Source organism: Neoarius graeffei, chromosome 21, assembly GCF_027579695.1.
Source record: "Neoarius graeffei isolate fNeoGra1 chromosome 21, fNeoGra1.pri, whole genome shotgun sequence".
NCBI classification, from domain to species: Eukaryota; Metazoa; Chordata; class Actinopteri; order Siluriformes; family Ariidae; genus Neoarius; species Neoarius graeffei.
In genome coordinates this window covers 45,506,493-45,558,061 of record NC_083589.1, presented here as the reverse complement: position 1 = coordinate 45,558,061, position 51,569 = coordinate 45,506,493, and the positions used below count along the sequence as shown (strand labels likewise).

The following is a 51,569-nucleotide window of genomic DNA, read 5'->3' as shown; positions in this document are numbered from 1 at the left end:
TACACCACCGTGCCGCCCTATGTTAGGACTGTTAATGTTGCCCAAATGAGGATGGGTTCCCTTTTGAGTCTGGTTCCTTTCGAGGTTTCTTCCTCATGTCGTCTGAGGGAGTTTTTCCTTGCCATCGTCGCCACAGGTTTGCTCATTGGGGATAGATTAGGGACAAAATTAGCTCATATTTTAAGTTGTTCAAATTGGTCAGCGAGGGCCTTTCTGTGTGGAGTTTGCATGTTCTCCCCGTGTCTGCGTGGGTTTCCTCCGGGTGCTCCGGTTTCCCCCACAGTCCAAAGACATGCGGTTAGGTTAATCTGGGACAGCCTTGGGCTGAGGTGCCCTTGAGCAAGGCACCTAACTCCCAACTGCTCCCTGGGTGCTGTTAGCATGGCTGCCCACTGCTCTGGGTATGTGTGTGTGCTCTCATTGCTCACGTGTGTGTTCACTGCTTCAGATGGGTTAAATGCAGAGAGGAAATTTCACAAGTGTGTGATGAATAAAGTTGTGCTTTCTTTCTTTTTCTGTAAAGCTGCTTTGTGACAATGTTTATTGTTAAAAGCACTATACAAATAAACTTGACTTGACAAACAGTTTATTTATGAAAATAAAATTTAATTACATTTAAATGTTTTTTACAAATTAATTAGAGGTTTGAAGCCATGAAACAACTGTCATGCTTGGGAATAAAATAGTAGAATTAATCGAGAACAGAAAAGAGTGAATTAATGAGATAAAATAAAGTATTTCAGACGTATCTTAATTTCATAATAATAATAAAAAAAAAAAGAGCGGAAATCAACGCTTAATTGGAACTCTGGTGCGGAGAAGCCAGAAACGTCACTTCCGCTGCCACGAGCACGTGCATTTGGACTTTAATTTTGACATGCTTTAGTTTAGCTGTGCTCGCGTTTCTGTGAGTAAAAGCATGCAGAGTTTACAGTCTGTGATGGATGAAATATGTGCGGACAGATTGACTGTGGAGCATTTGTCCTCTTTACAGAGTCTCACGAAGGCTTTGAGAGATGAGCAGTTCAGGTGCGAAAATAAATTGTATGGAAACAAAGTGGGAAAGTAAACATCCGGCTACAGCCCCAACTGTTATAGCTAGCTTAGCTAATGGCAGTGTTTTGTGATAACTGTTATATATATATATATATATATATATATATATATATATATGAGAGAGAGAATAACAACGAATTCAGTTAGTGTTAGCAGTGACTTGTATGTTTAACCCTTTGATGCAAAACATGGGTCAAAAGTGACCCGGCTGAGTTTTTATCTTCTATATCTTTGCAATAAATTAATTCCATCATTCAGTATTCGAGGTATTCCTCAATTAACTTGTTTTTGATCATCATGCATCCTTATATTATTTTTTGCTTTCTTACTTTTTGGATAAAAACCCTTTTTGTATCACTACCCTTCTAATGCACAACATGGGTCAAAAACGACCTGCATTCATTTTTTTTCCAGGTTATTTCATGTATGGCTGAGTGTTTCTATGATATACTTTTGAAATAAATTCATTTTGTCATTTACTTTTCCAAATATGCAGTAAATATCTTGTTTTTGTTTAGCACAAATCATCATTTTTATTTTTCCTTTCTTAAGTTATGAACAAGCACAGGTTTTGTAATTCTACATCAAGTTTACACACATGGGTCAGAACCGACCCGCATGCATTTACTCCAGCGTTTGGTGGGAACTGTGAATTGTGCTCGTGTCAGACATTTCACAGCTCAGCACAGCGCCCTTTGCCCATCTAATACATGTAAGTAATGTTTTTCAATTGTTCTAACATTACCTTAGAAAAAAATTGATTATGTTTAGGTTCCCTTGAGAGTGAGTCGATTACTTGTCAGAAAGTTACAAGTAATTACTATTAGCTACCGAGCTGTTGACATATTCTACTTTAGTTAGCTAATTTTATTGTAGTTGGCTTAGCTAACTACAACCCCGATTCCAAAAAAGTTGGGACAAAGTACAAATTGTAAATAAAAACGGAATGCAATGATGTGGAAGTTTCAAAATTCCATATTTTATTCAGAATAGAACATAGATGACATATCAAATGTTTAAACTGAGAAAATGTATCATTTAAAGAGGAAAATTAGGTGATTTTAAATTTCATGACAACAACACATCTCAAAAAAGTTGGGACAAGGCCATGTTTCCCACTGTGAGACATCCCCTTTTCTCTTTACAACAGTCTGTAAACGTCTGGGGACTGAGGAGACAAGTTGCTCAAGTTTAGAGATAGGAATGTTAACCCATTCTTGTCTAATGTAGGATTCTAGTTGCTCAACTGTCTTAGGTCTTTTTTGTCGTATCTTCCGTTTTATGATGCGCCAAATGTTTTCTATGGGTGAAAGATCTGGACTGCAGGCTGGCCAGTTCAGTACCCAGACCCTTCTTCTACGCAGCCATGATGCTGTAATTGATGCAGTATGTGGTTTGGCATTGTCATGTTGGAAAATGCAAGGTCTTCCCTGAAAGAGATGTCGTCTGGATGGGAGCATATGTTGCTCTAGAACCTGGATATACCTTTCAGCATTGATGGTGTCTTTGCAGATGTGTAAGCTGCCCATGCCACACGCACTAATGCAACCCCATACCATCAGAGATGCAGGCTTCTGAACTGAGCACTGATAACAACTTGGGTCGTCCTTCTCCTCTTTAGTCCAAATGACACGGCGTCCCTGATTTCCATAAAGAACTTCAAATTTTGATTCGTCTGACCACAGAACAGTTTTCCACTTTGCCACAGTCCATTTTAAATGAGCCTTGGCCCAGAGAAAACGTCTGCGCTTCTGGATCATGTTTAGATACGGCTTCTTCTTTGAACTACAGAGTTTTAGCTGGCAACGGCGGATGGTACGGTGAATTGTGTTCACAGATAATGTTCTCTGGAAATATTCCTGAGCCCATTTTGTGATTTCCAATACAGAAGCATGCCTGTATGTGATGCAGTGGAGTCTAAGGGCCCGAAGATCACTGGCACCCAGTATGGTTTTCCGGCCTTGACCCTTACGCACAGAGATTCTTCCAGATTCTCTGAATCTTTTGATGATATTATGCACTGTAGATGATGATATGTTCAAACTCTTTGCAATTTTACACTGTCGAACTCCTTTCTGATATTGCTCCACTATTTGTCGGCGCAGAATTAGGGGGATTGGTGATCCTCTGCCCATCTTTACTTCTGAGAGCCACTGCCACTCCAAGATGCTCTTTTTATACCCAGTCATGTTAATGACCTATTGCCAGTTGACCTAATGAGTTGCAGTTTGGTCCTCCAGCTTTTCCTTTTTTGTACCTTTAACTTTTCCAGCCTCTTATTGCCCCTGTCCCAACTTTTTTGAGATGTGTTGCTGTCATGAAATTTCAAATGAGCCAATATTTGGCATGAAATTTCAAAATGTCTCACTTTCTACATTTGATATGTTGTCTATGTTCTATTGTGAATACAACATCAGTTTTTGAGATTTGTAAATTATTGCATTCCGTTTTTATTTACAATTTGTACTTTGTCCCAACTTTTTTTGGAATCGGGGTTGTACATAGTTAATAAATAAAAAACTGGCCCCATTCACTGCTAAAGTAATTACTTGAAACAAATTATTATTATCGTATTAAGACATTTAATTTTAAATCACACTTGGATGACCCATGTGTAGTAATATAAAAAGTATTTTTGTTCATAAAGTAGGAAAGAAAACAATTAAATTAATGATTTGTGGTAATTAAAAACAAGATATTTAAAGAATACTTGGAATATTCAATCATAAATTGATTTCAAAAGATAGAGCAAAGAAAAACTCAGTCAGCATGAAATAACCTGGAAAATGAATGCGGGTCATTTTTGACCCATGTTGTGCATTAGAAGGGGTGTGCATATGTTTTGCGTCAAAGGGTTAATGTCTTGGACATTTTTGTTGGTCAACACGTCACTCATTAAAATAAAACTTACTCTAGAAAAATATACAATAACTGTCATTATGGCATCATTGTATTGTCATAGGTTTTCTTTAAAAATATTTAAAAATATTAATGTTAAGCTCAGCTTAAATAGGGAACAGAAAACATCCATCAATCTATAGAGTAGTCATACATATTGATAAACATTATATAGCTTATATAGCTAAAGATTCAGGTAACTCTAGCTAAACTGATGTCCAAGTTGACAGGAACAATGTCTGTGAGACCTCTTTATGTAGCTTTATGTACCTTGAATAAATAAGCAAGCTCACAGTAGAGAGAGGACATCATTTATGTCATCAATGCTGCTTACAAATAAATGGGGGGACCTTAGTTAAATCAGGCTGATGTGTTGTGCGGTGTTTTTACATTACAGTATTTGTGCCCCCAGGTGTGGTGTGGAGCTCAATGTCCTACACAGTCTCTCTGTAATCTTATTGAGACTTTCTGATACGCTCCAAGAGGATCATGAGGCACAGACAGCATCACTGTGTCTCCAGCTTGCAGCTGAGTGTTTCCGGGCACAGAGAAATGCCTGCGTGCAGTGTCCTCGCAACCAGTGCATTCTACGGTAACTTACCTTGCACGTTACTGGTGGGTTTATTAATGATTTGTGCCAGCAGGGCTTTGGCTTGAGCATATGCTGAATTTTCATCAAACTAGACACAAGAGTTACATGTAGCATAGAGAAGGCTTACAGTCAAACTCTAGATCGTTTTTAAGGGATGAGATTTAAATGTCAGCTAGTTCACTGTAGTTGAATGTTTGGTCTGTGATGTTTACACTTCTTGGGGTTCAGTGGCGGCTGGTGGTATTTGGGGGGGCAGTGAGTAATATTAATATATAATTTAAAAGTTTATACATCATTTTTGGAATTTGAATCTGATCTGTGTTTCGTCTGAATAACAAATGTAGTGCACAGAAAAGTTGTAACCCTTTTGTTCAAACAAAAAAAAAACCCACATTTTTTTCTACAGCTTTATTGGCCTTCAAACAACAAAACTACAAATTTACAAAACATGCAAATGCAACAAAACCATGAAGAAAAGCAAAAAAAAAAAAAAGCTCCAAAAGGGTAGGCATGAACAGGACCTAGAGTCCCATGCAAGGCACCTCCCTACTAAAACGTTAAAAAATCTCGAAGGAGTTGGGCAAAAGGAAAAAACAAGTAAAATCTGTTCTTGCCAATGGCAACCACAATTACAACAGAGGCTCCACGAGCAAGGCCTTACTGTTTTGTCATCTGTCCTTTTGGTTAATTTGTACTTTGATTAAACAATGTGTGCTCAGAATAACTTTCAGTTTCTCCTCCAAACATATTTTAGCTGAAAAATAATGATGGTGTAAATAATCAAATCAAGTTTATTTGTACAGCGCTTTTAACAATAAACATTGTCGCAAAGCAGCTTTACAGAATTTGAACGACTTAAAACATGAGCTAATTTTATCCCTAATCTATCCCCAATGAGCAAGCCTGTGGCGACGGTGGCAAGGAAAAACTCCCTCAGACGACATGAGGAAGAAACCTCGAGAGGAACCAGACTCAAAAGGGAACCCATCCTCATTTGGGCAACAACAGACAGCCTGACTATAATATTAACAGTTTTAACAGGTATAACCCTCAACTGTCCTCATGGGGCCGTCCTTCACAGGAGCGGTGCGATAAAACTCCGACCAGACACAGGGCACCAGGATGGATCAAGCAGGTCCGAGGGGCAGAAGAGGCCAGCATCTCAATCCCAGGATCAACATGTAACTCAGAGGGACAGATGGGGGGGGGGAAGAGAGAGAGAGAAGGAAAACACGTTGTTAGGTATGCCCTAAAAATGACAAGTATTAAATCTGTGTGGTAGGCTCGCAGAGACGAGAGTCTTTACATCAGGCATAACACACAATGGCATGTTAATATGGTAAAAAATATATCATGACCTGCTCTGGCTGGATGCTTGATTGGGTGATGGGAGCACACTCCTCAGCAATGATGAGATGCAGATGGGACCCTTAGGCCTGGCCAAGACAATTCAGTTACATTTCACCGGGTCTGGGACATGCAACAGAATGTCTGACGGCCGATTCCCTGCAGGCTACGATAGCCAGTCGAGGTCCCCACCGTCTCCACCAAAAGATTTCCTGTTGACTCCATGTAACTCAGAGGGACAGATTTGGGGTGGGGGGGAGAGAAAGAAAACACAGGTGGTTAGGTATGCCCAATGTCACCTGAATAAGTAGGAACAGTATACATATTGCACCGAGTACAAGCAGGGACTCCGGCAACTAACTATGACAGCATAACTAAAAGGAGAGAGCCAGAAGGTAACACAGGCATGAGGGAGCCCCGGGACATAAAGCAGCCAGCCACTACACCGTCAACAAACTCGAGTGAGCAAGCGAGTGGGGACTGACAGCATCCATACATCCCAGTTTACCAAAACACTCTATGTCTGAGGACCCTCCAGATCTACACCTTTACCTCATAAACACCATTAACAAAAGGCTTGACTAAACAGATATGTTTTCAGCCTAGACTTAAATGCTGAGACTGTGTCTGATTCCCGAACATTACTTGGAAGGCTGTTCCATAACAGTGGGGCTTTGTAAGAAAAGGCTCTGCCCCCTGATGTAGCCTTCACTATACGAGGTACCAGCAGATAGCCTGCACCTTTTGATCTAAGTAGGCGTGGCGGGTCATAGAGGAGCAGAAGTTCACTCAGGTACTGTGGTGCGAGACCATTTAGTGCTTTAAAGGTCAATAGTAGTATTTTATAATCAATACGAAATTTGATTGGGAGCCAATGCAGTGTGGATAAGACAGGCGTGATGTGGTCATATTTTCTAGTTCTAGTAAGGACTCTTGCTGCGGCATTTTGAACTAACTGGAGCTTGTTTATGCACTTATTGGAACATCCAGACAGTAGGGCATTACAATAATCCAACCTGGAGGTAACAAAAGCATGGACTAGTTTTTCTGCATCATGCAATGACATTAAATTTCTTATCTTTGCAATATTTCTGAGATGAAAGAAAGCTATCCGGGTGATGTTATCAATGTGAGTTTCGAATGAAAGACTGGGGTCAATAATCACTCCGAGGTCTTTTACTGCTGCACGTGAAGAAACAGAAAGGCCATCCAGAGTTACTGTGTAATCAGAAAACTTACTTCTAGCTGTATGTGGTCGTAGCACAAGTACTTCAGTCTTGTCAGAGTTAAGCAGAAGGAAATTTATAAGCATCCAGTGTCTAATGTCCTTAACACATTCCTCAATTTTATTAAGCTGGTGTCTCTCATCAGGTTTTGCAGAGACATACAACTGTGTGTCATCAGCATAACAGTGGAAACTAATACAATGTTTACGAATAATATCGCCCAGAGGTAACATATATAGAGAAAAAAGCAGTGGACCCAAGACAGAACCTTGTGGAACACCAAACTTTACCTCGGTACGTCTAGAAATATCACCATTTATATCAACATACTGATAACGATCAGTTAGATAAGACCTGAGCCAGGAGAGGGCCATTCCCTTAACTCCCACAACATTTTCTAGTCTATCCAGAAGAATGGAATGATCAATGGTATCAAATGCTGCACTAAGGTCAAGCAACACAAGTAGCGAGACACAGCCCTGATCAGACGCCAACAGTAGGTCGTTTACTACTTTAACCAGTGCTGTCTCTGTGCTATGATGAGGTCTAAATCCTGACTGATACATTTCATGGATGTTATTCCTATGTAAATATGAGCATAACTGCTGTGCCACAGCTTTTTCAAGGATCTTGGAGATAAAGGGGAGGTTTGATATTGGCCGATAATTGGACAGCTGACAGGGATCAAGGTCAGGTTTTTTAATCAGGGGTTTGATAACTGCTAGTTTAAAGGATTTGGGTACATAGCCAATCATAAGAGAAGAATTTATTATTTTTAGAAGCGGTTCAATTACTCCAGGCATTATCTGTTTGAATAGATGTGTCGGTAAGGGATCTAGTACGCAAGTTGAGGCTTTTGATGTAGAGATTAATGAAAGTAATTCAGTTTCTTTTAGGGGAGTAAAACATTCTAACTGATGATCTGATACAGTTATATTGTTAACTACAAGGTCACTTTCATTGTCTAACCTTAAATTAGTAGTTTGAATTTTTTGTCGGATATTCTCAATTTTGTCATTAAAAAAATTCATGAAGTCGTTGCTACTACATACTGCAGGTGTGCATGTGTCGATAGTGGACTTATTCCTGGTTAATTTTGCTACAGTATTAAATAGGAATCTAGGATTATTTTTGTTATCTTCTATTAGGGAGGAGAAATATGTTGATCTCGCAGCACTAAGAGCTTTTCTATACTTCAGGAAGCTCTCCTTCCAAGCTAATTTGAACACTACCAATTTTGTTTGACGCCATTTACGTTCCAATTTTCGAGTGGTCTGTTTTAATGTGCGAGTGTCATCATTATACCAGGGTGCTAATTTTTTGTCTCTGACCATTTCCCTTTTTAGAGGAGCTACATTATCTAAAGTATGGCGGAATGTTGACTCTAAGCATTCAGTTGCCTGATCAAGTTCTGCAGGGGCTGACAGTGACCCAATCAAAGTTGACAGCTTTGGGAGATCATTTATAAAGCTCTGTGCAGTAGTTGACGTGAAAGTACGTTTAATACAGTAGCGTGGTGAGGTGCATATATTATTACTCAGACATATTTTGAATGAGATGAGACAATGATCTGAGATAACTTCAGACTGTGGAAGTATGACTATATTGTCTACGTTTAATCTGAATGTTAGTATTAGATCAAGGGTGTGACCACCATTATGGGTCGGTCCTATGACATTCTGCTTAATCCCGACTGAATCTAAGATGGACACAAACGCTGTTTTTAAAGGGTCTTCTGGGTTATCGAAGTGAATATTAAAATCTCCGACAACTAAAGCTTTGTCTAAGGAAATAACCAAATCTGAGATAAAATCTGCAAATTCAGAAAGAAACTCAGAATATGGCCCCGGGGGCCTGTAAATAATAAGCAATGGAATTAACTGGGTAGACTTATTTTTCGAGGCTACATACATTATATGAGTATGAAGAACTTCAAATGTATTAAATTTATAACCAGGTTTGTGTGTTACACCTAGATAATCGTTATAAATAACCACGACGCCTCCTCCTCTGCCAGTTAGACGAGGCTGGTGTATATAACTGTATCCAGGAGGACTCGCTTCATTTAATGCTATATATTCATTTGGCTTAATCCATGTTTCTGTTAAACACAGTACATTAAACTCCTGATCAGTAATGAGTTCATTAACCATTAGCGCTTTAGATGCAAGAGATCTAATATTTAATAGCCCCACCTTTAGATCAAAGGTGCTGGCAGCAGCTGTACAGTCAGTCTGATCTAATTTTATATTGATTAGGTTACTGGAACAAACTCTCTGAAAATTTCTACCTTTTTGTTGAGCTCGGGGAACAGACACAGTAGCGATGTAGTGGGCCCTGAGTGAGTAATCCACTTTGTTTACATTCATCATGTCTGCAACTGAGTCTGTAATGTACCTGCATCCATATTATGGAAATATCACCAAAATGGGATATATTAGCCCACTGGAGCGCAAAACTAGGCGGGCGTGTCATGCTGAGTAGTCACGTGATACAGCTGCTGCTCATTGGCTGCATGAATCTACAGCAGAGAATATCTGCTTACAGCACTGGGCTCATTACAGTTAGCCCACAGCCTTGTGCTTCATATCATTCTGTGTGATTTGTTGTACAGCTGCTAGTGGTGCTGTTATACTTGGTTTAAAAAAAAAAAAAAGAATAAAATCACAAATGAGCCTCTTTAAAATGTTTGTTAATCACATAAGATGACATGGATGAACAAAATATGAAGCCTGATATTGATTTTTCTTTTACCTTTGAAAGACGGGGATTTAGCCGTGCTAGCAGTAATAATTATAGACTGACTGGCAGTAATAAGACACAGGCAAGAATCAACATGTTACCTGCCAGTTCGACCTGCCATTTCTCCGTCCACAGCTGATGCTCAACCACACCCCCACTGCAACAGACCTCACTGTCCGACTCAGGCCCAGGAGCCTTCCAGCCTCCAACTGACACCCCCCCCCCCCCCCCCCCCCCCCACACACACACACACACACCACCACCGGGAGAGGTAATCCGCTACCAAAATCTGTGCCCCTGGTCTCTGAGTCGCCTCAAATTTGAATAGCTGAAGTTACCAACAAGTGATCCATGAGTTGGCATTCAAGTGGCAAGCCACTGGAGTGCAACATGAGGCTGGATTTGCTGAACATCAGTTATTCTCACTTGGCTGAAGGTATGCCTCAGGGTCTCATCATGCAACTGTGCCACGAGGAAATCCCAGAAAGGAATCCCTGCCAAGGGTGGAGGGGCAGACCCCTCCCCATTCTCCGTGTCCCCATAATATGGGGCTGACATCAACTGCCCCAGCACTCTCCAGCCAACGCTGTGCACGTTCCACACCATGTCTCACTACTGCAAGACCCATCTACAAACTCCCCTTACTAATGCCTAAAACCATGGCCAGTTTGTCCCAAGAATTACTGGATAGGTGAGGCAAGGACTAGCTACCACCTCCACTTTATACTTGTGCCATCATCAAACTGGATACTCATCTCATTATCTCTAGCTGCTTTATCCTGTTCTACAGGGTCGCAGGCAAGCTGGAGCCTATCCCAGCTGACTACGGGCGAAAGGCGGGGTACACCCTGGACAAGTCGCCAGGTCATCACAGGGCTGACACATAGACACAGACAACCATTCACACTCACATTCACACCTACGGTCAATTTAGAGTCACCAGTTAACCTAACCTGCATGTCTTTGGACTGTGGGGGGGAAACTGGAGCACCCAGAGGAAACCCATGGGGAGAACATGCAAACTCCGCACAGAAAGGCCCTCGCTGGCCACAGGGCTCGAACCCGGACCTTCTTGCTGTGAGGCGACAGCGCTAACCACTACACCACCGTGCCGCCCCATATTCATGAAAGTCTGAATGAAAATTGTGTAAATTTATGCACAAGGACACTCACTGATTTGAACCTCAATTGATTAGCGTTAAATCATGTTAATTGGTATTTGCTACAATTTTATAGCTGAATTACATTTTCAATTTTGCAATACTCTATTTCAGTTTTACACCATATGTAAAGGAAATTTTGTGACATTCCATTCTTGCATATTAATGAGTTGAAAGAGAATAATCAAAATAAATACATTAATTAAGGAAAAATAAGATTGTCCATACAAAATCAAAAGAAATGGTACCATTTAAAAGTAGGAAGAGTTGGTGTGTGTTGATCATACCTGATGAGCTTCGGTGACTGAGCCGCAGCACTGGAAGATTTAGTACATGCTGTGTTAAGGCTTTCTTTCACCATTTAGTCATCATTTGATCATTTTCAGCTTTATGAGCTTTGTGCCTTTTATGGAGGCTTGTGAAGCTCACTAAATGTAGATGTTTGCTGTGAGCATGCTTGGTAATTTATAGTTGGCTGGCATATAGCAATATACGCATATAATTACATAAATCAGTGTGACTGAAAGTTTTGTAAATCTGCTGGTAATTTTTTTTTCTTCAATTTGGCCTACAAAAACACACAGCTTTTTCTCAAATATTGATAAATAAGGCCCAGTAATGTCACTGTAAATGGATACTTCAGGAGGGGCACAGTATCTTTCCAAACTTGCTCTGTTTTTTAATTATATCCTGAACTCTTCAGTTTCTCAGTTCTGTGACATCTGGTATTACTTTTTCATGCCGTTTGTTGTTGTATATTGCTGTCAGTGCAGACTATAATTTAATTAATTTCCAGATTTCACTATCTGAAAAGTTCTTTTTGGGTTCTTGTTTTGCTCTATTGCTAGCAGCATGACCGTGATAGTTAGCTATCAGTCAGGTAGTAATGTCAAATTTGCAGTTTTGTTTAGTAACATTTTATAAGAAGGTACACAGCTATGACTGACTTTTGTTCATGGAACTTTGTCTGGTGAACGAGGTGCCATTTATTCATTTTCATTCATGCTGCACACACATTCGCATGCACGTTCACACCTAGAGGCGCATTTTCATAGCCAATCAACTTACTGACGTGTTTTTGAGAGGTGGGAGGAAACAGGAAAACCCAGAGGAAGCACACATGGGTACAGGGAAAACATCCAAAATTCTGCATAGACAGTGACCCAAACTGAGGACCCTAAAGGTGCACCACTATTCTACCGCAGGCATATAGAGGGATTTCACTGACGTCACCCAAAACCGGAAGTAAACAGACCCTGCGCCATTTTGGAAGACCAACAAACTCGTGATTAGGGGGAAATAACGGCAGCGATATGTGAACCCATGAGAATAAAGTGGAGTGGCAAACGACTTAAACAAATCTGAGCTGTTTTATTTATGATTTATTGGCCCAACAGTAGACTTGAAAGAAACCTGTGTGAGACTTGGCAAAAAACTGTGGATATAATGGATAAGTCTGTGCATGATCTGTGGACACTTTGAGGTAAGCAAACGCAAGAAATTCAGATTTAAAACATGCTAAATTGGCCCCAAGTTGATAACTGGATTTGGAGCAAGCCTCCCAGACTTCTACAATTTAATAATAATAATAATAATAATAATAATAATAATAATTTAGGATGGTTTGGGGCTTGCTCTCCCTCCTATTATATAAATAAAGCATAGTTGTTGTGTAGGCATATATCATAAATACATATGTATAATGGATAAATTAACCTAAATTATGGATACCTTAATAGTAACAAAAAGTATTAATTTTTCAACTGAAGATATATTATTAAAAAATATCAACAAGATTACCTTGGCCATAACTATGTGTAGGTTATTCTTAATAACAGCTGTAATATCACGAACCAAGCCTCTAACAACATAATTGTAAGCCTGTAGCCCTTTGTAGGCTTTCAAGTCATCAGCAGTGTAGGCACTGGGTGTAAACAACAAATAGTTTACAATGTCTGGGTAGCAAACAGATGGCAGAATTGGTGTCAGGTCCTCCTTATGTTTCCATTCTCCCTTGCCCCGAGTCTTATCATATGGGTCAAACCCATCAACCACAGCCAGTTTCTCCACATACCGTGCCCTTTCTGCAGCTGGTAATGTACTCACATAACCAGAATTATCAGCCATCGTGTCACTTTACTCTCGCTCGTACTTTGTTTTATATTGTGAGTGCATGTACTTGGTCTTCCAATATGGCGCCTAACAAAATCTCGCGGCGCGGTGACGTCATGCGGTAGCCCTCTATAGCGTTCTTTATAAACCTAACTTGTTTAATGGTGGATGCTGCATAAGTTAAGTTTATGCAAACGGACCCAGGTACTAGCTATATTATTGTCAGTTATGCATGAAGTCTCTTTGCTGCCTTTTCTCTTCATTCTTGCAAAGAAACGCATTTAAAAAAAACTACAATAGTTAAGCAGTCTTTTTGCCCAGTGCAGTACTTCTAGCCATTTAGCCACAGGCTCTCAATGTGCTTTTGAAACCTTTAACAAAAGAAGCACTGTCACATTGAACCTTTTCCCCAATAGGGATCAGGGTTGTATCCAGGTATCACTAGGGATTCTAGGAAGGTTGCTTAAGCTTACATCAGGAGCATCTGATCTTCGTCTCGATGGTAAGTCTATTTAACGTGTCAAATGAAATTTAAAACCTAACTGCATTTTGCTTACGATGGTCCTGACTCGTTCAGTACAATGCTATGATCATGTGACATTTCTGTATAGTACATTTACATTCTTAAGTGACTGTTGTATTGTAGTTTGACATTGCAGCTTGACATTGCAGCAGATCCAATATCTTGTTTTGGCAGGACTTCGATGTGGAATTCAGTTTCTCGGCAATGCCGCAGTTGGGAACCAACTATGCAAAGATGACATTTGGGCCTGTGGTTTTCCACACATGTTTTTGTAAGCGAATTTGCATCACCCAAACCAACCCTGCATTTTTCATTATGCAGGTCCCCTTAATAGTGAGACTGGTTCCATACGTATTGTTCAAGGAATGCTTCTGAATCAGGCCTTCTGTTGTCTTTTCAGGGAGCTTTTGGAACTAAATGATGAGAAGGCTCTGGCATATACATGCATGGTCATATACACCTGTCTGGATGCAGAGAAAACACAGCAGCTGGGCTTGAATCTGATCCAGCTAAAAGTGGCACTGAAGATCACGGAGCTGTGTCGGACCCTGCCTGATATTGACTGGACGTATGTTGTGTTTAGCAGATCTGTTTACCATTCTTTAGGCTTGGCTATTTGGCAGAAAAAAATGGAAATTGGTGTAATTGTGATAAAGCAAGTGTGATTTGGTTTTGCAGAGTCTTGATTGTCACACAACATTTCTTCAAATCCTCCGAGCTCATTGAGAAGATGTATGCAGAGATGAATGATCATGAAAGGTAGAGAACCCTTATAGTAGCTGCCATTTTGAGGACCAGATCAGCGACTGTGTGTATTATCGTGTATGTGCATCAGTGAGAAGATTAATTTCCTTTTATACTGATAATTGACTGCTTTAATACACACACAGATCCTCATTCTGCCTTGTAGCTGTATTCACTGTGTTATGGAACAAAATTGGAAGTGTATGTGCCCTAAACAGGAGAGGTTTAGATCAGTAACAGAATGCAAAGATTTCATAGTTTATAATGTGGCACTTCTGTGAGGCTGCTGGTTTGTCTGCTAAAATCTGTGATATATATATACACAAATTATATATATGTGTGTGTGTGTATGTATGTGTAAGTGTATGTATGTGTATATATATGTATGCATGTGTCATATTGATTATATAGACACTGTATAATCACATGATAAAACACATGAATTGCACTTACAATGTATTCTCATTTGCTTTCAAAAAGGCTTACGTTACTGGAGCTTGTATTAGACCAGCTTGGAGAAGTTAAAGAAGACGACTGTGTGATTCCTCTGAAAACAGCTCAGTTCCTTGCATTGTCCTTCCAGAATAGCTGCAAAGCTGTTCTTGCTCTCAGCTCCGTCTCGTCAGCTGATGAGCAGGTAATTATTTCCTCAAGCTTCACCAGCCCCTTTTACACAGAGATCCTGCAGTATTGTTGTTAAAAAAAAACTTTTGTTGTTTACTCCAAACCAAACAAAGCTGGCATAAAGCCACGCCACTGTATGCTTTTAGATGGCATGCCTGCGTTCTGGAACCAGAGGCGTGACGTGTAACACAATGACGCGTCAGTGTCTAGTGTGATGTATAACATACTCGGGTTCCCATGGGTCATGGAATTTCTGGAATAATGTGGAATTTTAAAAAGTTTATTCCAGACATGGAAAGTCAGGGGATTTGATCATTTTTGGGCCAGGTCAAAGAATATTAGGGAATTTTGTTTGTAGTATGTTTAAATTTCTGTTGCTATTTATCAAAGTGCAGTATTTTCAATGCAGTATATTTCTTTATCAGGTTATTTCCCAGTGTTTAATCAGTGAAAAGTTTAACTTTTGTACTGAAAATGCTTGTGAAGTAGTAAATAAACCTCATAAATTGATGGGTTTAAAATACTGTGGTTGGTTTTTGTCTGCTCAGCACAAAGGCAGCCTGTTTTTCTTTTTCATTTTTGGTCATGGAAATTCAGCATTTTAGTCAGTGAAATTCAGGGAAAAGTCAAGGAATTTGACATAAAGTGGGAACCCTGTCATGCGTTGGAAATACAAATACACTGGGCATACCGGCATTGTTTTCAAAACAGTAACGGTGGGTGAACTGAGTGTTGAGGTGCTTTTGTTAGCCGTGCACATTTATACCATTCTTCAAACACAAGCAAAGTTGCTGAAGATCCTGTTTGTGCGATCAAAAATATGTTGGAGAAATAACTGAAGGGAAGTGGGAAGTGATTCGAAAGGTGCGTGAACCTTAGGTGGGTTTTACATTAGACCGTATCAGTGGATCATCAGATTAACGTTTTTAAAACGATTAGCGTGCACACAGCAACGCCAATACACGATTCGCGTGCATACAGCAACGCCAATACACGGATACGCTCGGCTCCGCAGGCATCCTGCGCTCCAAATCACTCCGCCCTGAACAGCGAGTGCCCTCTGGAGGGTGCGCACTCCGGCCCTGCGCAGCTCACAGAGCGCGCGAGTGAAGCACACGAGCAGTGATTCGGGACTGAGCCGCTGTGTGTGTGATCTCAGTGCATATCGGGCATGCGCGTCACTTACCACTTGCAAGTGGAAGGATGGCAAGCCTAAAGACAATCATAACTACACAATGGGCAGTATTTGCATCAGTATTTGCAGTATTTTCATACTTTTATACTCTTTAATGAAAGGTGATACAAGGCGGAAGTCCGCGCCGTTTTTCAGCAGTCGCGTCACATAACCAACGCCAGCGAATCAGGAAGGTGGATGTCACAGTGACATTGTCCAATGACTACGCCAGCTAGAGCTCAGCACAGCGTATCCGCGTATTCTCAATGTTTACACAGCACCGGACCAGACACGATCTGGATTGAATACGTGGACCCTGGCGGATTCCCGTTTCCAGGCGTTTTAATGTAAACGGACAGTGCATCCGCGAAGAAAACGAGACAGATACGGTCTAATGTAAACTTGGCCTTAGATGCTGTAAATGGAGAGGTTTGAATTTGTGCTGGTCTCAGAAAGAACAATGTCAATGTTGTCGATCTCATCTCTGTTACTACTAATGGTTGCGTCTCAGAGGCAGAACAACACCCACCCACCCCGCCCCATGTTTGGACTTTTTGCATAGAACGGCAAGGCAGAATAAAGGTTCCCACCTTGAACAGGCTGTGTGAAAGGGGCTACTACATAATAATACAGATCTCTGTTGAAATTACAAAAGAGTTGACTGATATCTCAATTGGTTTGTGTGAATAAGGCCTTGGCAGTAATCAGGCTCCTGGATATTCTCTGTGACATGACGTCTGGACAGAGAAAATTTATGGCTCTGCAGGATCACCCAGACCTTCTCCAGACAACAGTTGGTAAATACACTTTTATTGGTCAGCTTACCAGGTCTGGTTTTTAAATGCTGGCAACATTTTTCGGATGTGATTTCAGGAAAATGTACAATCTCAATTCCAGAAAAGTTGGGACACTGTGTAAAGCATAAATAAAAACAGATTGTGAAGATTTGCAAATCATGAAAACCCTATATTTCATTGAAAATAGTACAAATACAACATATCAAATGTTGAAATTGAGAATTTCTTTTTTGAGAAATATATGCTCATTTTGAATTTGATATCAGCAATATCTTTCAATAAAGTTGGGATGGGGTAACAAAAGACTGAAAAAGTTATGTAATACTAAAAAAAAACTAATTTGGTTAATTGGCAACAGGTCAGTAACATGATTGGGAATAAAAAGAGCATCCCAGAGAGGCAGAGTCTCTCAGAAGTAAAGATAGGGAGGGGTTCACCACGGTGTGAAAGACTGCATAAGCAAACAGTGCAAAAATTTAAGAATAACTTTCCCCAATGTAAAATTGCAAAGAATTTGGGGATCACATCATCTATGGTACATAATATCATTAAAAGATTCAGAGAATCTGGAGAAATTTCTGTATGCAAGAGACAAGGCTGAAAACTGACATTGGATGCCTGTGATCTTCAGGCCCTCAGGTGACCCTGCATTAAAAGCAGACACGTGTCTGTAGTGGAAATCACTGTTGCCCCTTTTCCACCAAAGCAGTTCCAGGGCTGGTTCGGGGCCAGTGCTTAGTTTGGAACCGGGTTTTCTGTTTCCACTGACAAAAAAATGGCTCTGGAGCCAGAAAAACTGGTTCCAAGCAAGCACCAACTTTTTGCTGGGCCAGAGGAAAGAACCGCTTACGTCGGCGGGGGGGCGGAGTTGTTAAGACGAACAACAATCGCAAGACCGCGAAAGGTCGCCATATTTAAGCGCCGAGAAGCAGCAGCTGTACAAATGCGAAGTCATCCATTATTGTTGTTGTTGCTTCTTCTTCTCCATGTTGTTGTTGCTTCGATATTCGCGCCAAGGTTTATGCAAACACAGCAACGTAACTGACGTATACAGCGATGTAATGACATGGCTCCCCTTAGCACCACAAGCTATGGAAAAGCAAACTGGTTCTCAGCTGGCTCGCAAGTTGAACGAGTTGTGAACCAGCACCAGCACTGGCCCTGAACCAGCCCTGGAACTGATTTGGTGGAAAAGGGGTATGTGTGGCTCAGGAACACTTCAGAAAACCATCTGTAGTATGTTGAGCGGGTGGGTGGAGCACAGAAATACGGTAGGCCAGAACTGAGTTTGCAAAAACTCTTTATTTTCAGCTTCAAATACTACTCCCAGTCACACAGACGCGCACACACATCAGTTGCCTGGTAGGGGAGAGAGCTCCCTTCCTCTGCGCTCTCGCTCTCTCTCTCTCTCTCTCCTTTTATAGGGCGTGGTCACTGGGGAAGACACACAAACACAGATTAACCAACCAGGTGCAGTGATTCTGCCACTTACCTTCCCTGACTCCCTTGACGGGAGAGGAAGTCCGCCATGACCATCTGCGCCCCCAGCCTGTGGACCACCTTGAAATTAAAGGGCTGGAGTGCCAGATACCAATGGGTGATCCGCGCATTGGCATCCTTCATGCGGTGGAGCCACTGGAGGGGCGCGTGGTCTGAACAGAGGGTGAAAGGGCGCCCCAGGAGGTAGTAGCGGAGAGCGAGGACCGCCCACTTGATCGCCAGGCACTCCTTCTCAATGGTGCTGTAGCGCCCCTCACGCACTGGCAGCTTCCTGCTTATGTACAGCACGGGGCGGTCCTCCCCCTCCCCCTCCTGGGACAGAATGGCCCCCAGCCCTCTGTCCGACGCGTCCATCTGCAACATAAAGGGGAGAGAAAAGTCAGGGGAGTGTAACAGTGGCCCCCCGCATAGTGCAGCCTTCACCTCAGAGAAAGCCCACTGGCATTGCTCCGTCCACTGGACCGGATCTGGTGCTCCCTTTTTAGTGAGATCAGTCAGTGGGCTGGTGATGTCCAAATAATTAGGTATAAACCTACGATAGTAGCCAGCCAGCCCCAGGAACTGTCTCACCCCCTTTTTGGTCTTGGGCCTCGGGCAGGCTGCAGTCGCTGCTGTCTTATTAATTTGGGGACACACCTGCCCATTACCCAAGTGGAAGCCCAGATACCGTACTTCCACCCGCCCAATTGCACACTTCTTCGGGTTGGCTGTGAGACCCGCTTGCCTCAGCGACCCAAGGACGGCCCTCAGGTGTTGCAGGTGCTGCGGCCAGTCATTACTATAGATTATGATATCGTCCAAGTACACGGCCGCATAGGTAGCGTGGGGGCAGAGGACCCTGTCCATAAGCCGCTGGAACATAGCGGGCGCCCCAAACAACCCAAAAGGAAGCGTGACAAATTGGTGTAAGCCAAACGGTGTGGAAAAGGCCGTTTTTTCTCGGGATAGTGGAGTCAAGGGGATCTGTCAATAACCCTTTGTCAAATCCAGTGTTGAATAAAAGCGAGCCGTGCCTAGTCAATCAAGCAACTCGTCAATACGAGGCATTGGGTACGCATCGAATTTAGACACCGCATTGACATTTCTATAGTCCACACAGAACCGGACCGAGCCGTCAGCCTTGGGAACCAAGACCACCAGGCTGCTCCAGTCAATGTGGGACTCCTCGACGATGCCCATTTCGAGCATGGCCTTAAGTTTTCCCCGAACCACCTTTTTCTTGTGTTCGGGCAGCCTGTAAGGGTGGCTGTGCACTACCACCCCTGGGGGCGTCTCAATGTGGTGTTTTATGAGGCGGCTGCGGCCGGGCAGGGGCGAGAACACGTCCGAAAATTCGGTCTGCAACTGGGCAACCTCCATGAGTTGGGTCGGGGAGAGGTGGTCTCCACAGGGGACCGGAGAGGTACGCGATGCCAATGTTCCCTTTGGAACCTCCGGCCCCAGCTCCGCCTTCTCCGGAACCAACGACACCAACGCCACGGGGACCTCCTTGTTCCAGAGTTTGAGCAGATTGAGGTGGTAAATCTGTAGCGCCCTGTCCGTCCGCCTCACCTCATAGTCAACGTCCCCGACTCGCCGTGTGACCTCAAAGGGTCCTTGCCACTTGGCGATCAATTTGGAGCTCGACGTGGGCAACAGTATGAGTACTTTATCTCCTGGTGCGAACTCCCTAAGGCGCGTACCCCTGTCGTACAGGCGGATTTGCCGTTCTTGGGCCTGCCGCAAATTCTCCTGGGTTAGGTGAGTGAGTGTGTGGAGTTTTGCGCGCAGGTCGATAATATATTGAATTTCATTTTTGCTCGGTGAAGGTCCCTCCTCCCAATTTTCCCGCAGTACATCTAGGATGCCGCGCGGCTTACGCCCATATAATAATTCAAACGGGGAGAACCCCGTGGAGGCTTGTGGGACCTCTCGCACTGCGAATAAGAGGGGTTCGAGACATTTATCCCAATTGTGTGTGTCCTCGCGTACAAATTTTAAAATTATATTCTTGAGGGTGCGATTGAACCGTTCGACTAAACCGTCCGTTTGTGGGTGATAAACTCTGGTGTGGATTGGCTTAATTCCCAGTAACCCATACAGTTCACGCAGTGTGCGTGACATAAACGAAGTGCCTTGATCAGTCAATCTCTTTGGGGATTCTGACTTGGGAGATGACATGGAAGAGTGCTTCCGCAATACTACGTGCTGAGATATTGCGAAGAGGCACTGCTGCCGGGTATCGCGTTGCATAGTCCACCAGAACTAAAATAAAGCGATATCCTCGTGTTGACCGATCTAATGGCCCGACGAGATCCATCCCAATTCTTTCGAACAGGGTCTCGATTAATGGTAGAGGGCGCAAAGGTGCTTTTGGAATGGCCGCTAGATTTACCAACTGGCGTTTGCGGCATGCCGTACACCACCTACGGACATCGCCGCGAATCCCTGGCCAATAGAATCGGGCCATTATTCGGGCTAGTGTCTTATCCTGCCCCAAGTGTCCGGCCATGGGATTAAAGTGAGCCGCCTGGAATACCAATTCCCGGCGGCTCTTTGGGATCAAAAGCTGCATGATCGGCTCCTTAGTCTGAGTGTCCTGCGTCACTTGGTATAATCTATCTCTCATAATGGAGAAATGGGGAAGGACGGGGTGGCGTTTGGCTGGAGCGTTTGACCATCGATTACTCTCACTTGGTCAAACGCATGCCGCAGAGTCTCGTCTCGCGACTGCTCTAACGGAAAATCCGCGAGGGATTCCCCGAGAGAGGGAGGAGGAGCCTGCGGCTCCTCACTCTGACGCGGAGATGACATAGACGGCTCTGTGACAGCTGCTCCCGCCAATGCCACACCGTGGACCTCCACCCGCTAAACTACGGCAGGACCCACTCTTCACTAAATGTGCCATTAATTCCCGAAATCCCGGCTAATCAGTCCCCAAAATTATCGAGTGGGTAAGGCAAGGATTAACCGCCGCCTTTACACTAAATTTTTCCCCTCGAAATAGAATGTGGACCGACACTAAAGGGTAGTTGTGAACATCCCCATGCACACACAACACCTTCACCAATTGTGCTCTCCCCAATGCCTCGTCTTGCACCAGGCTTTGGTGGATTGAGGTCTGATTACAGCTGGAGTCCACCAAAGCCTGATACGTATCCCCTTGGACACTCACTGGTATGCGATACGCTCCGGCCCGATCGAGGGCGGTTCCTGGTGCGTCGGGGATCCGGATCACCGCGCCCACCTCCATTGCCAAGCACTGATGCTGGAGGTGCCCCGGTTCCCCACAGCGCCAACAAACCGTCCCGGGCTCTCTCTCTGCACCGGCGCTCTGGGGCTCACTCACCTGGGGGGGGGGGGGGGAGACAGACACGGAAGCGGGAAACAGGAGGGCACCGCGGGTTCCACCGGCCAGACCCAGGCCTCTGCTGCTTGCTCGAAGAGCACTAGGAAGGCCTCGGGGTCGTCGTGCGGGCCATCTTCGTCAGGGTGAGGGGGGGAGTGCCCGCAGCAGTGGAGGTGGTGGACCCCGCCGACGCGAGGTGGTGCCGGAACGCCTGACGATCTTCCTGCTGCGCCAGCACTAGGGCCTCGAACCTTTGTGCTTGCTCCTTTCGGAGGGTGACCAGCGCCTGGTGCTGGCTCTGTTGGGCCGTGGCGAGGGCGTGGATCAGGTCCGCGAAGGGGGAGGACTCCATGGGGCTATTCTCCTCTGTGCTCCCGTCCTGGGTTTCAGCACCACTGTAGTATGTTGAGCGGGTGGGTGGAGCACAGAAGTACAGCAGGCCAGAACTGAGTTTGCAAAAACTCCTTTATTTTCAGCTTTTCAGCTTCAAATACAACTCTCAGTCACACAGAGGCGCGCGCACACATCAGTTACCTGGTAGGGGAGAGAGCTCCCTTCCTCTGCTCTCTCTCTCCTTATGTAGGGCATGGTCACTAGGGAAGACACACAAACACAGATTAACCAACATCAGGTGCAGTGATTCTGCCACTTACCTTCCCTGACTCCACCCTCCGGTCACAGACCGACGCTTGACCACGCCCCCGCTGCCACACCATCATCTGTGAAAAACAGTTCATTACTGCATCCACAAATGCAAGTTAAAACCAGATATAAACAATATCCAAAACCACCGCCACCTTCTCTGGGCCCGAGCTCTTTTACGATGGACTGAGGTGAAGTGGAAAATTGTCCCAAGGTCTGATGAATCAAAAGTAGAAATTCATTTTAGAAATCATGGACACCACGTCCTCCAGGCTAAAGAGGAGAGGGATCATCCGGCTTATCAGTGCACAGTTCAAAAGTCAGCATCTGTGATGGTATGAGGGTGCATTAGTGCACATGAAATGGGTAGCTTGTACATCTGGGAAGGCATCATTAATGCTGAATGATGTATACATGTTTCAGAGCAATATGCTGCTATCCAGACAAAATCTTTTTCAGGGAAACTTTCCTTCTTTCAGCAAGACAATGCCAAACCACTTTCTGCATGTATTAAGACTGCATAGCTCCATAGTAGAAGAGTCCAGGTGCTAAATTGGCCTGCCTGCAATCCAGACCTGTCTCCCATTTAAAACATTTGGCACGTTATGAAGCGCAAAATATGACCGAGGAGACCCTGAACTGTTGAGGAGCTGAAACTGTATATCAGGCAAGAATGGGACAATATTCCTCTTTCAAAACTACAGTAATTGGTCTCCTCAGTTCCCAAACATTTACGGAGTGTTGTTAAAAGTAGAGGTGATGCAACACAGATAAACATGCCCTTTTCCAACATTTTTTGAAACTTGTTGCTGACATCAAATTCAAAATGAACATGTATTTTTCAAAAAAACAAAATTTCTCAGTGTCAACACTTGATATGTTGTCTTTGTACTATTTTTCAATGAAATATAGAGTTTCCATGATTTGCAAATTATCACATTCTGTTTTTATTGACAGTTTACACAGAGTCCCAACATTTTTGGAATTGTGGTTGTAATTATATATTGAACAACTTATAAAATTGTAACAGGTTTTAAGAACGCGTTGTCAAATTTAACATCAGGTGTTAACACACCCCCTTTTTTTTTTTTAGCGCATTGTCAGTTTTTCTGCCTATACCATACTCCTTTACCAAAATGATATGGTCGTGATTTAATTTACATGGTGGTAAAATTTGTCAGTCTGCTTAAAGAAAACTAAAACCATGCTAGTTTTGCTAAGTTCTCACACAGTAAATGTGCTTTAATCAAGTTGTTGGACACCAGATAAGTTGTTTCAACTACTGTCTTGATTTTGACTTGATTTGCATTAGACATAAACACAATCAGGTAAGGCTTCCTGCTGATTACTGTCAAATTGTCTCCATTTGTCATACATTGCAGTCAGAATGGAATTTTTACCTCACCCAGGACGGAGTCCACCGGGGGCAAGGCATTGTTTTCAGTTGGGTTTGTTTTCTTTGTTTGTTTTTTTTTGTAAACAATGTTACGGGAAAACAGCTGGACCAATCTTCATGAAACTTTCAGTATAGATGGGTATTGGTCTCAAATAGAACGATCAAAAATTTGGGGGTCATCTGGTCAAAGTCAAGGTCACTGTGACCAAAAAGTTAAAAAAAAAAAAACTAGATAGAGCTCGACGCCAACAACGTCGATGGGGATGCCTCCGCCCGGTAGACTACACGCCTTATTAAGTTGTGATTTGGGGATGGACATTTGACCTCACAGTAATCTTCACCTGGTGAAATTACTTGTATCAGCCTTGGAGACATTGTGTTCACAAGGTTTGCGGACAGACATTTGACCTCACAGTGACCTTGACCTTAGACCTTTTGATCTCAAAATCTAATCAGTTCATGTTTATCCCAAAGCGCACGAATGGTGAAAGTTTGGTGAAATTCCTTTCATTAGCCTTTGAGATTGCGTTCACAAGGTTTCGGGACAGACGGACGCACGGACAGACGGACAACCCGAAAATATAATGCCTCCTGCACCTTACAGTGCCGGAGGCATAAAAAAAGCTCTTAGCTCAGAATGCAGGAGCGCTGCTTCTACTCTTACCTCTCACAGTTTTCAAAGCTGAACCCTCAGAACTGAGGCTGACATACACACACTGTCGCAGGGGACGACAGAATCAGAACCATGTTTATTGGCCACATATGTTCACACACAAAGTTAAAATCAAGGTCACCAAAAAGGTCAAAATCATTTTGTCGCGATATCTTCCTTCATATTCATTATAAGTGCTACCGGGTGAAGTTTGTTTTGCCTGGCAACACTTGTTAAATGTGATATTCTCCCTTTTTGCTTTTGGGGTGGCCAGGGTGTTGTGTTTTTTTGTTTTTTTTATATATATATATATATATATATATATATATATATATATAAACATTATTTGAAGTTGAGATGTGCAAAAAAGAGAGATGTATTAGATCAGAAACATCTCTAATTCTTAGAACTAAAATTTCACACTCTGAAAGGAGTTTCTCACACACACGCGCATATGCTTATATGTATCTGCCATCTCGCACGACAAAATCAATATTTTCACTTTTATTTTCACAAATCCAAGCATGTTTGAAAATATCAGGCTGCCTCGAGTCAATCTGCAAAAGAAAAATAGAACATTATAAAGCTTTTAAGGGTTTCCCCAAAACTAGAAACCAAAGAACTCTTTATGGTGTGTGGGGGTGTGTGTGTGTGTGTGTGTGTGAGCAGAAGATGCACTTGTTTACACTCTCAAAACACCACAAGTTGTTTCAACTACTATCTTGATTCCAAAATCAAAAATAATGTCCTAGTGTAAGCCCAACTTTAGATATAAAGCATTTGAATGGGCTATTCGTCAGATTCTGTGGTTATTCAAATGCCCCTGACTGGAAAGAGTCTATTTCTGGACAGTTTGTCTCATTCAGAAAACACATAAAGCAGTCGTCTCTGTGTGTGCCACTGCTGGGAACTTATTCCACCACCAGGTCACACTCCATTACAGCTACACGCTACATTGTACTACAGTTAGAGACCCCGGGGACAAGAGTACATGATTTATCTCTGCATTTGCTCTGTCTTATGATTTCTGTTTTCTTGCTTAGTAATTCTGTTTTCCAGTATGCTTCCATATGAATATTTCACAAGGACAGTTTGCAAAAAGAAAAAGCAGTTCAGTTACTATGCATGATATTAAAGCTGGAACAAAATTACAGAATTAAAAGTGCATGCACCTGTTCATTAAACCTTTAACATGTAACCTTATTACCTTAAAGGAGATACGCAGAACCTTTATTTTTAAATAAATTTGAGTGGATAGTATCTTCATTGACTCTTGTATGCTGCATAAAATGGGAATAAAAATATATATATTTTTGAGAGTTAAAATCGACCTTAAAATTAGCATTTGAGTTGCCCCGCTGAGCCAGCCAGCCCTGAGTGCGTGACGTCACAGCAGGAACCAGTTTTAAGGCCGAGGCCTTTGACAGCTATAGACCAAAGTCATATAAATAAAAATTTATGGTGAAAGTAAGAAATACCGTTACCGACTTGCTCAACTAAGACTGATTTGACTTCACTGATTATGGGTTGACTCTCATTAAAACAGGATGGGTATTATAACTTATGTAGCATACATGTACATGCATGCATTTTCACTGATAAAACGTAAAAGGCTAATTTAAATAATCAGATGAACTGAGACAATCACATTCTGAAGCAAATTAAATAATCTTATACCGGTAACTTAAACACACAATACAAGTTACATGTATTAATCTAAATGCAGGTAAACAACGAGTGTTTTTGTTGTTTTGTATCCAAATGAGTCGTATCTTACCCGTCTGTGTTCTCACTTCTTGAAGACCGCTCTTGTAGCCGATTGTTTTGAAATAATCTGACTTTCAGTTCAGTTCTCCGTTCATTCACTTCTTCCACGTAAGGGTGCAATATTGCTGCTGAGGCAAGCATATCCAGCGGAGAAATCAGACGGCTGCTCCCATTTTCTCTGTACTGAGTACTCCACCATTACTGCTCAGCTCAGGCAATTACTAAAACCCGGGATGTCACCGGTTTTAGCAGCAACCACAGGGAGGTCACTGCCCGAGCGATAATATGTCCCATCCCGTCCCAGGTTTTAGCAACAACCCTTGGCTCACACTCTGGGAGAACTGGTGCAACTGAACTTGCTTTCCTTTTCTTGTTGTTTTCCTTTAATTGTTGGGACTGCACCCTCTTTCAATACAGGCTTATAGCCAACGCTCCTCAACAGATCAAAGGTCTCGTATGAGTCTTCAGTAAAATGTGCAGAGCAGAGGAGAGACCACTTCGTAGGTGCCCAATGTGCCCATGAACTTCTCACAAAATGCGTCCAAATCTTTGCAGTTTGAACATTCTTGGGCCATGAATGCAGTGTAAATCCACCTTCTGTCGTGTTGCTGCCCCAGCCAGCAACACATCTACATGGCATGGCGATAAATTAGCTCAAAATGGAGGCTCGAAGTTGCAGTCAGCTCTGTGTTTTAGTATAGTGGAAATGGCGATGAGACCGATAGCCTTCCTGTGGTGACGTCACAGATGTCAAGGTCATTCACTCAGACCGTTACCTATAGGAATCATTTTAATCGTAAAAATTACTATATTAGATTTATTGTTAACGCTTAAAACTATTCCTATGCCATTCTTGAAGTCTCAAGGCATTTATAAACAAAAAATGAGGCCATGGTTCTGCATATCTCCTTTAACCTCTTAGAACTTTGCTTTCAGTGATGAGGTATTTCATTCGGGCTTTATGTGCAAATATAAAATGACCTTTTTGTCTTTTTTTTTTTTTAATAAACATGGCATAATCAGGGTGAACAATAATATTTTAATATCCTGTGTGTATTAGAGCTCCTGAAGGAAGTGCATTTTCTAGGGAAAGCCAGTAAAAATGTGTTCAGTCCAGCACAGGATTTCTCTCTTGCATCATCAGACGAAGTGGGCACACACCCTGCTCTCAGCTTTAAAGCCCACCTCATCCGGCTGATTGGAAACCTGTGCCATGGACACACAGCCAACCAGAACCAGGTACAACACAAGCAAACCACACAAATGCAGGGAAAAAAAAGAATACTAATGTACTGTTAACAGTAAAATAAAAACTAGTTTGGTTTAACATTACAATCTGCATAAATCTATTTTGTTATTTGTTCAGTCATCAGACGTTCCTGTAACTGAATGAATAAATTGATTGCACGTTATTGAAATGATCAGTGTATGGACTAGATGATTCTTGACCAAATTAGTTAATGAAGGAAGTATTTCAAATGAACATCCAAATCATTTCCAGCATATGGATACATTGTCGGTTGGTTGGTTGGTTGGTTGGTTGGTTGGTTTTTTTGACAGACCAAGAACCAGAAATCCGTGAACGCTTTGAATTCATGCTTCCGATTTAGCAGCCTGTAGTAAACTCATTTATCATGGTTTCCACCCTGACTGACTATTATCTACTTGAGTTCTGGGTTTTGGGTTTTTTGGTCAGTGAAGTATGCCTCCTTGAAAACTAATCTAGGGATTTGCATGTACTGATAAAAGCTCCAGGACCAATCCGAATATCATCGCTTTTCCCCCTCCCCAAGCTGATTTTCACTTTGTTCCTCTTCTCTCTGTCTTTAATGAATTCCTTTGAGTGTGCCCTCCTGTGATGGCAGCATTTGCACCTTTTCAGAGCTCTCCCATTCAGTCAGCTAAGAGCAGAGACTTGCACCAGTCCTGTTAAATGGGGTCAAAACAAACTAGTAAAGAGTCAAAGGCCAAAAAACAATAGCGAGACATCCCAAGATTATGGTCCCACTGATTGACCATGTAATCCTTTGCTTGTTAAAGCTGCCACTCACTGTTGTGTTCTCATGGGTTTTTCCTGCTTAGAGAATATTGCATCTGTGCCAGCACAAAGACTTGCCAATCTTAATTGCCTTGTTAGAGTTTTGATCTTGGACGTTGTTTACCTCCCCCACTCTCCCACCTAGGTTTTTCTATAACACAAAATGAACAAGTGTGGTGTTAGCATTTCTTATTCTGCATTTTTTTAAACTGTATCAAGGTGTTTGGGTTATATTTAACACTTTTTACGTGCTATTTTTGCTCCAGTTTTTATCCCCCGCTGGCTGAAAGACCCAAAGGGGGATTATGTCGTGGTGATTTTCATCCGTCCATCCCGAGAAGGGTGCTCACCTTCTGAAATCAACTCCTCTCTCAATTTTTGGAGGAATTTCATGAAACTTGGCAGGATTCGTTGTTTTATATGTTACTAATATGCATATTGTAATTTTTGTTCAATTCGGTCACATTTTACGAGAGTTACAGCCCTTGATTAACAAAATTATACTTTGACAATTTCATGAGTGTATTTTTCCTTCTGAAATCAACTGCTCTTACAATTTGTGGAGGAATTTCACCAAACTTGACGAGATGCATTGTTGTATGTTGGTAGCATGCATATTGTAATTTCATTAAATTTGGTGGCATTTTACCAGAGTTGGAGCCCTTGATTAACAAAATTTATAATTTGACAATTTCATGAGGGTGTACGTTCTTCTGAAATCAACTTCTCTCACAATTTGTGGAGGAATTTCACCAAACTTGGCAAAAGGCTTTGTTTTATGACCGTTATACACACAGTGAAATTTCATTCAATTTGGGCAGATTTTACCAGAGTTATGCCCTTGATTGTTAACAAACTTTGGCAATTTCATCAAGGTGTGCTTGCTTTCTGAAATCAACTTCCCTCACAATTGTTATTATCTCTGGCTGGCTGAAAGACCCAAACAGGAATTATGTTGTGGTGCTGTCCATCCGTCCTGGGAAGGGTACTCCCCTTTTGAAATCAACTCCTCTCACAATTTTTGGAGGAATTTCACGCAATTTGTCAGGATTCTTTGTTGTATGTCGGTAATACGCACATTGCAATTTCGTTCATTTCAGTTGCATTTTACCAGAGTTATGGCATAGTTGCCAGAGGGGGATATTGTGCTCTCCGAGCACTCTTGTCTCTTAATGTAATTATCATGAAAGCTGGCAAACTGAAAGGGTAAATGCTAAAACATACTTTTTTCCTTATCTTTCTCTAATCTTTAAGTGCTTGGAGGAGAGCGATAATCCTGCTATTACATATACAGTACATAGATATCTGTGATTGGCCAGTGTCACTCTGATTAATCAAGAGTCCCTTCTACCGAAAGAACAGGACCAGGATTAGAATCCAGAATTTGTACAATTGATGATCTCAAAATAGGGCAAATTTTTTTATCATTGTCCTACTCCAAAGCCTCCGCATGTTGTTTAATACACAGAGTAAAAGAAACCAGCACAATTAAGGTCTCATTCTTTTCTGTTGCTTAACAAAAACATGGTAAAATTATGTCAACTGTATCTGCTCATTAGGATATGGGTTAATTCAGTGCTTGTGCAGACTTGATTAGAATAGCCAACTGGAGTTTTCTGATGAAACAGCAAGTTCCCGTATTGACTTGATAAAGCAGATACTGTATATCAAGACTTGTAACCATGATCAGCAAGTCAATGATAGGCTAATATCCCTTGTAAGGGCCAGATTTTTATTTTAAAATATTTTTCCCCATGTGCAAAGTGAGGGAAAACATGCAGACAATTTAGGTCAGTGCATCAATGAGACACAAATGGAAAAAATCCAAATGTGCATTATATATTATTGTATATGTGCATACAGTCCTCTTAAAATTATATGCAAAGAAATTGTAATGTCTCTCACTATGACACTGTTACATCACCAAGAACAGTTTCATTAAAAAGGTATATCCATACCAGACAAACTCCACACCTACAGTGGTGCTTGAAAGTTTGTGAACCCTTTAGAATTTTCTATATTTCTGCATAAATATGACCTAAAACATCATCAGATTTTCACACAAGTCCTAAAAGTAGATAAAGAGAACCCAGTTAAACAAATGAGACAAAAATATTATACTTGGTCATTTATTTATTGAGGAAAATGATCCAATATTACATATATGTGAGTGGCAAAAGTATGTGAACCTCTAGGATTAGCAGTTAATTTGAAGGTGAAATTAGAGTCAGGTGTTTTCAATCAATGGGATGACAATCAGGTGTGAGTGGGCACCCTGTTTTATTTAAAGAGCAGGGATCTAGCAAAGTCTGATCTTCACAACACATGTTTGTGGTAGTGTATCATGGCATGAACAAAGGAGATTTCTGAGGACCTCAGAAAAAGCGTTGTTGATGCTCATCAGGCTGGAAAAGGTTACAAAACCATCTCTAAAGAGTTTGGACTCCACCAATCCACAGTCAGACAGATTGTGTACAAATGGAGGAAATTCAAGACCATCATTACCCTCCCCAGGAGTGGTCGACCAACAAAGATCACTCCAAGAGCAAGGCGTGGAATAGTTGGCAAGGTCACAAAGGACCCCAGGGTAACTTCTAAGCAACTGAAGGCCTCTCTCACATTAGCTAATGTTAATGTTCATGAGTCCACCATCAGAAGAACACTGAGCAACAATGGTGTGCATGGCAGGGTTGCAAGGAGAAAGCCACTGCTCTCCAAAAAGAACATTGCTGCTCATCTGCAGTTTGCTAAAGATCACGTGGACAAGGCAGAAGGCGATTGGAAAAATGTTTTGTGGACAGATGAGACCAAAATAGAACTTTTTGGTTTAAATGAGAAGGGTTATGTTTGGAGAAAGGAAAACACTGTATTCCAGCATAAGAACCTTATCCCATCTGTGAAACATGTTAGTGGTAGTATCATGGTTTGGGCCTGTTTTGCTGCATCTGGGCCAGGACGGCTTGCCATCATTGATGGAACAATGAATTCTGAATTATACCAGTGAATTCTAAAGGAAAATGTCAGGACATCTGTCCATGAACTGAATCTCAAGAGAAGGTGGGCCATGCAGCAAGACAACGACCCTAAGCACACAAGTCGTTCTACCAAAGAATGGTTAAAGAAGAATAAAGTTAATGTTTTGGAATGGCCAAGTCAAAGTCCTGACCTTAATCCAATGGAAATGTTGTGGAAGGACCTGAAGCGAGCAGTTCATGTGAGGAAACCCACCAACATCCCAGAGTTGAAGCTGTTCTGTATGGAGGAATGGGCTAAAATTCCTCCATGCCAGTGTGCAGGACTGATCAACAGTTACTGCAAACGTTTAGTTGCAGTTATTGCTGCACAAGGGGGTCACACCAGATACTGAAGGCAAAGGTTCACATACTTTTGCCACTCACAGATATGTAATATTGGATCATTTTCCTCAATAAATAAATGACCAAGTATAATATTTTTGTCTCATTTGTTAAACTGGGTTCTCTTTATCTACTTTTAGGACTTGTATGAAAATCTGATGATGTTTTAGGTCATATTTATGCAGAAATATAGAAAATTCTAAAGGGTTCACAAACTTTCAAGCACCACTGTATATTGTATAATTGAGGTAATATAACCTGCTTATTTATTAAATCATAGGTCTATTTTCTTTAGATGAGCTCACAAATTGTCCCAAACATGGCCACAGTAATTCAGATTGAAAGCACAAAATTGTAAATTGCGCACATTTCAACTTCATGGCTTTTATTTTGTGGCCATGGAAAATAATTAAACTGAGTGGGGGGAAAAATTATAGAATGCTTCTAAATCGTTGTTGTTGTTGTTTTCTTCAGACCAGTTAACTTGGTAATCCAAGTATGAAGAACGGAGCCCAGAATTTCCCAGTAGAAATTTTTTTATTCATTCTGGCTTATGATGCCCTAGCTTACAGTGCTGCTGTATTTGGACATGTCTTCAGGTGTAAAATATCCTCACTGTTATTTTTGTTTGTCTCCTTAGGTCAGAGAACTGGATGGTTTAGCCCTCATCCTGGACAATTGCAATATAGACAGTAACAATCCATGTATCCTTGGTTGTGACACTTTCTACATCCCCCTTTCTTTGTGTCGTTTTGGTAATAGCTCTGTTCCTGTTTAACAGTCAGCTGTGCACTGAACAGCTCTCAGAAAAAAGCCCCTTAGCTTCCATAACTAATGGATGGTTTACCACACCACAAGATGGGAAATGAGCAATCACTCCATCAGGGTTAAAGTGTAGATGTTGTTGGTTGAGGCTCATGGCCAGTGTCATGCGCCACAGTTTAAAGGTACTCCAGCCCCAACTGATTGAAAAATAACCTCTGGTAAGAAGCTTTCTGGGCTTGAATCTGTGACTGTTTTAGCATTCCTTGGTGAGATATCTGATCAAAATATTTACTGGGCTTTCAGTAATTTCTTCAAACTGTTCTTTTTCTGTTGCAGAATGATTGTACAGTATACAGCTTTAATTTATTTTGGGTTTTCTGAAGTCATCACAGAGTCAAAATTATACATATAGGGCCAAAAAGTTGCATATGTCTACTTAGATTGTTTATTCATTGGTTGCTGAAAGTTACAAAGTGTCTTAAGTTGCCAAGGTTTCTTAACTTAAGGCCTCTGCATGCTCTTGTGACAAGGCTTTCGCAGATAGCTTTTCGCAGACAGTTGTAATTTATCGTTGAGCGGGGAGTAATAGGCGTGCGCGATGTTATTCACCGGCACAACGCAAGGGGGCGCGAAGTCGCTAAGAGTAATTGGTGGGTGTGGTTAGTGGAGTGTTTATCCTTCGGTTACTTATAATGACTAGAACTTTTTTTTTTATAATGACTAGAACTGGAGTCGTATAGATGTACGTACTTCCTCACTTCCTCAATCAACCGCTCTTCATGCTGCTCCATCTTCGCTCGTGTTTTTAAAAATGCCAGTCGTGAAAACAAAACAAACCGGGAAAGTAGGGAAGCGGAAGTGTGTGTACAGCGGATGTAGAATGGACCAATCAGAGCCCTCTTGTCTGCGACGCTGTCTGCGAGGCTTCTGTGTAGGGGTGTGCAAAAATATCGATGCGGCGATATATCGCGATACTTTGTCTTCCAATTCAATATCGATACTCAAAATTTGAATATCGATATTTTTTCAAATAATAAATCATGTTTCAGACGGGTTGTAAATCCAGTACGACTTCCGCACCTCCGCTCCACGAGGTGTCGCTGTGCCGCTCCCTCACTGCAAGGCACTCTTCATCTCTTTTTTCCCCGGCGGTTGCAGTGAGGAAAAAAAACAAGCAAGCATGGCTGTTAACGTAAACCTAGAGACGCCGCTGAACTTTAAGGCAGATGTTTGGAGGCACTTTAGATTCCAAAGGAAAGGAGAAAAAAAAACAGTGAGCCGGACAAAGAGTACGCACTCTGCAAAACCTGTTTCGCTCCAATTAGATATTCAGGTAACACAACAAACTTGCGAACTTACTTAGCACGACACCACCCCGACATATTAGCTCAGCCGGAGCCGCTGAAACCCGACCCGAAGCAAACTACACTGGACAGCGCCAAAGTCCTCCCGTCTACTTCAGTGATGTGTGACTTACTGTAACTGTGAACTTAATTTTGTCATTTAAGACCAAAGGCAAGAAGCTGCACTTTATTTTGCATTTTCAATTTTAGTGTGTGAGACACTGCATTTTATTTTGAGTATTTACTCTAAGTTCAGAAGAAACATGATTCACTGAGGTTTCAGTTCAGTTTCAGTGTGTGGACACTGACCCACACTGCACTTTGTTTCATAATTGTGCTCAGGGAGACTAAGATGCCCACTGCACTTTTCAATGTGTTCCAGACAGTGTGTTGTTCCTGCAAAATAAGCACAAGTTAAATGTGCTCAGGTATATGTTCTCAAGTTTACAAAGAACAAATTGATATTAGTGTTAGCACTGAAATGTATGTGCAGTCTGCAGTGCAAGTTTTAAGTTTTCATAAAACAATTTGATTCTGCTTGTTAAGCAGCACTGATGTGTCCATGCTTACAGAAAAGTTGATAATACTAGCACAGAAATGGGAATTTTCTGTATGTTGTAGTGAAGCAACTCTTGGTTTTGCCAGCAGTGGAATAGAGACAAATACATGTCTGGCAAGAGTGTGTAGTTATGTATGTGAAATGTAATTTTACAGTGGTCAATAAATTCTGATTTTCTTCAGTGACCCAGATATCGTGATGTGGTTGAAATTTCTTGCAATATATCGATTATCGCAGAATCGCTGTACCGTGATGATATCGTTATCGTGGGCAAAATATCGCCATAGTATCGTATCGTGAGGTATCTGGTGATACCCAGCCCTACTTCTGCGGTGGTCACAATTTTTGGGAGGTGCGCGCAGAGCGTCTGCGAAGGTGGGGGGGCTACACAGACGCTATCTGCGACACCGTCTGCGAGGACTGCGTTGTCAGCATAAATTAATCTTTACTGTGAGTAATCATGATTGACTACAACTGGTAGCGTCACTGTGCCAACATAGGGCTTTTTTTTGACAGGACTCATTAGCTTGACCAACACACAGTACACTGGGAAAGTCCAAGGAGCTTAATGCAGATCTGAGAAAGATCATAGGTTCGCACTCCGCAGTGTCTCTTGGAGCCATTTCTAAACAACTGCAGATTCCAAGCTCATCAGTTCAGACAACTGTATGTAAGTTCTTGGGAGGTGTAGCCACTTTAGAAGACCCAAACTGTCACCCTTAGCTGAGAGGAAATTCGTTCAGATGGTCAGGAACAACCCAGGAACCACCAAGGCACAGGCCTGCCATGAACTACAGTAGAAGCTGCTGGAACACCAGGGTTACGGTCAACAGTCAAGCGAGTTGTACATCAACATGGACTAAGAGACTGCTGTCCCAAAAACAAGCCCCTGCTCTAAAATTGAGACGACTGAAGTTTGCAGGTGCCTACATGGACAAAGAAAAAGCCATCTGGAGAAAAGTTTTATGGTCAGATGAGGCAAGATTGAGTTCTTTGGCCACAATGACCTGTTAAACATGGTGGTGTTAGTATCATGTTGTGGGACTGTTTTCCTGCCAGTGGAACTGGTACATTGCACAAACTGGATGGAATCATGAAGAAAGGACTACATCAGAATTCTTCAGCATAATCTCAGACCTTCGGAAACTTGGATATAGTTGGGTGCTTGAACAGGACAGTGTGACCCCAAATACACCTCAAAGCCAACATTAAGCTTTAAACAAGTCCTGACTTCAACCCTATCGAAAATATGTGGACTGTGCTTAAACGTCGGTTCCATGCCAGGAAATGCACAAATTTAATTGAACTCTACCAAGAAGAGTGGTCAAATATCAATCCAAAATTCTGTCAGAAGCTTCCTAATGGTGTCTGGTCAAGGCAAAACTTGCTAAGGGACATTTAACCAGATATTAGGTATGCTATATGTGTAACTTTGGCCCTGTGTTGATTTCAGAAAATCTAAAATAAATTAAAACTTGTACACCAAATAGTTTTTTCTCTTAAAATATCTGTTGTACAATTATTCTGCTACAGAAAAATAATTAGCAACACATCATTTAAGTCCTGTAAGTTGCGAGGGTTCAGGGTGTTCAGGGTTCAGATATGTTTGGTCATGTCAACACCTTGAACTTTTGTCGTTTTCCTCAAACTGTTCCTTCACAAGTTTTTCCAGTGTTGCAGGAAGCATTATTCTGCTGAAAGAGTCCACTTCCTTTAGGGAATACCGTTGTGATGAAGGAGTGTACTTCTTGCCAAAAAAGCAGTGTGTTGCATGCAATGTATGAACACCTTGAATGTTTCCAAATGACACATTACTTAGGCTAAGGGTGCAGACAGAGCTATCTTCATGGAGCAGTGTACAGTAACCTACAGTGCTATGCTGTCGTTTTGTCTCATCTCATTATCTCTAGCCGCTTTATCCTGTTCTACAGGGTCACAGGCAAGCTGGAGCCTATCCCAGCTGACTACGGGCGAAAGGCGGGGTACACCCTGGACAAGTCGCCAGGTCATCACAGGGCTGACACATAGACACAGACAACCATTCACACTCACACCTACGGTCAATTTAGAGTCACCAGTTAATCTAACCTGCATGTCTTTGGACTGTGGGGGAAACCGGAGCACCCAGAGGAAACCCACGCAGACACGGGGAGAACATGCAAACTCCGCACAGAAAGGCCCTCGCCAGCCATGGGGCTCGAACCCGGACCTTCTTGCTGTGAGGCGACAGCGCTAACCACTACACCACCGTGCCGCCCCGCTGTCGTTTTGTTTTGATAATAAAAGCTGAGAAACTGTGGTTAAGGCAGCAACAGCAGCAACTATACATGTAAAGATAATGGTTATATTGCCAAGTGTTTTCATCTTAATGTCTCGGGTAGCTGAAATATTTACCTTAATGTATTGCTTATGTGAACATGCTAATGTTTTATTCACAGCTTGACAGTCTGCTTAATATTTTTAATATAAATGGTACTTAAAAGCAATTTAATTCTTAGCTAGGTGTAAATACTTGATACACACCAGAAACCTATGTATTTGTGCAATTTCTGTATAATACATTAGTCCTTCTGTAAGGAGGATTTTTTTTTTTATGTCCTCAAAACCTTTCTCTGATGTTTCACTGTAGGTCTAAAATAACCAAAGTTAACATAAAACATTTTGGGTCATGGGCGGCACGGTGGTGTAGTGGTTAGCGCTGTCGCCTCACAGCAAGAAGGTCCTGGGTTCGAGCCCCGGGGCCGGCGAGGGCCTTTCTGTGTGGAGTTTGCATGTTGTCCCCGTGTCCGCGTGGGTTTCCTCCGGGTGCTCCGGTTTCCCCCACAGTCCAAAGACATGCAGGTTAGGTTAACTGGTGACTCTAAAATTGACCGTAGGTGTGAATGTGAGTGTGAATGGTTGTCTGTGTCTATGTGTCAGCCCTGTGATGACCTGGCGACTTGTCCAGGGTGTACCCCGCCTTTCGCCCATAGTCAGCTGGGATAGGCTCCAGCTTGCCTGCGACCCTGTAGAAGGATAAAGCGGCTAGAGATAATGAGATGAGATGAGATTTTGGGTTATATTGAGGAAAATACAGTAACTGTAGAATGTACAATAAAACGGAAAAATAAGATTAATCAGAAATGTATAATATTCTTCACTTAAAAGTAGTTTTATCACCCATTCAACATGCATACCATAGCAAGTTTGTTTGTTTTTAAATGAATGACTGAAATGTATGATGTTTGTCCACGTACTTCTCCTTAACCATTGCTCCAGTCATAAGCCAGTGGGCTGTTTTTGCCATCCGTAACATTCTGGAGCACAATGTGGAGAACCAGAAGCTGGTGCAGAGCATGAGGAGGCAGGGGGTGGCGGATGACTCCATACTTAGAGAGTTGGGCTTCTGTGTGCAAGAGAGAGATGGCAGCCTGCTCCTCAGACCTCTCAAAAAGGAGAAAGAGCAAAGAGAGCACTAAACCTGGAGCCCTCATCTCATCCCATCCACTCCTCTGCACTCCACATCACATTCTGGAGACAGCTTAAGACACCCACAGAGGCTGTTGTGCACAGAGAAAACACAGTGGGCATTTTAATATCCAATCAGTATTGAGAACACAAGGGGGCAGGGAAGCAGAGGGAGGGGGCTACTTTGCTTTGTACTCTTTACATAAAAGGAACACCAAGGAGCTTTTCTGCAGGGACTCATGCTGATGCCTGTGATGCATTTAGTGGCCTTTGATTCCAGCTCCCAGTGAATAGGATTCAAATCCTGTGAAACAAGGAGACCCATGTCTTCCTGGCTTTTCAGCCACTAAAGAAACTCTAGTGACCAGTGGGGAATAGAGGTTAATCTCTAATCCAGTGAGTTTTATGAAGACCTGAGGCCCCCTTGATCTGTTCACAGGGTTTCCTCTCAATAGCCGTGGGACTTGGGTCCCTACTTTGTTGTTGTTTTGTGTTGTTTTTTTGGCTATGTTTTCTGCTTTGGGAATGTCACCGTCCTTGTAATGGTTTTCTCTTTAACAGTTAAATGAATACTCACTTATCTGGCTGTGTAGAGTTTATTGCAGATGAATGGGCTTTCACTCCAGTTGTGGTTTAAAAGAATCTGTTTTCACACAAAAGGCCTGTTCCTCCTCTAGCGGTACTTACATCTACACTGAGAGGTCATGACTTATCAGCTATCTGATCATCTTCCTTTCTCTGTTAGCTCGTCATGCCCTCACAAGCCAGTCTGTTTTGGTCCAAGCATACTGGACTAAGGTCAGTCAGGCCAGAAGTATTGTCTTGCAGGATGGCATGACACCTTGTCTTCCGCTTACTCTGACAGAATGAGCTGAGTGTTCCTGACACCTGCATAATACCCGATTGCAGAGGCCTCTCCTCTCCCCACACCGCCCTGTTTGCTCTGCCTCATATTTTTTAATGACAAAATGTTTGTGTGAAACAATTGAGGTTGACTTTTGTCCCAATCCAGGCTATAGTGTTTGGAGCTTATGCAGTTCCGGTAGCCAGTAGTTCAGACGGCTAACAAAACACGACTGCTTTACTTCTGCTCCGCTGGCTGCCTGTAATGCTTTTCACACAGGAAAAGAGCGCTGAGCGAGGGAATGAGGCAGCATGGACGGCTTTTCAAATGCTTGCTGGGCAGGACTGGACACAGGAGGCTCATGCCTCGCCAGCAACAATCTCAGATCACTCAGCTGCTCTCAATTTGGAAAATGCTGCATGAACTTAAGTTGATCTGATTTAATGTTTTTAATATTTAAAAAAGGGATTTCTGGTTTTATTTTCAGCCACGCGGTGATGGTCATGAACACCAATGTTCACTGAAATGAATTCATTTATTAACTTAATAATGTTGCTGTGATACTACACATAAAACCAGACTACAAAAGGGTGAGATGGGTTTAAGTTCAAAGTCAGTTAAGAAAATTGGGCTAGTGTGGGGGGAAAAAAATTAAAGTGTGTACATAATTAATTTGGGACAAAATTCAGCATAATTAATGGTTCAAATCATAAACAATGATAATATATAATAAGGAAAATAATAAAAATTACTCTTTTTCTGAATATACATGACATAAAGTGCCAGGTTTTCTGTGTAAAAAAATATACTTTTTCAAATTTGCCAGCCCTAAACCTTGCATAAACAATTTTGAATAAAAGAATGTTGCTACCCATGAATCTTTTCAGCCCCCAGCTGTATGGTTAGGCAAATTCCATTGGCTCAGGCAGAGTATGGGGGGGGGTTGTGCAAGCTGGGCCAGTGATGTGGAATCCCATGTCTCTGGCATTTGTGAGAATATTCTGTGCATACTTTGGTCACCCGATTTCATTTCCATGAAGTATTTTACCAGCTCTCTTGCATTCCCATACTTTTGTGCATGCACAAAAGGCACATTTACACACTGAGATGAACAGAGAATGCATGTCTCATTGCCATATTGTGGTGGTTTGATTCAGTATATCGTGGGGTTTTTTTCGGCATTAACCATTCTCACAAAAGTATGCGATTTTTTTTTCTTTGAGGCCCACAACAAAACAAAAAAAAAAACAGAACATCACACATCCCACCACAGCAATCAGCAACACATTCAGTGACTCCATGACATCTTGTCCAGTTGGCTGTGGACTTAGCTGGCCTGTTTTCTATCAGTGAGCAGCAAAGAAAAGCAGGGAAAATAAATACTTGTTTGCCAACTTTGAATCTGACACCTGGTTTCTTTGTGTTCTTATTATTACACAATTGTACTGAAATATTTTGAGCTATGGAAATAGAACAACAACATATCAGTAGCAACAATTTTTCAAAGTTATAAAAGAAACATCTGCCTTAACAAAGTCAGGACGAGAACTATGCAGTTTAGGGGTTTTCTCTCTCTCTCTCTCTCTCTCTCTCTCCAAAAGGGGATGAAGAGAAGGTCAGTCTTTTTCAGTGTTCAAACAGATACAGTGTGACTGAACATTTGAAATAATCCAGCATGTTATGTTGAGGAAAACATCAGTCTTTTCTCCTTTCCATCCACAGATGTTGTCTTGATCACCAGCTCCAGTCTTTAGAATTAGTTCTTGTCCTTTTATCAGCTTATTTGTCTGACATAATCTTGCAAAAACAGCCACTATCAGATCCTCAGAAAATTCTTCCAATGGCCTCAGACACTCTGAGCTATGAAATCCTTTCACTCTGTGTGGTCCCACATATAGCACAAACTCATACGATGTGTCAGACCGTAGACAGTGCACTTTTTTCCAAAAGACTCATCCTCTTTTAATTTTGTCCCATTCCCCTGCAATAAGTACCTGATGTGCAAAACAAAGCCATAACAAACTGAGCTTCTTCTCACTTCCACTTCATGCTTCTGTGCCCCTCTACCCATATTTTGCTTGTTCTCATTTGCAAGTGAACACCTCTGTTTTTTCACTACAGGTGTTGCACTTGACAAAGCAGCACCACTGGAACTTGCAGTTACACTGCCACACTCGTGTATACTGGTGTGTGTCGTGACCACGACCACAGCACATGAGGCTGCAGCCATCCAGGTGGGGTGAGGTGTGGTTGCAGAGGCGGCCCCTGGTCCCTGTACTGCCTGTCAACGCGTCTTCCTCGCAGTAGTTGGGAGAGCGTTCCAGATACACCAGATCTGTGTCAGTGGGCTTGATGTAGCCATGTGACTGCTTCAGACGCAGGAAGGAGGGCTGGCGCAGGCGTGTGGCTCGCACTGCCTCCACCTGTACAGCAGCACCATACCGCTCTTTCAGCACATAGCCAATTTCACGGAACTTAGGTAATGTTGTCCAGCATGTCTTTGTGGTACAGGAACCCGAGACGCCATGGCACTTGCACTCCAGCTTCATCCTCTCTTCCAGAATCTGAGAGAGCAGGGACACAATGTATCATTGTAAGGCAAGTCCAGACCAGATGGATGAGTTATGAATGCCCAAGTATATCAGACCCATTTCAATCTATTAGCTAGTTATTACACTTTTCAGCAGTTCTCAGGGCAGGAAAAATATCAGAATGTGCTAGATTCTTGCCTTAAAATACTAACTACAGAATGCTACAGGAAAAGCCCTTTTCTTGCATCAAATGGAAATTCACAAAAGTCACTATTTCTGTGTTATAAAAATGTTACCTGAATAGCTAGTATAATTTTGCACATTTTAAATCCAGGTGATATACGGATTTTATGATCAGTTCAGCTGATTTTATGATAAACTCACCCACTTTTCAACTTAAAGTCTAAAAAAAAAAAAGGTTGTTTTTAAAGTGTATGTAGCATTTAGATTTAAACAAAAAAAACCCCTGTTGTATAGATTAATAGTATTATTATTAATCTCATAGAACTTGACTTGAAACTAAAATTGCATCAGATTTGACATTTGTGGTATTAGTGAATTCATGCAGCTAAACGATGAAGGAAATGCTTGACATTCTGCTTTGACTCGTTGCGGCAAACCAAACCAAACCCTATTATTCAATAAATTCTGCGCAATGCCCCAATAAGTATTGCCAGCTATATGTCAGATCTAGGAGGAAAAATTTGTTTTTTGCCAAAACATACCTTGTAATTTTCCCTACCTTCTAAAAGCCACATCAGAAGGCAAGAAAAATGTCCACGAATCTTAAGTAACCATTTGTTTATACAGTTACGTTTGAGTTAAATGTGGATCTGTTGGGGTTTTTTTTGTTGTTGTTGTTTTTTTAATATGTTACTGATACATTTTACAGACAGTTCACTTTAAACCATTTTATTTATGGCTGAGATTAGCTCTGAGTTAAAGGGGCTGGAGATGTTTCATCATTAGGACTAAAATAATGTTACCACAGTTTTCCTTTATTTAACTCAGTCTCTTGAATAGGAGTTTGAGCTTAAACTTCACTTGACATTCATTTAGAAAAATAATAAATTCAAAAATCAGCTGATAAGGCTTTTTGTCTTGTTTCCAAAGGCTTCATCATGGCATGCTGGTCAAGCTGAGCAGGAGCTGATTTGGCTGTGTATGAATAAAGAGTGAACGAAAGAGAGGAAGAGAAAGAGACTAGCAATAATATCCTGTATCCTGACTTAATGCTCTGTAATTCAATGAACGGACTGAGGGGCTGTGGCAGGACTCCAACTGGCAGCCACTGGTCGAGTTGGCCTTTGCATTCCTGTCACACACGAAGAAAGCCTCAACTCCATAACCACTCCATTAGGCACTGTAATTCTACTTATGGATAGGCTTTGTATGCCCAACAGCCCCCTTTTCTTGGCCTCTGAAGTGACAAATGAAACTGGGGAGCATGGCTCAGGTCAGGCTAGGCTAATCGGGAAGTGGAACATTTCCATAATGCATGCCAACTTGCCTTAATTATAAATTTGTACCTGGAGACACTGTACAGTGCTGCAGAAAATGAACACTGCAGAATATTTTGCAGAAAACATAACATGTATCAAGAAGTACAGACCTGTTCCTGTGAATTATATTTCGTGACGTGTTACTGTACATTTTGAAATAAGTCTCTTGGATTAGTCTTTGTTTTTTGTCCCAGGCAAGTTATAATTATTTCTCAATAAAATGAGCCTGTTCCCTTATTATAAAGTAGCAGCATCAGTGTGGGACGGTATATCATGCCCATACCTCTTTTGGCAAACAATGGAGGAGAAGATTAATTGATTTTCCTTGTCAGCCAGTTAGCTGGGAAGTTATATATTATTCCTAATGCCAAAAACAATGTATGTTCTAAATGAATACCATGTATGTGCTGTGTTTTAACTGACATTACCACTAAAATCAGCTTTCTGTCTATTACCTTTCTGCCTGCCTCGTTGTTGTGCAGGTTCATGAGCCTGCGGGCGTTTTTTTTAATCTCACGAGCGTCCACAAAGCGACGGGAGAACTCAACTCCGTACTTGACATCGGCAGAACATCCACCCCATTTCCAGCCCTCCTCTTGGTTCTGGTAGCCCTGTTTCTCCCTGTCACAGCCACAGTGGCTCAGGTTGCCCTGACTGCAGGCTGCTGTGACTGCATGGGCCACTCCAGCTGCGGTGATGGCGTAGGTGAACGCTGCTTCCTTGCTGCCTAGGGAGAGGAAAGAGACAGATGACTGTCATATTCTCATCTCATCTCATTATCTCTAGCTGCTTTATCCTGTTCTACAGGGTCGCAGGCAAGCTGGAGCCTATCCCAGCTGACTACGGGCGAAAGGCGGGGTACACCCTGGACAAGTCGCCAGGTCATCACAGGGCTGACACATAGACACAGACAACCATTCACACTCACATTCACACCTACGGTCAATTTAGAGTCACCAGTTAACCTAACCTGCATGTCTTTGGACTGTGGGGGAAACCGGAGCACCCGGAGGAAACCCACGCGGACACGGGGAGAACATGCAAACTCCACACAGAAAGGCCCTCGCCGGCCACGGGGCTTGAACCCGGACCTTCTTGCTGTGAGGCGACAGCGCTAACCACTACACCACCGTGCCGCCCTGTCATATTCTCTTAAAAGAATATTGCAGTGCAATGGGAAATGAGCTCGCACTTTATCAGCAGCTACATCAGTCTCTGTCATCACCTGAGATGAAAGTCATGTGCCACATTGAAACAGGTGACATATAAAACTGGAAAGGGTTGGGGGTTTTTTGTTTTTTGGTCTGACATCTTTGGACAAACTGAGTGTATTTACCACTCTTTATAAAATATGATCTTGCAGTAAAACAATCAAGGCAAGGTTAGACTCTAAAGTATATTTAAATCTGTATAAATGTTTTTAATAGAGATTTTTAAATTTTTTAATAGAGATGTCAAAGTTTATTACTGGCAGGAAAATTTTGGTTAAGAAAAGATTTTTATTAATTTCCGCTGTTTTCAGAATTCAGCCACAGCAATATCTAAAGGGTTTTCCCAGACCGCCTCATGTATAGACAAATTAAAGAAAGGACTTTTGGTGGCAGCCAGTCATATATGCTATGTGATCTTAGTTCAGTCTGAGCACTCTGTTGAATGGTTTGTCTGCTTGCCATGTATTAAGCATTCACTATTTTTTCCACCAAGTGCACACATGAATGCTAATTAGCGTGTTGGAAATAGACATTCTGATGGAACACCGATTAAGTGTTCCAAGCATAAATCAGAAATCTGTCCAAAGTGTTTAGTACCTGATCTGAGGTGTGATCATTTTGAGTTGTGCTCAGTCAGTTACTTTGCATTTGCAGAGGGGCACAGGGAGATGAAGTGCCCCCTGCTGGTGGCCCATTAACCACATGGCCAGACCACCTGTAGATGGTCTGGAAGTTTCTGTTTTAAGTTGGTGAAAGGCATCTGGTCTGAGCAGGTACCTGTTAAACCCAAAGATATACATTGTGCTGGATGGTGTGTCATTACAAACTGTAAACAGTTCATTCATTCCTCTATTCGTCTCCATTTACTACTTTATCACAGAGGTGGTGGGGAACACTAGGCATGGAGCAGGAATACACCCTGTATGTGACACCAGTGGGTGTAAAAAATTGCATAGTAATTCATTACAGTTTTACTGGTGAATAAATTAATCTTTTGGGTGTTATCCAGACAGCTTGACCTACTGCATGTTCAGGTAAAATGCCTACACAGTAAATCACTGTCTAAAACTCATACATCTCGACTGCTATGCCATGCACTAACCATTGCGAACTACGATCATATGTATGGAGATCCGTGTAATTACTTTAGGCTGGCGTAGCTGTCTTCTCAATTTAGAAAATATTTACACAAACTCACTGAAGACTCATTGAATATTAAATAGTTTCTGTTAACGCTCCAACTAAATGTAAAAGCTTACCACTAGGTCATCAAGCACCTCTGAGAGAAAAGAAAAAGTCATATATTTGATGTATGTCATCCCAGCGGTTAACATGGTGCTACTTCCACAAATGAATGTGGGTTGCTTTTGGTAAAAGCTAAATGAAAATTGTGGTATTAACAGATTTATCTGAGATGACAGTTCAAACCCCTATAAAGTCAATTATGCTTTCATTCTCAATGGTGGGCAGAGTATTTTAGGAAAATATGTTTTGGTCCAAAATCATGCAATCATAATGTTAGTCACCACAAACACAAAAGAGCATAATAGAGCAATGTGTTCAGATGGAGGAAAGCCTACCATGGAGAACACCACAGCAGAGAAACAGATACATTTAATTGAGCAAAAGAAATAAAAGCAGCCAGCTTCGAGTCAGTCGACACCCCACCCCACCCCACCCCCACCACCGAAAAAGTGATTGTTACCAGGGCCACTGGATTAGACACAGCTTCCAACCACACTTTGACCAAAACAAAACATTTTTAACTGAAAGGCCATTTATATGAGTATTCGACTTTTAAAATCCACATTACTCAGAAGTAAATTCGCAAAATGTGCACCCCAGCAAACATAGTCTACTTTTTGTGTTTGAGGTTTATTCAGAACAACTAGAGTTACAAGTGTGTGTGTGTGTGTGTGTGTGTGTGTGTGTGTGTGTGTGTGTGTGTAAAATGCTGAAACATATTACAGTAATTTCATTGCTGTTAGAGTAATGAAAATTGCTTTCAGTCAAAGCCCAAGTTTAGTCACCCACAACATTTCGGGAACAGACTACCCCCCTCCCTCCCTCCTCATCCCGATTCCCCAATTTTCATCTCATCTCTTGTTTTACACACTGCACTACCACAGTAAGAGTGCATTTGGCAGTTAAACTCAACCCTGCTTACAACAATAAATCTAGTGACACATGCAAACACACACATCGTTTGTGTCACTGAAAGCCAGCATGCCAGGCTGAACTACTGACCCACTCGCAGCTCTTGGCCAAAGACGGTCCTCTCACCGAGGGCGGAGCAGTTCCATCGACCATAGCGGAACTGGTACTGACACTCGTTGATGCCCATCTGAGCACCCTCACCGATAACAATAATGGCGTCCGGGCGGCTTTGACAGATGGCGCGCTGTCTGGGGGCCAGTCCGGGGATTTTGTTGCAGATAATATTGGCACCCAGAGCCACCACTGAAGATAGGGCCCTGTGTCGGAGAACAAAGCAGATCACACAATAAATCAAACATCTCTCAATAATAATCACAAGTATTCTCTCTCATACAGGCAAGGAACTATATTTAGAGGACAAAAATGCATACGATGTCCACACAAATTAACAAGCCAGTGACAAAGGCAGAAAAGGACAACAGAATATATGAGCCAATTAAAACATCTGCCCACACATCAAACATGGACTATTCTTGTAATTCAAGCTTACTTTAAGTGAATCTGGTTCTTGAAATAGTTCCCTCCAAAGCCCTCCAAACTCTTTCCCCAAATTTACACACTATATCAGTTAGCATACAAAACACCTCATATACAAGAAATCGCTGTTTCCAACATTTAAAATGTTCTCTTAAAAGGAGAGGTTAAAGTCACCAGTCCTTGCTATGCCCTTCTTTTATATGCACTTGTCAAACATCAGAGGATCTTATCTCCCCATACAGATCTGTGAAGGTTTAACAGTCAACAGTACAAACACATCAAGCTACATTTGCAAAACTACTTGTTGGGGCTACTTGTTTGTACTTCTCATAACTGAGGCTTTAACGCTAGCCCAGTGATTGAATCTCACCTCATACAAAAAGAAAGCCCAGCTGAGTCCATAGTGTATACCATCAGAGGTGTATGTACATAATACGATGTAAAGAGAATAATGTTATATCATTTAATAATGTGGTGCTCCAACCTTAACATAATAATGACCAGTTCTGAAACAGTATCCATGCACTCTCACTCTCATTTAAACCTCAAGTCTGTGGTCCAGTGGAAAGATTTAAATGTATGGCTTCTTAATTTCTCCATGGGCAGAGAGTATTAAAATGCTATGGCCAAAACATTAGCGATCAGAGCATAGTGTGGGTATACATTGCTTTCACTTGCTTTATGGAAACGGTTTGACAGATAATGTGATTATCTTTTGTGAAGTGCACTGGCTGTAAGCACTGGGCAGTGAGCAACGCTGGTTGTGCCATTAGGAAAATAGAACAGTGGCCACTAATTGCCAATTGGAAAAACAGAATTCTTTGGAGTTACTGTTTTCCAGTGTTGGGTGCACTGCTCCATCCACAGTTTAAATTTTGAAGATTCAACATCTCTATTTGCTTCTGAGCCAGTCCATAAAATATGGCGTAAAATGATTAGTTACTCTATTAATCATCATCATCATCATCATCATCATTGCTGCAGTAAACATGCTTTCCCACAGTTGAGTGCCAAGCTTTGCATTCCCCATGGATTTGGATGGATTTTACAAAGAAAAAAAAAAGCCAATTCAAGATAAGAGGAAAATATGAGCCATTTTATTCGGGTGGGTTTTTGGTTGGGGTTTTTTTTTTTTTTTTGATCATCCAAAAACACTTAGGCGAAAAAGTACCCAAATGAAATAAGTTTTGCCTTGATCATTATGACCGAAACTGCCCCAAAGAAGGTAAAGTGTACAATCTGCCTATACGTTACAATATATATGTTAAGAGAAAATGGCAAAGAGTAGCCATGCAGTATGGAATCATCCATCCATTATCCGTAACCGCTTATCCTGTGCAGGATCTCGGGCAAGCTATCCCAGCTGACTATGGGTGAGAGGCGGGGTACACCCTGGACAAGTCGCCGGGTCATCACAGGGCCGACATATAGAGACGAACAACCGTTCACACGGTCAATTTAGAGCCACCAATTAGTCTAACCTGCATGTCTTTGGGCAAAACCGGAGGAAACCCACGCAGACAAGATGCAAACTCTACACAGAAAGGCCCTCGTCGGCCACTGGGCTCGAACCCAAGACCTTCTTGCTATGAGGCAACAGTGTTAACCAGAACACCATTGTGCCACCAGGAAGGGAGATGCAAACTTTTTGGGGTTTCTGTACTAGTACTAGTACTAGTATACACTATTTGTTGATAATGACAGAACATCTGTGAACATCTTGTTGGTATAAAAATTGTACTAAGGGTATGCAAACTTTTGCACTCAGCTGTATTCCCAGTTTCAAATATTTTGTTCTTCTCTGTCTGGAGTAACTGGCGCACAGGTTCCAATGCCTGTGTTGGTGTTTTTTTTTCTTCATGCAGGTGCGTCCCATAATAAAGCTCCCAATAAAGCAAACCGAGAGCCGGTAAGAGCGCGTGCAAACACCTGTCGCCCACACATCCACGCGTCAAGCTACTCATCGCACTTAGCAGTAAAGCGGTCTACCGAGCCGCAGCGGTGGAGAAGAGATGGAGGCAGTGATGAGAAACCCACAGGTAGCTGCCGCTGCTGAGGATGAGGAAGAGCTGAGAGTAGGAGACCGACAGAAGAGCGGCGCGCGGCGAAAGCACGCGCATGGTGGTGGCATGGGACAGCAGGACGAGGCGCGTGCTTCGCTCGGGGGTCCTTCCCGGGTTTCCGGATCCTGCGGAAAGCCAAGAAGCGCTTCGGTGTTGCCGTTGTCGGTGGAGAGCAGTCCGTGGCGCTCCTGCATCTCCTGCCTATACGGTACGGACGCGGTGTGTGCTCGTGCCTCTGTACGTGCGCGTGCGTGTACCGTATGCGGGCTGTCCGCGCGTGCTTCAGCGCGAGTTACCGGGGATCTACAGATTGCAGACTGCAAATCACATCACACACGCACAACCCGGTCTTCTCTCATCGCTTCGCCATTGGCAGAGAAGGAGGTGGGGGACCCTTCCATCCGCCCACTTTTTGTGGTGCACAGGACAGCTGGGTGACTCTCCTCCTCCTCCTCCTCCTCTCTCTGCACTCTGATATAGATCTGTATGAAGGACAGTTTTCTTGGGTTAGTAGTTATCCTGATGAGTTGCTCTGGAGGGCAAATATCTCGTGATTTTGCATGCATTCTGCATACAGTACCGTTCAAAAGTTTGGGGTCACTTTGAAATGTCCTTATTTTTGAAAGGAAAGCACTGTTCTTTTCACTTTAAACTAATCAGAAATGCACTCTATACATTGCTAATAGAATGACTATTCTAGCTGCAAATGTCTGGTTTTTGGTGCAATATCTACATAGGTGTACCGTATAGAGGCCCATCTCCAGCAACTCTCACTCCAGTGTTCTAATGGTACAATGTGTTTGCTCATTGCCTCAGAAGGCTAATGGATGATTAGAAAACCCTTGTACAATCATGTTAGCACAGCTGAAAACAGTTGAGCTCTTTAGAGAAGCTATAAAACTGACCTTCCTTTGAGCAGATTGAGTTTCTGGAGCATCACATTTGTGGGGTCGATTAAATGCTCAAAATGGCCAGAAAAATGTCTTGACTATATTTTCTATTCATTTTACAACTTATGGTGGTAAATAAAAGTGTGACTTTTCATGGAAAACACAAAATTCTCTGGGTGACCCCAAACTTTTGAACGGTAGTGTATGCCTAGAAAGAAACATTACCTTTAAGCAGTAGGAATTCATTGTGTGGTGAAGAAATAATAGCCTACATGATAAATTATATTCAGTCTCAGCTGGTTGTCCTAAAGCTATGGTAATAATCACATGTAATGCATGCGTAATAGCATCTTAATAAGTGTGCATAAAGCTGTGCATACAAAGCTTTGATCTCAACTAAATATAATGCCTTTGTTTTGTTTTGTTTTTTAACTTTGCCCGATGTGTCTGTAATTTGTACTGAACTGGTTAACTGACTGGTAATGTCATGTGGATTCTGCACATAGGGCTATACACTGTTTTCTCTCTTTAATCCCCCATGCATTTTCTAAAAGCGGCACGGTGGTGGGCACGGTGGTGTAAGTGGTCAGCACGGTCGCCTCACAGCAAGAAGGTTCTGGGTTCGAGCCCAGGCCTTTCTGTGCGGAGTTTGCATGTTCTCCCCGTGTCTGCGTGGGTTTCCTCTGGGTGCTCCGGTTTCCCCCACAGTTCAAAGACATGCGGTTAGGTTGATATGGGATGGCCTTGGGCTGAGGTGCCCTTGAGCGAGGCACCTAACTCCCAACTGCTCCCCGGGCGCTGTTAACATGGCTGCCCACTGCTCTGGGTATGTGTGTGTGTTCATTGCTCACGTGTGTGTGCATGTGTGTGTTCACTGCTTCAGATGGGTTAAATGCAGAGAGGAATTTCACAAGTGTGTGATGAATAAAGTTGTGCTTTCTTTCTTTCTTTCTTTCTTTCTTTCTTACTAAGCAAATTATATTGAAATAAATCTGAAAAATAATAATCTGTTACAGTAATCTGGATAAGTTTGGGTAGATTTTAGTAAAAGAAAAATTATTGTATGGCACGATGGTATATAAGGAAAGCAGAGAAAGCAGCATCTTTCTTGGCATCATCACACAAAATTGTATAAAGAGCTTCTTTTTTTCCCCCTTATAATATTTCTCTGTCGCACTCTTGCCTCTGTATGTAAGACTGCTCTACCTGGTGGTATGACATGGTAGTTGCAATATCATTAATTTCCAGAGCTGAGATTTCTTTTTTTGCATGTTCTCCCTGTGTCTGCATGGGTTTCCCACATAGTCTAAAGACATGCAGTTAGGTTAAGTGTCTACTCTAAATTGTCCATAGGTGTGAATGGTCGTTTCCCAAGCCTGGAAACTGGAGGGTTGCGGCAGGAAGGGCATCTGGTGTAAAACTATGCTCCAATTAATATGATATGTGGATCAATAGGGTCCACATGGCAGCGACCCCACACATGTAAGTGGGATAAGCTGGAAGGAGTGAGTGAGCTTTCTCAGAGTAGGTATGAGTTTAAAAAAAAACTTTAAAAAACAGTTCTACTCAAGATTCATAATCCATACATGAGCAAACTTTTTACTTTAGCAATTATTGTGAGGTGAAGGTTGAAGAATCAAAGTTAAACGCATTTAACATGTCTTTTAAAGATGCTCTTTGTAAACACCAACTTGTTTGCTCTGAAACAAAGAGGCCAAGAGGGAATATCATAAAGCTTCAAAGAGTGGACACATTTATGAGGCTTTTTCAGTCTAACGCCGAGATCAAAGTGCACTCTGTAGTGGAGATCTCATGCATATCTTTAGGGGTTTCCAATACACCAATGTAAAGCAAAATGCTGCATCTAATGGACCACATTTGATTTTCCACTTCTGGTAAAGCAAATAGGTTGGGCTCTATGCGTCTTTGATCACACACACTCAGCCATTCTGAACTCATCAATGTCTTAATTATGTTAGAGAATCGACACTTTAAATCCTATTTGAGATCAGGCAACACTAGCACATAATATTCAGTGCTGGTGTT

General features: G+C 42.2%; 2 protein-coding genes across 5 annotated transcripts; one reads left to right on the top strand and one right to left on the bottom strand.

Moving 5' to 3' along the window:
* Positions 1–882: 882 nt before the first annotated feature.
* On the top strand, positions 883–40,033 carry atxn10 (ataxin 10). 2 transcript variants are annotated; one of them, XM_060903222.1, is made up of 12 exons: positions 942–1,029; positions 1,609–1,768; positions 4,367–4,546; positions 13,550–13,635; positions 13,831–13,927; positions 14,057–14,224; positions 14,335–14,415; positions 14,881–15,037; positions 16,890–16,995; positions 27,341–27,519; positions 32,315–32,378; positions 37,600–40,033. In XM_060903222.1, coding segments are annotated over exons 2-12 (1,320 nt in total). In that variant the 5' UTR covers positions 942–1,029; positions 1,609–1,766; the 3' UTR covers positions 37,800–40,033. The 2 variants fall into 2 exon arrangements, with proteins under 2 accessions (XP_060759204.1, XP_060759205.1); XM_060903221.1 differs by lacking the exon at positions 1,609–1,768 and having other exon boundaries at positions 883–1,029.
* On the bottom strand, positions 39,182–50,143 carry wnt7ba (wingless-type MMTV integration site family, member 7Ba). 3 transcript variants are annotated; one of them, XM_060903223.1, is made up of 5 exons: positions 49,749–50,143; positions 48,608–49,115; positions 46,124–46,350; positions 43,121–43,392; positions 39,182–41,196 (listed from the first exon to the last, which is right to left on the bottom strand). In XM_060903223.1, exons 2-5 carry the CDS (start codon positions 48,688–48,690, stop codon positions 40,717–40,719), a joined length of 1,062 nt encoding a protein of 353 aa, XP_060759206.1. In that variant the 5' UTR covers positions 48,691–49,115; positions 49,749–50,143; the 3' UTR covers positions 39,182–40,716. The 3 variants fall into 3 exon arrangements, with proteins under 3 accessions (XP_060759206.1, XP_060759207.1, XP_060759209.1); XM_060903224.1 differs by having other exon boundaries at positions 46,160–46,350; XM_060903226.1 differs by lacking the exons at positions 48,608–49,115; positions 49,749–50,143 and adding an exon at positions 46,941–47,452.
* Between the last annotated feature and the right edge of the window lie 1,426 nt (positions 50,144–51,569).

Excerpts from the sequence above, each read along its gene's own strand:
- atxn10 (XM_060903221.1), top strand. The coding sequence starts at position 920 with ATGCAGAGTTTACAGTCTGTGATGGATGAAATATGTGCGGACAGATTG. Across the intron at positions 14,416-14,880 it reads GAGATGAATGATCATGAAAG|GCTTACGTTACTGGAGCTTG; the intron begins GTAGAGAACCCT and ends GCTTTCAAAAAG. Across the intron at positions 16,996-27,340 it reads CCTTCTCCAGACAACAGTTG|AGCTCCTGAAGGAAGTGCAT; the intron begins GTAAATACACTT and ends TGTGTGTATTAG.
- wnt7ba (XM_060903223.1), bottom strand. The coding sequence starts at position 48,690 with ATGCGCGTGCTTTCGCCGCGCGCCGCTCTTCTGTCGGTCTCCTACTCT. Across the intron at positions 46,351-48,607 it reads CTCAGCAGCGGCAGCTACCT|GGCCCTATCTTCAGTGGTGG; the intron begins GTGGGTTTCTCA and ends TCTCCGACACAG. Across the intron at positions 41,197-43,120 it reads ACAACGAGGCAGGCAGAAAG|ATTCTGGAAGAGAGGATGAA; the intron begins GTAATAGACAGA and ends CTGCTCTCTCAG.